We start from the raw sequence: 65,548 nt of genomic DNA on the forward strand, positions 1-65,548 counted from the left end.
GCAACCAGGGATTATTGTGCCCTGTGAAGACATGAAAAATAAAATAGGGGTTATTGTGCCTATATGCAACCAGGGGTTATTGTGCCCTGTGAAGACATGAAAAATAAAATAGGGGTTATTGTGCCCTATATGCAACCAGGGATTATTGCCCTGTGAAGACATGAAAAATAAAATAGGGGTTATTGTGCCCTATATGCAACCAGGGGTTATTGTGCCCTATGAAGATTATGAAAAATAAAAATAGGGGTTATATATATATAGTTTTTTTACTTATTATTATTATTATTATACTTAAGATCATTTATTTTATTTTTTTTTATTTTTGTACATTTTCCAAACATAAAAGAAACAAAAAAAATAAAAATAAAATAAAATGCCCCAGATTTTATTAAGAAAAATAATCTTTTTTTTATTGTTATCATTATTATTGTGGTGCATATTGTAGGAGAGACAGGGATTCAAGAACTTACCTGTGGCGTTTGACTCTCGCGAATTACTTGCACGATTTTTCTTTGTACCTATTTTAAAACAAAGAATATTTTGTTAGTTTTTCTAAATGGTGGTTGGTTTGTGACTTCGAATATCTTGTGGAGTTTGACTTTGAATCTGTGTTGGTTGAAAGAATCATCATATTGACGATCGCGCGAATAGCTTGAAGATGCTTTAGAGACGTCCTTATCTTCCCTTGAAACACTTCTTATGAACATTTTGACCATTTCATTTTGTGCACGTTGTGGGGTTCATCCTTTCCAAAGCAACTTTCTTGCTTTATCGATTTTCACACGGTATCGATTTTTTTATATATTTTTTTTCGATTGGTTCACAGCCCTAGTCAATGTTGTGCATGCCCCCAACATTCAACTGGAAATACCGTAGTCAATTTCGCTACTTTAATTTGATTTTCTCACTTGACGCGAGTTTATGCTGAATGAGACTCAAAGAATACCGAAAACAAGTACAAATGACACAAATGAAAGGGTTATGAAAGAAAAGTTATGTCTTTAGAAGAAGGAAATAAGTAAATGTTTAAAAGGAATGAAAAAATCTTATCTGAAAGTACGTGACCACTTTAATGAATCATGACATGCATTTGGACTGAACGTTTGATCCTTCTAAGTTGTCCGAATCTCATGAAACAATGTTGTACCTTTCAGTCTATAGCCTGACTTCTATCTTGATTGTGTCATGCCAAGACGGAATGTCATCATTTGATCAATGGTGCCCTTCATGGTTTTCCACCAATAAGACATTCTTATCTCTTTCTTCAACTTACTATCGTCTTATGGTGCCCGTGAGGGTTTTCACTCATAAGACTCTCTTTTTTTTATTTTACATATGTAGGTCACAATGTCATGTCTCAGCCCTTGGAGAATTGAAGAACATGATTATTGTTTTATTCAGTGATTAGACCGAACCCCAATGAAGGGTTGCCTACGTATCCTCTTAGGAATCAGGTCGAACGTAGTTCAATAAACTTTTTTTTTTTTTTTTTTTTTTTTTGCACCAGACAAGTGGTGTTTGAAATAAAGGAGATACATTTTTATCCTCTCATCTTGAGAATGTCAATCACGAGAGTGTCATAACAAAAGTGTTAAACGTAGTATCTTTTGATCGAATCTGCGTTAACAATTGTGTCGATTGCCTTTTCCTCCATATCTGCCAGTTGCAATGCTCCTTTTGATAGCACTTGTTTAATAACATAAGGGCCTTGCCAATTTGGGGCAAACTTTCCTTTGGCCTCGTCTTGATGGGGAAGGATGCGTTTCACAACAAGTTGACGACTTCAAAATTTCTTGGGCGTACCTTCTTGTTATAAGCTCGAGTCATCCTCTGCTGATATAATTGACCAAAGCAAATTGATGTCAATCGTTTTTCATCTATCAATGCTAATTGTTCTAACCTTGATTTAAACCCATTCCGTGTCTTCAAATTTGTGCTTCGACAATGATCCGAAGAGAAGGGATTTCCAACTTCTATGGGTATGACAGCCTCCAATTTCGTAAACCAATAAGTAAGGAGTTACACCGATTGACGTACGAATAGTCGTGCGGTATACCAAGAGAGAAAATGGTAGTTTTTTCATGCCACTGTCTAGATCCTTGCACCATTCTCCTAAGAATCTTCTTGATGTTCTTATTTGTTTGCTTCAACATCCCCATTTGCTTTGGGTCGATAAGGGGTTGAATGGTGATGAACAATTTTAAATTGCTCACAAACTTCCTTCATCAGGTGGCTGTTGAGATTCACTGCATTGTCTGTAATAATGATATTTGGTATGCCGAAACGACATATGATGTTTTAAATGAACAACGTCCACCACTGCTTTCTTGGTGACTGATTTAAATGTGACAGGTTCCACCCATTTGGTAAAGTAGTCCGATGACAACTAAAATAAACTGATGCCCATTAGATGTTTTCGGCTCAATCGGCCAAAATAACGTCCATTTCCGAAGCCACAAAAGGTCACGGAGCAGACATAGGATGCAACTCTAAAGGGGGTGAGTGAATCAAGTCGCTATGAATTTGGCACTGATGGCACCTGCGTACAAATTAGAAAGCAATCTCGCTCCATGGTCAACCAATAATACCCTGCCCGGATAATCTGTTTTGCTTAGAACATAACCATTCATGTGAGGGCCACAAGCCCCTGAATACACCTCATTCATAATTGTTTCTGCTTCTTGAATATTCACACATCACAATAGATTCAAATCTGGAGTCCTTTTATATAAGATATCGCCACTCAAGAAGAACCCATTGGCGAGTCGCTTAATAGTTCTTTTTTTATCTCTATCAGCATGTATTGAATATTCTTTAGCTTTTAAAAATCGTTTAATGTCGTGATATCAGGGCTCACCGTCTGGCTCTACTTCAATTATATTGCAATAACCATGTTGACCCTTAACTTAGATTTCCAACGGGTCAATATAGGTATTACCCGGGTATGGAAGCATCGAGGCTAGGGTGGCCAAAGCATCAACTAACTCATTGTGAAACCTAGGAATGTACCTGAATTCAATGGACTTTAAATTTTTTGATGAGGTTTTCGAAACATTGTTTGTAAGGCATGAGTTTAATGTCTCGAGTCTCCCATTCGCCTCGAGCTTGTTGAATAGGCAAATCGAAATCCCCCAAAACCACCAACTCATGCACATCCAGATTTATTGCCATATTCAAACCCATGATGCAAGCTTCATATTATGTTGTGTTATTGGTAGAAAAGAATTGAAGTTGTGCTGTGGCAGGATAATGACATTCGTTTGGTGAGATAAGAACTTCTTTTCTAAGCATTGTTTGTAAGGCATGAGTTTAATGTCTCGAGTCTCCCATTCCACCTCGAGCTTGTCGAATAGGCAAATCGAAATCCCCCAAAACCACCAACTCATGTACATCCCAGATTTATTGTCATATTCAAACCCATGATGCAAGCTTCATATTTATGTTGTGTTATTGGTAGATAAAGAATTGAAGTTGTGCTGTGGCAGGATAATGACATTCGTTTGGTGAGATAAGAACTTCCCCAATTCCTACTCCATTTTTTGTTGACAGCCCTATCAAAATATAATTTCCACACGTGACCATCATCAGGGAATTTCTTCCTCAATAGAGTTGATTTCTTCATCAGAGAAGTATGTCCTTAGGGGCTCGTATTTGTCATCGACCGGATTCTCTGCCAAATGAATCGACCAACACTTGTGCTTTCATGGCGGTGGGAGTGACATAAATAATATCAAATTCCGTAAGCAAACTCTGTCATTTTGCCAACCTACATGTTGGCATGGATTTTTTGAAAATTATATTTCAAAGGATCCATTCGAGATATAAGATAGGTCGTGTAGGACAAAAGATAGTGTTTCAATTTTTGGGAAACCTAAGTCAAAGCACAACAAGTCTTTTCTAACAGAGTGTACTTTGCCTCATAGCTTGTGAACTTTTTGCTCAAATAATAAATGGCTTGTTCCTTTTTCCCGTAATGTCATGTTGTCCTAAAACGCAACCAAATGAATTATCCATTACTGAAAGATATAAGAATAATGGCCTACCAGGTTCTGGTGGGATCAATACCAGAGGGTTTGCTAAATATTCCCTTAATATTGTCAAAAAGCCTCCTGACACTCACTTGTCCATTTGATAACATCGTCCTTTTTCAAACAACTTGAATATCGGCTCACATGTGGCGGTGAATTGAGCAACGAACCTGCTGATATAGTTTAACCTTCCCAGAAAACTCATGACTTTAGTTTTTAGTTTTTTTGAAGGTGGCAATTCTCAAATGAACTTTATCTTAGAGGGATCCAATTCAATGCCTCTTCGACTAACTATAAAACCCAAAAGTTTGCCAGATGGCACTTCAAATGCACATTTAGCTGGATTAAGCTTGAGGTTGTACTTTCTCAATCTTTCGAAGAATTTCCTTAGATCACGCACATGGTCCGCTTGCGTTTTAGATTTAATGATGACATCATCGACATATACCTCAACTTCTTTATGCATCATGTCATGGAATATGATAGTCATAGCTTTCATGTAGATTGCTCTCACATTCTTTAGACCGAATGGCATGACTCTATAACAATATGTACCCAATGGAGTGGTGAAAGCAGTTTTTTTCTGCATCTTTTTCATCCATGAGAATTTGGTGATATCCGGCGTAACAGTCCAAAAAAGATTGAATCTCGTGTTTGGCACAATTATCAACCAGGATGTGAATGTTGGGTAATGGAAAATTGTCCTTTGGACTTGCTTTGTTTAAATCTCTGTAATCAACACAAACTCTGATCTTCCCATCTTTCTTTAGCACTGGCACAACATTAGCCAACCATGTAGTGTATTGGACAACTCTGATCACATTTGCACTTAGTTGCTTCATGATTTCCTCCTTAATTTTATCGCTCATGTCTGTCTTAAACTTTCTCTGCTCTTACTGGATAGGTGGAAAATCAAGATGTATTTGGAAGTTTGTGAACTACTAATCAGCACTTAAACCCAGCATGTCAACGTAGGACCAAGCGAAGACATCTTTGTATTCAAATAAAACTTGAATTATGTCGTCTCGAATGTTCTGATCAACCATGAATACTTATCTTTATTTTTGTCACTTCTTCAGGAGTTCCTAAATTAACCGTCTAAGTTTCACTTAAATTAGGTTTAGGCTTATTTTCAAATTGATCCAATCTTTTTTTTATTTCTTCGTATGATTCATCTTCATCATATTCGTCAAACTTTGGATTCATTGTTTCGAGATCAGATAACTTTTTAGGATCTACCTGTAAACTCTGCATGCATGTCATATTATTAAAGTCGACTTTAACGTAACAGAGAAGATGATTGAATATGATTGTGAAACTAGAACTTCATTGCGTTAAATGGGAAATGATAGAAGGGTTAACACCAAAGTGAGACAACTAGAAGGTTTGACTTACAACCTTGAGAATAATCCAAATAGATAAATTAAAAGCAGCAAAATAAATTACCAAGACTCCCTCTTTGTAGGGAGAGGAGTGGCTTCCCAGTTGTTGAGTTGGACATTCGGGCCGACGAATTGCACCTCCATATGACTAGTGCCTTCACCCATCTGAGTCATGTTTTACGTCATAAAATATTTCCTTTGATACCTTGACATATTTCATCCACATCATTCTGGATAGAGAAGTCTGGACTTGGTTCACCTCGAGATTTAACGAAAGATTGAGCAATATGAGGGATTGGCTTCAACAAATTCCAAACATTTCTTTTACGATATTTTGCTCATTTTCTATCAAATCTAGTTGGATTGAAACCTAAACCGAATGTCTCTTTGATTACCCATCGGATTGATGGGATCTACATTTTCTTGCAAAGACAACCACAGTCCCTTTCCAGGTTCATAGTCATTTTGTACCATCTATGACACCACCATGACTAAAGCATACGATAGATGAGGTTGTGGTATAGGCTTCCCTACCTGAAACGACCCCAAAAATGCCCGACAATGTGCTTCGGAAACACCTATAATTGTAATTTCCATATATCTCAAAATCCGTGCATGATTTCGGAAATTCGACTTCATATTCTTATTCAGGGGGTAAAATTGAGTAGGAAATGGGTCTAACCCGAATTTTAGAGCAACCGTATCAAAATTCGAAAATCGCAAAAATGCGATTTTCAGGGTCAACTTTAAAGAGGCATATCTCTTAGCACACAAGGAACTGGAAGGGCCACTACCTATTAAATTAAAGCCCTTCGAGTTATCTTTCCAATGCAATTGGTTTCACCTCATTCGAGTTAGGATGAAGGAGTTATGATCATTTTCGTAAAACCTGTCGGGCAGAATTGCAATTTCCAGTAAGCTACGTTACTGTAGCGGCTGGGACGTTTTTCTTTTATAAAAAAAGGATTGTCCCATACTTAGTTATATTTCTTTCTAGCTTCAAAACACTCAAAAACTCTCTCTAAACCCTCTCCAAAATTCCACCAAGATCTTCAACCAAATTCAAACATCTCAAGTTCTAATTCCGGATTCAAGACTCAATCTCAAGCTTCAATTCTCCATTCCAATCTTCATCAAGGATTCTCCAAAGTTGAGGTATGTGGGTTGATTGTGGAAACCTTCCTTTCCACAAGTCCAACCATTTATCCTCTATTTTACTTCAAGTTTATGGGTCCTTATGATCATTTATGAACTCTTGAATTATGGAATTACTACTACACATTCTATTATGGTCTATTTTTGCATATTATCATGAAATGGAATTATTATGTGATGTTTATGGTTTTCATGCTTCCATGATCAAATTATGAAGGTTGATATATATATGTATGTTGTTGGTGGGCTGATTTATATGTATTTCGGAATTGGTTGGACTTAGTACTCTTGAACAATAGCCCACCATGTGTTTGATAAAATGCCATTTATAGAATTCATAGGAAATGGAAGGTCCAATGTACATCCTATGAGTCGGATGATTATATAATTATTGAAATGATGATGAAAGGGATACATGTATATGATTTTCTCTATATAGTGTTGTGAGTCGACCAAGCCTAGTACGGGGGGTAGTAGGCCCGTATAACCGTATCGAGGGGTTGGTACCTTGGTTGCCTAGTAGGGGGGTAGTAGGCCCGTATAACCATATCGAGGGGTTTGTACCTTGGTCCCTAGCTCGGGGGGTGGTAGGCCCGGGTAACCACATTGAGGGGTTTGTACCTCTTTCGCCTCTCCAAGGGGGTGGTAGGCCTTGGAAAATACTATATTGATGGTCACTACCACACATGTACTACGTCCCACTAAATATGATTTTTATGTAAGCATCATTATACATATCATTTCATTAATATGCTATCTATCGGGTATGATTATGCATTTTTCCTATGATGTCCATCTATTGTAGCATTGCATTGCATCCCATATACTTAGTACATTCAAACGTACTAATGCATACTCTATGCCTACATGATGTCACCATGTAGGGACCGGAGCACCGCTTGACCATCCTCCTCCGCGTGGCTAATACGATTTCCTATCAAGGTTATTGGTGAGTCCTCCATTCCGGGGACGTTGCTCATGATCTTTTGCTATGTATAAGACTTTCTTTTTAGTTATGTTTTGACTATGAGGGTGAGCCCGGTGGTTTTGTCTTGGCCCCCGCTAAGTACTCATGTTTAGAGGTGGTGTTGGACAAGTTGTGTTTATGCTTGAGCTTGACTCATCTATGGTATTTATGTATCATTCCCTTTTTTTTTCTTGCTCCCTTAGTCCCGATTTCCCCTTGATTATGCTTATCGCTTATGGTCATTTTAATTGCTTCCGCGACCAAGGATGTGTAATGATATGCTATGAGGCTTGTTTGGAGTTCCTTCGGGTTCCCCATTCGCCGGTCACGTCTAGGCCCTAGGCTTGGGTCGTGACACTACCGAAAACTGATTGACTGTTATAATCTCAAAAGCTTGATAGTCGAGGGATTCACAACCACTTTTGGCCTCAATTCATGGTATTGAAGGATCTTGGGTAATTGGGAGATCATCTTCACCATGGACGATGATTTCCAGTTTATCATGCTCAAACTTGACCACTTGGTGCAGAGTAGACGGCACAGCTCTAGCCAGGTGGATCCATGGACTACCCAAAAGTAGATTGTAAGAAGTATCCATGTCTATTACTTGGAAAGTGATTCTGAACTCTACTGGTCCAATTGTAACAGTTAAGTATATTTCACCAAGAGTGACCCATTTTGCGCCATCAAATGCACGCACACAGACATTGTTAGTATGAATTCTATCCATGTTGAATTTTCAACCTTTGTAGAGTAGAAAGAGGGCATATGTCTACACCTGATTCTCGATCGACCATGACCCTCTTCACATTTCACGGTTAAATGTAACGCCTTATTATGCCCATATCCTTCCAAAGGCAATTCATCATCAGCGAAAGTGATTTATTTACCTCAAATATTCGGTTGGCCATTTTTTCCAAGTGACCCACCGTGATACTTTCTGAGATATGTGCCTCATTCAAGATTCTGGTCAAAGCTTCACGATGCTCTTTAGAATGTATGAGTAATGACAACAAGGATATCTGAGTGGGTGTTTTCCTCAATTGATCAATAACAGAATAATCTTGATCTTTTATCTCTTTTAGGAACTTTTCAGCCTCTTCCTCAGTGACGGATTTTTTAACGGCAACTGATTTTCTTTAGCTTGTTTGTCTGTTCTTAATTATTCTGGAGCATAACACCTCCCAGAACGAGTTAATCCTCTTGTTTCATTTGTCTCTTCAACAATCTCTTTTCCCTTGTGGGTAACAACGACTTTGTCGTAATTCCATGGAACGGTCTTGGTGTTTGTCATCGAAAATTGTGTTGCAATTTGTATCACAACTGGCTCTTTCACACTTTCTTGATTTTGATCAAATGTTCAAAGCTTACCAGGAATGTATAATTTTGGTCCATTCAACGGTACTTCTCATCTTTTTACAGCTCCAGGGACATACAACACTAGTTTTCTCAAGTCTCCAAAATTTGAATTTGCACCATTCACAATTATTGGTGCCTTTTGTATGGGTTCTAAAACCATACTCGACTCTTCTTTTGAATCCCTGCTTTCCATTTTTGTTCTATATGTTTGCTCACAATCTTCATAAATGTCTACCATCCCCACAACATGCTCCTTATTGTGAGCATGGAGTGGATTATTGGTGACATTTGGCGCCTCCTCATTGCGTATCTCAATTACCTTATCCTCTATCAACTTCTCAATGACTCTTTTTAGAGTCCAACAATTCTCTGTGCTATGACCTGGAGTGTTAGCGTGATACTCACATATAACAGTTGGATCAAAGCCTCTTGCATTCGAATTGACAAAATAGGGATTGACAGGTTCAACCAATCTCAATTGTACTAATTTCGCAACAAACTCGTATATGACTATCCAATTGGGGTAAAGTTTTCTTTCCGACCTTGTTCTCTTGTATAATCCATCCGGTGACGTGGATTATAGGGTGCCTAAAAATTTTGTTGTTGGGGGCGAGAACCTTTTGGGGCAGGTGCCCACTATTGTTGGCGCTGAGTAGGTCAAACATATGCTTGAGTATTGAGAACTGCATATTAGGATGGGTAATAATGTTGAGGAGAATTAGATTGTTCTTGTTGGACTTGAACATAGGGTGGTTCATGCCCATTTGAACTCCTCTCGATCCAGACGTCATCATGGACCTTCTTCCTTCTTTTTTCAATTTACAAAATTACCTGACCCGCTTTGTATTGCCTGCGTTGTAGCTCTAATGATGTATGGCTTACAATTTACCCGATTTTATGCCGTTCTCTACCATTTCTCCGATCTTAATTGCTTCGGCGAAAGGTTTTCCCATTGCAGCGAGAAGGTAGTGAAAGTAGTCAGGTTCTTGTGCCTGGAGAAAAACATCAATCAATTCATAGTCTTTCATCGGCGGTTTGACTCTAGCTGTCTGCTCCCTCCATCTTATGCATATTCCCTAAAGCTTTCAGACGATTCTTTCTTCATATTAGCTAGGGAATTGCGATCCGGAATGATATTGATATTGTATTGGAATTGTTGGACATAATCTTGTCCATGTTATCCCAGACATTCCATCGAGAAATATCTTGATCGATAAACCATTCTGAGGCTACACCTGTTAGACTTTTTCCAAAGTAAGCCATAAGAAGTTCTTCTTTCCTTCGGCTCCCCTTAGCTGATTACAAAATCTTTTCAAATGTGTCACTGGGTCGCTATGACCATTATACTTATCAAACTTTGGAGTTTTGAACCCTATAGGAAAGTGAACATCTCGAAACATGCATAAGTCCTTGAACGAGACACTTTTGTGTCCTCCCAGCCCTTGCATATTCCTTATGTTTTGCTCCAAACTCCTCATTTTTCTTGCAATTTCTTCATTTTCCTCGTCCTTAATGGTTTTTTCAACCTCGATAGGGGAATTATATTGATGAGTGTGGTGGTAAGAATCAGGAATTTTGAAAGTCAATTTAGGGGCCTGACCTTGGCCGTATTGATCTTTGGGTATAGGGTCATCATTGGATTTTTGTACTTGTGTTGGTTGAGTAATTGCATTAGTTTGCACAGTTGGCATGAAGAGTGGATTATTCATCATGGGTGGATTCAACGGGTGTACCGATGAAGTTTCAGCAGTATTAGATGTGTTAACGTAGGGTCCAAATCCAAGGGGATAAATCGGGTCACTTGTTGAGACTTGAATGGGAATGACATATTCACATTCAGGTATTCCCGAATTGAAGATGGGGGAGCCTGCCCATTCATCCAAGCTTCATACATTTCGGCCATCTGTTGTCTCAACATTTTGACCTCTTCTACAGATACTGACTCTTGTGTAACCATTTGATTTTTGGACTTCGTCATTTCCCGACTCTGTTCGGTCTTTGTGTGTCATTTTTGCTTTCCCTTTTGATCTTGTGTTATATTGATGAGATGTCAGCTTTCTTCACAAACCAACCACCTTTAAACTCTTTCTATCTTATATATAAAAACAAATGTGTTAGGATTCAACACTTTGCAATATTAATCACACGTTGTATGTTATGCACCTAAATTATTCCTATTTCTATAATGAGTTTTGGAAGACTTTTATGTTTCATCCCGGCTTTGGACGACTTGCTTATGTCTTTTAGTCCCATACTTTACTCATCTAAATATTTTGAACGCATTTTGATCGAACCTGTTGAAGGTTGCCTACATATCATGTTGAACATGAATAAGATCATTACGTTGTTCGTGAAGAAGAATTATTAAAAAAAAGAAAACACGACATTTATTTATATGAAGACATCATTCAAATCAAAATGTTCTTAAAATAAAAGACACAAACATTAAAGTACTTAAAGATTGAATCAAACTTCGACAAAAAAATGAAAATAAAAGAAATAATAATAATAATAAAAAAATCCTTCTCCAATATTTCTCGATCATCAATTGCCCCCTAGGCTAGAGTAAACCTTGAACAAAGCTTTTGGAAGATGTGGGGCCAGTGCACGTGCATGTCGACCCAGGCTCTCATCACTCTGATGTAGATAACCACTATAAACATCAATCAAGCTCTCTGTCAGTTGAAGCACTTGTCCTTTGGCCTCCTCCATATTCTCGTGACAATTCTGCAACCATTCTTGAGTAGTACCAACTGTGTGGGTCAAATCCTCTTCATGTGCCTGAAGCTCTTCGATTTGATTATGAAGTTCTTCACGCTCCCCCATCCATTGGTTTCTCTCGATCGCGACTTCTGCTTGATACGATGTGAAACGCTTTGCTATGTTTGTTTCTCGTCCCATCGAAGCTTTTAACTGATTTTGTAGTCTAGCCTGTGTGTGCATTAAGAGGGTCTTTTATTTTTTATACTTTTCCTCTTGTTGCTCCATAGCGCCTGTGACAATGCCCAAATCCTCATGTAAGGTTCGAATGGTGGATTGATGTTCCTTTTCAGCCCTTTTCTGAATCAACCTAACTCTCTCTTTGCATATTGCATCATGTTGAGCGAACTCTTCTCTAACATTCTTTAGATCATTACTGAGGATATCCAGAGTAGACCTATAATTTCTTTCCACCTCGAGCCGAGCTTGCTTGATTCTGACTTCAATTTCCTCTTCTCGATCTCTGAGTTCTCGCGTTGATCCTTTGGGCATTACTTTGAGGGGGGCTTGATCAAAGAACCAATGGAGGTATGAGGGGTCTACTTCTCCTTCAACACGATTGTCTACCATAGCTTTCGAGCTTAAAATTCGACTACCACCCCAAATATTTTGAGCTTCTGATTCTCGATCTCGATCTTCAGACGACACCTCCCATACGAAACTCTGTGTATCCTCGGCCCTAGGTAAGATTTGTTTTTGTCCTAGTTGTCGTAGCACCCGAAGGGGTACGTATGATTGGAATTCTCGAAGGCCTGTCAGAGCAAAGAATGGACGATAGGAAGACATAACAATTACCTCACTCGCAGGGAACCAATGATAGTTCTATGTAATATCAGATGCAGTTAATTTAAGAAGATAATGTCTCCACGCTTTGACACCTTTTGGCAATTTGTCTACTAATTCCTTCATCCTGTCTGGGTGGCTCAAAATATAATTCGTCCATTCAAATTTGAAATCTGTCGCAAAACGATGGCAATACAAGTGCTCCAGAAACCACATTTGCAATAGAATGCTACAACCTTAAAAAAAGTCTTCCCCTTCTCTACATTTAGTCAAAGCACGATAAATGTCAGCCAACATCATTGGCAAGATAGTGGATTTCTTTTTCTTCATCATAAGAGCGACTATTCCCGACAGACGAATACTGATTTTTTTATCCCTTCTTAGAAAAACCATGGTTCCCAAAAAGGCCACCATGAATGCTTCTTGTCTATGTTTTTCCCAAGTAGGGAGGTGTTGCCCATTTTTAAGTTGCTTCCGTAGTCTGAGAATCATTCTTTCTTTCCATATCTTGAGTATAGAAATTCCAAGGAAACCAACCCATTATCGAAACACTCCTTATAAGGATAGATGATGTGCATTTGTTCTAAAAATTTGCTCCCGCTGACGTTTCTTGGGGCTATGAGTGTTTTGCTTCGGAGATCCTTGCCTAACCCTGTGAAACCACCCAACTCCTCCAATGTAGGCGTCAACTCAAAATCACTAAAACGAAACACATTGCTTGTAGAATCCCAAAAAGGGATCAAAGCCTCGATCAAATCTCTGTCAGGACTAAATCTCATGATATATGTGAGGAAACCAAGATGTTTGAACATCTCAGTTTGCCTAAACTCATGCATATCGTTCCACCAAGCCATGAGTAGTGGTGGGGTTTATCCGTGATCATGAACTTTGGGGGATCATTGACCATTTCGACTGCTTCATCCCTTGGTGTTTTATCGCATCTCATAGATCTCATGATTACCTGGTTAGGAAAAGAAACTCGCGATTTAAAACCAAATTTAACTTATGAAATTTTGATGAATCGAAATCATTTGTTGGAGTAGTTAAAATAATAGAAAAAAAATATATGAAAAATGACTCAGAATACCTAAAGTGGTCATTCTTTCGAAAATGACTTTTGTTGACCTTCCTTAAGGGAAGCCTAGGTTGTTTTCAGAGAAAATGATCGGATAAAGAGATAATTTTGACAAGTGAACCATGAAAAACAGAAAGAAAAAGAAATAAAAAGGTGGATATGCCCTATTTGAAACAAATTTAAAGACATACATATATATAATAATTTATTTTATTTTATTTTTATATGCATTATTTTTTATGTGTATACGGTATTTAACAATCCGTAGTTGTAACATGTTCTTACTAAATTAGCGTTAGTTTTCGGTTATGCAATTAACTTGTTATATCCTTGTAACTTTTGTGTCAAATAATCCTGGTTTGGTTCTTTTGTAGTTGACCTGGGGTTGCGGTTTAAATTGGTTTGGATTTTGTGGATATTTTCAATATAGGTTCGTGTGATATAGTTATATGTCTTTTTCTCATTTTGGTTTTGCAAACTATCTGCGTATGTAGATGTTTGTGGTTCTATGGACATATGTCTAGGTGTCCTTTGGGTAAATGGTTTTTCGAATAACTGGTTTAAGTTAGCATTTTTATGTTGTTTATCACTAACTTGTTTGCTTGTACCTGTAGCTATATTTAAACAAATGTTATGGATTTTAAGAAGTTTCCCATTGTCTCCTTTTAGCTCTGCGTTTTTTCCAGTTTCCGATCGACGTAGCTCCACATTTTTATAGTCATGTTGCTGACTAGCTTTAGACTTCAGATTATCTTCATTAGTCTTTAGCTTTTGTATCTCGTTGTCCATACTGTCCACTTTTATACGAAGTGTAGTTATGGCTTTGAGTATCTCTTCCATTGTATTTTCGTTCTCAGTCTGAGTAGCTTTGTCTTGATAAGTAATCTGCAATAACATTCTTATCAGTTTTTATTACTTCAATTGTAAATGTGAAATTTAATATATTTAATACCAATCTCCTTATTTCTTTTGTTGTTACCGAATCTTGTATTTTTCTTGTTAGCCACCATTTTACTTGTGTATTATCTGTTCTTATAATAAATTTGTTATATAGAATATATGGTTCAAATGATAATAAACACTTATATACTGAATATAATTCTTTTCTATTTATTTCCCATTTTATTTCTGTATTATTAAATGTTCCTGAATAAAGCCTGCAATGATGTTCTATCGTAGTGTCATCATACCTGTATTTTAATATTTCTCCATAACTTTTTTCACTCGCATCTGATTCTATTATATAAGTAATTTTTTTGTTTACATCTGGAAAGTATAGTTTAGGTAAGTTTTTACATAATAATTTTACCTTTTGTATTTGTATTTGGTCTTTTTTATCAAACTGATATTCTATATCTTTCTTTAATTTTTGTTGTAATGGTTTTAAATTCTCTGCTAATTTTGGTATGTATTCTCTTACTTGATTTACTAGTCCTAAGAATGACTGTAATTTCTTTTTTGTATCTAGTTGTTCATTTTAGTTAATTATTTTTTGTACTATATGTGTTTGCATTTTCATTCCGTTTTTATCTATTTGTATTCCTAAGAATTCTATTTGATTTTTCATTATATATGCTTTCCTTTTACTTAGACTTATACCCGAATATTCTATGATATGTCTAAAATTTTCTAATAATCTTATATGTTCATCTTGTGTTTTGGAATATAATAATATATCATCTATGTACACTACACAATTTTCTATTTGTTTAAAGTAATTATCCATAAAGTGTTGATATCTATCTGGTGCATTTTTATATCCAAATGGTAATACATTCCATTCATAAAATCCTTGTGGTACAGTGAATGCTGTTAGTTTTTTAGATTCTTCTTCTAGTTTTAAGTGATAAAATCCTGATTTACAATCAAATTTGCTAAAATAATTATATCCTTGTATTTGTCTTATCTTTAGTATTTTATTTGGTATCGGATAATTATATGTTTTAGTTTTTGCATTTAAATTTCTATAATCAATAATCATTCTGCTTTTTCCTCTTTTTTGTTCACTATGTTTATTTATGATAAATGTCGGGCTTGTGTGCTTACTATTACTTTCTTGTATATATCATTTTTCTAGTAATTCATCTATATATATCTTAAATTCGGTTAAATCATTAAAATTATACTCTAATGGTTTTTGGGTTATTATACTGTTATTATCAATTAGCTCAATTTTTACTTTTGTTTTATGTTTTTCCCATCCTTGTAAATGATCCTCACTATATAATAATTCTAACTTATCTTGAATTATTTTTACTTTATCTATAGAGAATATAATTAATTCTATTTTAGGGTTTTCTTCTTTTATATTTTCTAATTTTTGTGTAATTTTTTCACTTCCTTTTATCCATTTTGTTGTTTTTTTTTATTTTATTATTTACTCTTTTTGCTCCTATTTTTTATTTACACGGTGTCGTGAACCACCAGTGTGTTTTTGTTATTATATGTGGGTATAATTTTTCTAAAAATCACATTCCTAATAGCATATTTTTTGTAGTTAATTCAAAGTTATATATTTCTTCTATAGTTAATATCTTATCCCATAGTTGTACTTTTATATTTTTTGTCTTATATGTGATCATGCTTCCTTCATTATTAAATCCTATTACTACTATCGGTGTTTTTATTTTTTCCCATTTATCTTCTGATAAACAATTGTATTTACATATATTAACTTTTGCTCCCGTATCTATCATTGGTATATAATATCGGTTGTAATATCCTTCTATTATTATCTTTGCAAGTATATATATTTTCATATTTTTATTATACTAAAGCCCTTGTTATTATTACTCTTTTATTTTCATAATTTATTGTTAACTGTTTGTCTTCTAGATTATATGGTTTTACTTGCTCTAGCCATTTTATTCCTAAAATGATATTTTCATTTCCTTGATATATTTTGAATTTTATCACTATTGGTACTCCTCCAATGATTATTTCCTTTTTGTTGTTTCTTCGGTATACATTAATGCTTTTGGTAGTTCGGGGCATGATTGTTCAATAGTTATTATGTCATCTTCCGTCACTAATTCTCTTGTAATATAGTTTTCTTCTCGTCCTGTATCTATTAATATTAAATATTTTCGTTGTTCCATTATTCCCGTTATGTAGTAATGATGTGGTTTTATATCTTCTTCCATTGATTTTTGTGGGGTTTTATCTATTCTCTTTGAGGTACTCATTTTTGATGATATTTGGGGTATCTCATTGTTTATTCTTTTTGATGTGCTTAGTCTTTCTTTTACTATTTCTAAATCTTCTTCTATATGAATTTCATTATAACTATAATCGTTTTTATCTATGACTGTAACTATTCTTTCAAAGGGATCTTCTATTTTTATTTATCTATTTTATTTTTTGCTGTTATTTTGTGTTTTGTTGTTAGAACATGTAAGTTTTTACATTTAGCTGTAAATATTTTACTTCCCGGGGCTAGTTCTATCCCTGACATTCGCCAGTATAATACTAGTGATTTATCTATATTTCTGTCATTTATTGCTACTGAGTAATTAACACTTATTATAAACTTAAATTTTTGGTATATGAGGTTACCTCTTACTGCACTTATTATACTTTTTTCTATGGGTTGTATAATTCTATCATCCGCTAAGTATATTTCTATGGGTGTATCTATTCTTTCTCTAAAACATGCTTTTATGAATATTTCTGTTCCTCCTAAATGTACATATTTAATTGGATTTTTAGCCTTAATATCTTGTATTTCTCTATTTATTATTCGTTTATTTATTATTGGTATTTTGGCCTTTCCTTTAGTATATTTGCAATCTATGATATGTTCTCTTTGATTTACTGCATAATATTCTTCTTTTTGTCATTTAAACCAGTTTCTTATTGTTGGTATTTTGAATATTTTTGCTACGCTTAGGTCTAATTCTTTTCCTTTTATTTGTTCAAATATACTATTATCAAATATTATTTTATTTTCTAAAGATTCTTCGTCTTGATGTTCTTCTTTATTTATTATTTGTATGTCTGCTTCAGTCATTTGTTATATTATAGAATTCTTTATCTGATTCTATTTCTATGTTACTATCTATTTCATTTTCTGATATTTTATATATGCTATCTTCACTTTCTAATTCATAATCTATGTACTCTATTTGTGTATATTTTTCATCGTCTATTATTATTTCTGATATTTGTTTTTTTCTTTGGACTTTTGGGTAATTTACAATCTCTAGCTATATGTCCTAATTTTCCACAATTATAACAAGTACATTCCGTTAGTTTTCTTTTTGGTCTATATGGTCTTTTGATTTTGTAGTTTTTTACATAGTATATTCTTCTTAGTTATTTATATTTATATTTTGATCTATATTTTTTATTATATTTCTTTCTATTTTTATAATACCTATCCGTACAACCAAATTGAGGTGTTGTTTTATTTTTGCATCATGCTAAGTTTTTTATTAATATTTTTTCCATTTTTATTTCTTCTTTATGTTTTTCACATAGTTCCATAAACCATTGTTGTAAGAATTTCATTTTAGCTCCTAAGGTGTCCGTTAATTCTGCTTCATTCCAACTTTTTATTATTTTTGAATTAAAAGGTTCTGGTAATTTTGTAAAATATAATTTTCTTATTTCTTTACTTTCTTCTTTGCTATATGTTCCTTTAAAATAGTATTCTCTAAATGCACATGTATATTCATCTATGTAACACATATTACATATTGCTAATTTTGTCATTAGATTCCGATTTATGATCTTTTCTTTATTTTGTTCTTCTACCTCTGTTGTTATACTACTAAATTCATTCTTTATAGCTATTTCGTATTTATATAATATTTCCATGGTTGTAGTGACTATTCCACCATCAAATTTTTTATTATTTCTTAAAGTTGTTAAGCTTTCACTTGTTAAATTTTGTAGCCATAATTTTACTGTTCCTATAAGTGTTCTTTCTATGTATCTTGGTGCCTCTGCTATTACTATCTTGTTATCTATTAATTGTTTTGATATATATCCTATCCATAATTGGATTGTTTTATTTATATCTGCTACACAGTCTAAATCTAAAAAAACATGTTGTCCAATTATTGGTTTAGACGTCCATTTTCTACTTAATCTTTTATCCCATTTAGTTTTTTCTTTATCATATTGTTCATAATTTTCATTTTAATATTTTGGATTAAATTTTTTTGGGTTTTTTACTCCTGATGTGCTAGGTTTTTAGTCCATGTTTGCATCTTCTGTATTTACTTCTAAATTCTTTGTATTATCTATGTTTGCTAAAAGTTCCGTATATGTTTCGCTTGTTTCCGAATGTTGTTCTAGATCATCGTCATTTATTTCATCAACTCTTATTTCGGGTAGATTATCATTTTCTTCTTTTCTTCTATTTTATCTTCTAGTTGCAATTTTTCTTTAAATTTAATTATCTCATTTGTTAATTTCGTTTTTTGTTCTTTTTCTTTTTGTTTTATTTCATACATTTGTTTTAATATTGCTAACTCTTTTTCTACGTTCTATTTTTTGATATTTTTTACTTCTTCTAATTGTTGTACTTCCTTATTTGCTTGTTGTTTTATTTTTTCAATTTCCGTTTTTCTATCTATTTCTTCATTTTCTTTTGTTATTCTTATCATATCAGTTAAACTATCTTCTAGTTTTATCGTTTCTTTCTCTAACATTAAACTTATATTGTTACCTATTTTCTTATATCTTCTTCCTAGATTAGAAAATATTATCTTTATTTTTAATCCGTCATAATTTTCATTTGTTTTTTCATCTATTGCGTATTCTTCTTTATTCATTTATAAATTATGTTGTAGTTTATATTCTAAGTTATTTATTTGTATTTCTAGATATAAAATAGTCTTTCTTTGTGCTATTATAGATTTGTGACAAATTCCTGCAAATATATTATTGTTAAGTCTATTTTGCCTATGTTCTAATTCTTGCGTTTTGCTATAATTATTTCATTAAGTTTTTGTCTATAGTCGCTATTCTTGTTATTCATTGTATTTTTAAGTATTGAATATATTTATATTCTATTTTAGATATATTATCTATTAATTGATTTAATTTTTCGTTATCAGTGTTTGTGATATTAAGTTGTGTATATTCCGGATATAATTTATTTAATTTTCTTCTTATTTTTCTTAATTTTCTACTCGTATGTTTCTTACCGTGTTTCTTATTATCCATAGCTCTGATACCATTTTTCGAAGCGGAACTGGTAGTTAGTGAATTCATGAAAGTGATAGTTTCGAAGCGGAACTGGTAGTTAGTGAATTCCTGAAAGTGATAGTGTGGTAGATGGTAGTCTGATAGGTGAGTAACTTATTTTTAAGATTTTATTATAATATCTTTTTACTAAGTGTCTTAATCTTGATATCTCTTTAATATTATATTTTGGTAGTGCTAAATTCATAGTAATATGTAATAATATTTGTTGTAATAATCTTTTGATATTTTTTTTTAATTTGAATATTTCTTTAATATTATTTATGATATATTCTAGATATAACATATCTTCGGTTCTTTGGTACATATATAAATTTTCCTCCATTAATTGTTCTAATAGTTTTATATCTTCCATAGATTTTACTCAATATTGTAAATATCCGTAGTTCATTTTAATCTGAATTTATTTCTAAATCATACCATTCTATTCTTTCGAAGTCTAAATCATGTAGGTCTATTTCATAACATTCTTGATTTAATATATCTTCTGATTTATAATCATTAAATATTTTTTCCCATATTATTCTTCTTAATTTGATTATTTCTATATTTTTAAGTACATATAAGATTAAAGGTTCATAGTTTTTTAGCATTTCATCATGCATGTATGTAGTCATGTTCTTTATTATGCAGGTTTTTTATTTCAAATTATTCCTTCCTATCATATTCATAATTGATTAAATTCATATTAGATCATTATGAACTAGATTATCTTTATCATGTTTTTCTGTCACTACTAGCATTGTACTTTAGTGGATACTTCCTTCTTATCATCGCCTCAAGTTTGTTTACTCCCCTAAACGTCTTCCTCGCCTACCGGTTTCAACATTAGGATGGCATAGTATAAACGTTTTCTCCCTATTTCCAGTGTGCTAATAAACTAGAAATCATGATTCAAATAATTTTAATACATAATAACTAACATAAATTTATTCAAGCATATATATGATATTCAGGAATATATGAAATTAGTTCCGCATATTTTTTGAACAATATAGCTTTGCCTCTTGCTTAGCCATGCTATCTGAAATATCTGATTGGATTTCAGATTTCTCCATATAACTTTTAAGTATTTTTATAACTTAGGGGAGAGAATGTTTTCAAGAAAATGTTTATTACGTTAGGCATTGCTTGCCTTCTTTAAGGTACATCTCCTTTCTTTATATAGAAAGGATTTTCATAGTACACTACAATAATGTACTATTCACCTTAACACTTGTCACCTAATAAATTACACCCCCTACCATCCCTTACACATGCCCATCCTTATTATGACACACATTATGACTCACTACTTATCATTATGACACACTACTATTCACACCATACTTTATTGACTTTTTTTCTTCTTATCTTCTCATCATCTTATCTTCTTATCATCTGCTTCCGTCTTTATCTCTTTATTCTAGCTGGACGTCTGAGATTATATTATCTTCTCCGTTACATTTTAAACATATATGGTCAGGGTATTTGTGACCAATTAGCTTGCAATATCTGGTTAATAATTCTGTTGAAATAAATTCTTCTTTTAGTGCTCGTGTCGTAGGTCGTTATTCTGGCTTAAGTAGTGATATAAAGAAGAATACGCAATAGATGAAAAAACATAAGAAAATTATGACGGATTAAAAATAAAGATAATATTTTCTAATCTAGGAAGAAGATATAAGAAAATAGGTGACAATATAAGTTTAATGTTAGAGAAAGAAACGATAAAACTAGAAGATAGTTTAACTGCTATGATAAGAATAACAAAAGAAAATGAAGAAATAGATAGAAAAATGGAAATTGAAAAAATAAAACAACAAACAAAAAAGGAAGTACAACAATTAGAAGAAGTAAAAAATACCAAAATAATGGAACTAGAAAAAGAGCTAGCAATATTAAAAGAAATGTATGAAATAAAATAAAAAGAAAAATAACAAAAAACGAAATTAACAAATGAGATAATTAAATTTAAAGAAAAATTGCAACTAGAAGATAAAATAGAAGAAAAAGAAGAAAATGATAATCTACCCGAAATAAGAGTTGATGAAATAAACGACGATGATCTAGAACAACATTCGGAAACAAGCAAAACATATATGGAACTTTTCGCAAACATAGATAATACAAAGAATTTAGAAGTAAATACAAAAGACGTAAACATGGACGAAAAACCTAGCACATCAGGAGTAAAAAACCCAAAAAATTTTAATCCAAAATATTATAATGAAAATTATGAACAATATGATAAAGAAAAAACTACATGGGATAAAAGATTAAGTAGAAAATGGACGCCTAAACCAATAATTGGACAACATGATTTTTTAGATTTAGACTGTGTAGCAGATATAAATAAAACAATCCAATTATGGATAGGATATATATCAAAACAATTAATAGATAACAAGATAGTAATAGCAGAGGCACCAAGATACATAGAAAGAACACTTATAGGAACAGTAAAATTATGGCTACAAAATTTAACAAGTGAAGGCTTAACAACTTTAAGAAATAATAAAAAAATTGATGGTGGAATAGCCACTACAACCATGGAAATATTATATAAATACGAAATAGCTATAAGGAATGAATTTAGTAGTGACAACAGAGGTAGAAGAACAAAATAAAGAAAAGATCATAAATCGGAATCTAATGACAAAATTAGCAATATGTAATATGTGTTACATAGATGAATATACATGTGTATTTAGAGAATACTATTATAAAGGAACATATAGCACAGAAGAAAGTAAAGAAATAAGAAAATTATATTTTAAAAAATTACCAGAACCTTTTAATTCAAAAATAATAAAAAGTTGGAATGAAGCAGAATTAACGGACACCTTAGGAGCTAAAATGAAATTCTTACAACAATGGTTTATGAAACTATGTGAAAAACATAAAGAAGAAATAAAAATGGAAAAAATATTAATAAAAAACTTAGCATGTTGCAAAAATAAAACAACATCTCAATTTGGTTGTACGAATAGGTATTATAAAAATAGAAAGAAATATAATAAAAAATATAGATCAAAATATAAATATAAAAAACCAAGAAGAAGATACTATGTAAAAAACTACAAAACCAAAAGACCATATAGACCAAAAAGAAAACTAACGGAATGTACTTGTTATAATTGTGAAAAATTAGGACATATAGCTAGAGATTGTAAATTACCTAAAAATCCAAAGAAAAAATAAATATCAGAAATAATAATAGACGATGAAAAATATACACAAATAGAGTACATAGATTATGAATTAGAAAGTGAAGATAGAATATATGAAATATCAGAAAATGAAATAGATAGTAACATACAAATAGAATCAGATAAAGAATTCTACAATATAACAAATGACTGAAGCAGACATACAAATAATAAATAAAGAAGAACATCAAGACGAAGAATCTTTAGAACAGAAAATAATATTTGATAATAGTATATTTGAACAAATAAAAGGAATAGAATTAGACCTAAACGTAGCAAAAATATTCGAAATACCAACAATAAGAAACTGGTTTAAACGACAAAAAAGAAGAATATGATGTAGTAAGTCAAAGAGAACATATCATAGATTGCAAATACACTAAAGGAAAGGCCAAAATACCAATAATAAATAAACGAATAATAAATAAAGAAATACAAGATATTAAAGCTAAAAATCCAATTAAATATGTACATTTAGGAGGAACAGAAATATTAATAAAAACATATTTTAGAGAAAGAATAGATACACCCATAGAAATATACTTAGCGGATGATAGAATTATACAACCCATAGAAAAAAGTATAATAAGTGCAGTAAGAGGTAACCTCATATACCAAAAATTTAAGTTTATAATAAGTGCTAACTATTCAGTAGCAATAAATGACAGAAATATAGATAAATCACTAGTATTATACTGGCGAATGTCAGGGATAGAACTAGCCCCAGGAAGTAAAATATTTACAGCTAGATGTAAAAACTTATATGTTCTAACAACAAAACATAAAATCACAACAAAAAATAAAATAGATAATATAAAAATAGAAGATGCCTTTGAAAGAATAGTTACAGTCATAGATAAAATCGATTATAGTTATAATGAAATTGATATAGAAGAAGATTTAGAAATAGTAAAAGAAAGACTAAGCACATCGAAAAGAATAAACAATGAAATACCCCAAATATCATGAAAAATGAGTACCTCAAGGAGAATAGATAAAACCCCACAAAAATCAATGGAAGAAGATATAAAACCACATCATTACTACATAACGGGAATAATGAAACAACGAAAATATTTAATATTAATAGATACAGGACGAGAAGAAAACTATATTACAAGAGAATTAGTGACTGAAGATGAAATAATAACTATTGAACAATCATGCCCCGAACTACCAAAAACATTAATGTATACCGAAGAAACAACAGAAAAGGAAATAATCATTGGAGGAGTACTAATAGTGATAAAATTCAAAATATATCAAGGAAATGAAAATATCATTTTAGGAATAAAATGGCTAGAACAAGTAAAACCATATAATCTAGAAGACAAACAGTTAACAATAAATTATGAAAATAAAGGAGTAATAATAACAAGGGCTTTAGTATAATAAAAATATGAAAATATATATACTTGCAAAAATAATAATAAAAAGATATTACAACCGATATTATACACCAATGATAGATACGGGAGCAGAAGCTAATAAATGTAAATACAATTGTTTACTAGAAGATAAATGGGAAAAACATAAAACAAAAGTAAAAATTGAGCTAATTGATAATAACAGTATAATAACCCAAAAACCATTAAAGTATAATTTTAATGATTTAACCGAATTTAAGATACATATAGATGAATTACTAGTAAAAGGATATATACAAGAAAACAATAGTAAACACACAAGCCCGACATTTATCGTAAATAAACATAGTGAACAAAAAAGAGGAAAAAGCAGAATGATTATTGATTATAGAAATTTAAATGCAAAAAGTAAAACATATAATTATCCGATACCAAATAAAATACTAAAGATAAGACAAATACAAGGATTTTATCACTTAAAACTAGAAGAAGAATCTAAAAAACTAACAGCATTCACTGTACCACAAGGATTTTATGAATGGAATGTATTACCATTTGGAAATAAAACGCACCAGGTAGATATCAACACTTTATGGATAATTACTTTAAACAAATAGAAAATTGTGTAGTGTACATAGATGATATATTATTATATTCCAAAACACAAGATGAACATATAAGATTATTAGAAAAATTTATTCATATCATAGAATATTCGGGTATAAGTCTAACTAAAAAGAAAGCAGATATAATGAAAAATCAAATAGAATTCTTAGGAATACAAATAGATAAAAACGGAATAAAAATGCAAACACATATAGTACAATTTTTTTTAACTCAAATGAACAACTAGATACAAAATAGAAATTACAGTCATTCTTAGGACTAGTAAATCAAGTAAGAGAATACATACCAAAATTAGCAGAGAATTTAAAACCATTACAACAAAAATTAAAGAAAGATATAGAATATCAGTTTGATAAAAAAGACCAAATACAAATATAAAAGGTAAAATTATTATGTAAAAACTTACCTAAACTATACTTTCCAGATGAAACAAAAAATTTACTTATATAATAGAATCAGATGCGAGTGAAAAAAGTTATGGAGGAATATTAAAATACAGGTATGATGACACTACGATAGAACATCATTGCAGGTATTATTCAGGAACATTTAATAATACAGAAATAAAATGGGAAATAAATAGAAAAGAATTATATTCAATATATAAGTGTTTATTATCATTTGAACCATATATTGTATATAGCAAATTTATTATAAGAACAGATAATACATAAGTAAAATGGTGGCTAACAAGAAAAATACAAGATTCGGTAACAACAAAAGAAATAAGGAGATTGGTATTAAATATATTAAATTTCACATTTACAATTGAAGTAATAAAAACTGATAAGAATGTTATTGCAGATTACTTATCAAGACAAAGCTACTCAGACTGAGAACGAAAATACAATGGAAGAGATACTCAAAGCCATAACTACACTTTGTATAAAAGTGGACAGTATGGACAACGAGATACAAAAGCTAAAGACTAATGAAGATAATCTGCAGTCTAAAGCTAGTCAGCAGCATGACTATAAAAATGCGGAGCTACGTCGATCGGAAGACGGAAAAAACCCAAAGCTAAAAGGAGACGATGAGAAACTCCTGAAAACCCGTAACATTTGTTTAAATATAGCTGCAGGTACAAGCAAACAAGTTAGTGATAAACAACATAAAAATGCTAACTTAAACCAGCTATTCGAAAAACCATTTACCCAAAGGACACCTAGACATATGTCCATAGAACCACAAACATCTACATACGCAGATAGTTTGCACAACCAAAATGAGAAAAAGACATATAACTATATCACACGAACCTATATTGAAAATATCCACAAAATCCAAACCTTTTTAAACCGCAACCCCAGGTCAACTACAAAAAAACCAAACCAGGATTATTTGACACAAAAGTTACAAGGATATAACAAGTTAATTGGACAACCGAAAACTAACGCTAATTTAGTAAGAAGATGTTAGAACTACGGATTGTTAAATACCGTATACACATACGACGGAGAAGAAGTTAGTGGAATACCAGAACTACACAAAGCATTCATCACATACAAAAGAGTTTCGAAAGGAAATTTATTTTATATAAAATTCTATACAGCACCAGCGGAGATATTATACGGGAAAATAAAACCTCCAATACAGGTTATCAAGATAGGATTAACTAAAGATATGATTAACTAAAGATATGATTATACCCGAGGATATCAGACAACAAGAAGAGATATGCAAGATAGAGATACCAAGTTTTTATGCCAACAAAAAGATAATTGGTATATCAACAATTATACAAGAGCTAGGAAATAACTATTTAAACGGAAACGCTATATGGAGCTATTATGTAAGAGACCAACTAATGATTTATTCCAATTCAAGGGAGCTAAGGAAAGCAGATATGGATGAAGTCCAAAGATGGATTTTATCACTACTTAAGCCAGAAGAACGACCTACGACACGAGCACTAAAAGAAGGATTTTTTGGGCAGAATTATTAACCAGATATTGCAAGCTAATTGGTCACAAATACCCTGACCATATATGTTCAAAATGTAATGGAGAAGATAATATAATCCCAGACGTCCAGCTGGAATAAAGAGATAAAGACGGAAGCAGATGATAAGAAGATAAGATGATGAGAAGATAAAAAAAAAGACAATGAAGATGAGATGCAGACAAAATAAAAAGATGAGATAAGAGTAAAATTATTTGTCTTGTAAAAAAGTCAATAAAGTATGGTGTGAATAGTAGTGTGTCATAATGATAAGTAGTGAGTCATAATGTGTGCCATAATAAGAATGGGCATGTGTAAGGGATGGTAGGGGGTGTAATTTATTAGGTGACAAGTGTTAAGGTGAATAGTACATTATTGTAGTGTAGTATGAAAATCCTTTCTATATAAAGAAAGGATATGTAACTTAAAGAAGGCAGGCAATGCCTAACGTAATAAACATTTTCTTGAAAACACTCTCTCCCCTAAGTTATAAAAATACTTAAATGTTAATATGGAGAAATCTGAAATCCAATAAGATATTTCAGATAGCATGATTAAGCAAAAGGCAAAGGTATATTGTTCAAAAAATATGCGGAACTAATTTCATATATTCCTGAATATCATATATATGCTTGAATAAATTTATGTTAGTTATTATGTATTAGAATTATTTGAATCATGATTTCTAGTTTATTAGCACACTGGAAACAGGGAGAAAACTTCTATACTATGCCATCCTAATGTTGAAATCGGTAGGCGAGGAAGCCGTTTAGGGGAGTAAACAAAGTTGATGCGCTGATAAGAAGGAAGTATCCGCTAAAGTACGATGCTAGTAGTGACAGGAAAACATGATAAAGATAATCTAGTTCATAATGATCTAATATTAATTTAATCAATTATGAATATGATAGGAAGGAATAATTTGAAATAAAAAACCTGCATAATAAAGAACATGACTACATACATGCATGATAAAATGATAAAAAACTACGAAACTTTAATCTTATATGTACTTAAAAATATAGAAATAATCGAATTAAGAAGAATAATATGGGAAAAAATATTTAATGATTATGAATAAGAAGATATATTAAATCAAGAATGGTATGCAATAGACGTACATGATTTAGACTTCGAAAGAATAGAATGGTATGATTTAGAAATAAATTCAGATTAAAATGAACTACAGATATTTACAATATTGGGTAAAATCTATGGAAGATATAAAACTATTAGAACAATTAATGGAGGAAAATTTATATATGTACCAAAGAACCGAAGATATGTTATATCTAGAGTATATCATAAATAATATTAAAGAAATATTCATATTAAAACAATTATCGGAAGAATATTATAATAAATATTATTACATATTACTATGAATTTAGCACTACCAAAAAATAATATTAAAGAGATATCAAGATTAAGACACTTAGTAAAAAGATATTATAATAAAATCTTAAAAATAAGTTACTCACCTACCACACTACCATCTACCACACTATCACTTTCATGAATTCACTAACTACCAGTTCCGCTTCGAAACTATCACTTTCATGAATTCACTAACTACCAGTTCCGCTTCGAAAAATGGTATACATTCAACACACCATTATTTCTGAAACAATAATAAAGCATTTAAAGAGTTTTTGGGTTGCCTCCTAAACAACGCCTTAGTAGTCAAATTCCATTTTTGGGGTTAGCCATAGTATTACTAGGCAACCCCTTGTCTTGTTGCGAGTGTAGATCGGGTGACGCATCATCCATAAAGTCCTCGAGCATCTGGATAGCTCTGGATTGAGACCAAATAAGTCGCTCCATCCCTTCAATGTCTTCCTTCATTTCTTCTAGCTTTCTATCTTGCTCAGTCACCTTGTGGGTAATGATTGACAACATTCTTTCAAGGCATTTAACCTCATTGTCCTTAGGACTTCTTCACTCATTAAGAGGGATGTATTTATCCTTCCTTTGGCACAAGACTTCGATTTTCACCATCTTTTTGGCCAACTCATCAATCTGAGTTATTAGGGCAACCAACATGAAGTCTTTCTCTACCTCTTGGTGTGTTTCACCCATTTGATTAAGCAGTCGGGCTGCTATCACATATGACTGTTTTGATAGCCTCCCGGAATGAGTTGGTCGACCAAGCTCTTGTTTTCGCGGCCAAGACTTCTGTAGAATTTGTCTAGGAGTGCCATGAAAAGAATGTTATGAGTTGGGCATTGAGTGATCATTTCATAAAACCTTGCCCAAGACTTGTGGATCCGTTCACCTTATAATTGCTTGAAGGTGAAGATACGATCCTGGTACATCATTAACTATAATGGAGGAATGTAACGACCCGAGAGCACCCCCTAGTCATTACACTTGTAATCGACTCTCGGAGGTATCATACAAGCCTTAGCATTCATTCATCGTATGGATCATCAAAATCACAAAGAATTTAAAACTTTAATTCGATAAATTCATAAGACTTCAAGAGTCATCAATATTTGAAAACATCAATACGCAAGTGGAACTACTAAGTCTCTTTAGCTAATCTTAGACAAGAACTTGAAATGTACTAACGGACACGGCCCTTTACAAATGAAATGAAACTTAAGTGTCTATTACAATGACTAATTAACTTCTAAACATAGTCCTCGAATCTGGAGGACATACCAAAGACTTGGAAGAGTGAAGCAATCCAAGCAACTCCAAAGCACAATTTCCTCCTAGTTACCACAACCTACATTTGTAGTAAAATAGAAGAAAGGGGTTAGTACAACAGACGTACTAAGTATGAGGATATGCAAAACATTCTAAAAAGGACATTTGTTGGGAGTTATGCTTTCATGCCATTTTGATAAAATATCATGCACATCAACATCATAGGCACCTTACAAGTCAAAACCAACAATACAAAGTCATATACTTCACAATACATCATAAACATGCATACCTTTACCTTCTTGTGTTGGACCTCTACCTTAAGTAACCCTTCAGCTATACCTTTGTGAAATGTATGGGCAACGTCCCATACCATCACCCACACTAAGGCACCACCTTAAGGTCACACAAAGTGCACTTACCATGCATACCTCAACCTTAACCAATTAATCACATAAGACATATAAGCACATAAGCCAATAAGTCACTTCCTAAAACTAGAACACTCATCAAATGTCATCTCAAGACTCACCTAAGTAAGACATGGTGAGGCAGCCCATACTACCTCTCCATATCACACCCAAGTGATTCTTCAGGCTACACAAGACAAGCTCCATTCACCTCTCAACATAAATTGTTCATTCAACTTAATGCATTTAGACAACTTCATTCACTAATGACATAAGATCATCACATACATTCAATTCAACATAAGCACTTACATTCAATTCATTATGACTCACTTTCACATTAGCATGCTCAAAGACCAACACTTTCATTAATTAGCCCAAAGAGACTCATTCATTCATTATCATTACTAAGACACATCAAATATCTCCTTTAAATGCCTACTTGTGCATTGTCTAGATGATGTCCCATTCCACCACCTATCCTAAGTAGTACATTCTTAAGAGACCCTAGTTCATTCATTCATTAATGTGGGGGAAGAGCCTTACCTGACATAGACCATGGAGCTTGACATGGAATTTCGGTAGTAATCCTTACCGAATGAGGGATCCCCACTTGCCTAAGGTAGGGTCATTCTTATAGCCTTTACGTGGTAGAGACCACTAGCTAGTCCTATGTGGGCACATAGTTAAGGGATAGAAGGATTGCTTCTAAGTATCCACATCTCAACTAACGAAGGGGCACCCATTTTTAGGGTTGCTACTAAATACACTCATCTCAACTCACGAAGTAGTATCCACCCATCTTCATATCCTCTCGGTGCTAGACATTACTCCCCCACGGAGTTTGGACATTCATTTCATTCATTCATTTAAGGATAAGGATTGCTACTAAGTACTCTCATCTCAACACACGAAAGAGTACTCATCCTAACCCACATTAATTCATTTAGGGATAAGGATTGCTACTAAGTACTGTCATCTTAACACAAGAAGGAGTACTCATCCTAACCCACATTCATTCATTTAGGAAGCACTTGGATTCAAAGATGAGAAAACCTTTCATCTAGGAACCCCATTCATTTAAAGAAGTACTTTATGAGACTGTCGTTACAATAGACCCAACTTTCATTCATTAGCATTAACTCCCATTCTTTTCATTCATTCTCACATTCTTTCATTCATTCTTCACTAGATATGAGAGTAGGTAAACATAGTCTATCCTAACCTCACCTTCATTATAAGTCATTCAAAGAATAAAACAACCAAGCATAACACATAAATTTTCTATATAAGGTCACCTCCACCTTTCAAGTGGATCAGTAGCTCAAGAACAATTCTACTTTAACATGAAATTGGTCATAACTTGCCCTTTCAAGGCCATGTATCTCAAATCACCAATATACAATCAATTCACTACAATTAAGGCATATAGAATGATACAATTCCATAAACCAAAGCAATTTAGACACAATTCATTCATAAGACTTGATAATCTTCAAACCCACTCCACAAAGGTACAATTTAGGAATTGAGAGAATCCATGGGTTCACATCAATTAAACACTAAAACAATCATAATTTGATGTTAGAAACCTTTTTAAATCGTTTGATGAAAGAACCCATGAGATTGAGTAAAACCCTAGATTTTCGTTGTTTAAAATCTCCTTTGAATTGGCTCGTTGAGTGAAAAGTTAGACAATGATGAAGACTACCATACCTTGCTATTGATTCCCCACGAAGATTGAAAAAGAAACACCTTGGAAATCCACCAACCCTTGGTCCAATGGCTTCCTTCTTCTTCCTTGAGTTTAGAGAGAATTTTGGGAGGGGGAAGAGCTTTTGTTTTGATTTGGGGAAATAATGAATAAATGATTGTTAAAAGACTTAAAACTATATATAATAATTATATAAAACATTTAAAATCAACCCCACCTAAGAATTAAACCAAACAAAATTATGTAAATGCCCCAATTTTGGGCAGCCCTCCAAGGCCAAGGCAAGACCACGGAAGCTCCCACGATCCGTGGTCAACACCACGAGTGGTGGTGATGCTCGTTATCTTGGAGGAAACACATAGGCAAAGTTGCCTTGTCTCCTTTGAGGCTAACTGAGCTTCACACCCAAGTTGACGGACCGTCTAGGGCACCACAACTCGTGGTCTTTGAGGCAGTAGCCTCCTCAATCATGCACCACTCCTACCAAGCTAAGGCCACCCTACGAGCCTTCCTATGATACATGGTCATCATAATGAGTCGTGAAGTGGCTCGTGAATGATGCCTTGGCTTGGCATGATTTTTAGGCACCTTGTTTTGCCACCACGGGTCGTGAAGACCCTAATGAGGTTAGGCAGTGTCTAGATGGTGTTTCCTTCACCCTAGGCTCCCACAATGCCAAGGCAAGATCACGACATCTCCCACGATCTATGGTCAAGACCACGAGTCGTGGTGAAAGTCGTGGTTCCTAGGTAATGGCTAGGCAAAAAATGCCATGCCTCACACATTCCTAAGGGACCTTCACCACCCCTTTCATGGAACGTCGTCAAGACCACTAGTTGTGAAAGTAATCGTGATCCTTGGGCAGTGTCTAGCCAAGTTGGGGCAGCCTTGGCCTTTGGGTTAGGATTGCCCCTTTTTGGCTTGACTCCTGGCCTTGCACCATCATCCAAACATTAAAAGGTATTCTAATCTAAGGGGTCTAGTACGTACTTTAACTTTTAGCAACTAAGCCCCTTAACTCTTGACATAACCCTCACATTAAGGCACTAGTTCATCCTACCATTTTTTGAGTCGTTACATGGAATGACACCCACACCAAAAATTAAGTGAAAACTAAGATCTAAAATTTAATTATTAGAGTGCAATGGTAGATAATTTTAAACAATGGAGTGGTTTTGAATTTAAAATGGTTTAAATTCGTTGACCCTTTAGTTCGCGCCAAATTTTGCAAGGGTTACTAACATCATTGATCCAATCGCTGAGTCGCAGAGTGGACCTTAGCCCACCAAAATATACTGAATGTGAGCCCTTCAATTGTTCCAAAGGGAGATCGACGTTGTGCTTGCCAAACTACTCGGTGATGCACCAAGTGTGTTATGAGCTCGCCCATTTGCCTATTTCTCCCAAACTTCAAAATTTCAACTTGCACATCAAACAAACGTTATTCAAACGACAAAAAATAAAACTTGGGTTGCCTCTCAAGAATCACCTTATTTAACATTGCACGACGTGGGCATGACATCATGCCTCATTTTCGAGTTCACCTAAGTATCACTTTGGAGCCCCCTTTTCGACCTTAAGCTTATATGAGCCGAGATCTAACCCATGTATGTATCAAACTACTTAATCGATACCAAGTGTGAAGTGACCATTTGGTTAACAGAATAGATGTCATCTTTAATTTCCTTTAGCACCTTATGAGATCATTCCAATTGTTTCAAAATACGAACAAGAATATAGTTGATGCGGAAATTTTCATGATCAGGCCTTCGTTCTTTCTGCTTTGGACATTCGTGAGTAGGTACATAGCGATCTATATCCCCGTTTATATGCCTCCAATTTGTTCCACAGTATTGTCATTTGTGACATCAATCTTTCCAACCATAATCTCGATCTCTATTCCAACCTCGATTCCCCCTGGCTTTGGATAGCTGAGACAGGAACCTCCCACTTGGTTTGCCAAGAATTGCTCTATTTCATTGTAAATGGCCTCAAAGTGTGCTTCATTAGGGTTTACACAACTATTAATACCGACTGCATTCACAACTTTGTACCCACTTCCTATGACGTGCTTCGTCAATAGGTCCATTTGGGTCATCATCAAGGCCATGTTTTTTTATCAAGTTCTTGTTTATTTTCCATTTGTTCTTTTACAAGCCCAAGATTCAAAGGAGACACCTGATCTTCTCTTGTGTACTATGTATGATTAATTTATGTCATCTCATCAAGCAGGGCTGATGCTATGTCAAACAAGTGTCTCATGATTCCACTTCGAATGAGTTAGTCTACAACACTGATGAGTTGGGGATTTTGACTCATTTTGTGGCTTAATATTTAATGTTTTAGTGTCCTCAATGCCTATTATATGCTCTAAACTAATGATAAAATGCTAATTTGCAGTAATGTAGGCAAAAGAGCAAGGCAAGGTCATTATCTGGAGAAAAGGAGTGAAAAAGCTGAAGAAGTTGATAAAAAACAAGGCTGGTACATGCCAAATCAACTCGGTGAGTCGCCTAGTGAACCTTTAGCTCGCTAAAAGTTCCAGCAGGCCAGCCCATGGACAAGACCAACTTGGTGAGCACAAGTGATGATTCAGCGACGCGATGAATAGATCGGCAAGCCTGACCTTTGTCACACCCCGATCTACCCCAAGGACGGGGACACGGGACCTCGGATCACGAGTGAACTCATGCTAACCCTGCTCGCATAACATAATCATAGAGTAATAACTGAAGTAAGATAACCATGTGCAGAAGCTTAATCATGAGTAACTGAAAATGATAGGGAATACCCATTCTAAGTTTGAATCTATAATCTCAATATTTAACGACAAATGAAATATCAAACTCTAAGATAAAACTGAATCTAAATATGTCTAAAATAAAGCCTCTAACTAACTAGCAATGCTTGGACATATCCCAACTAAATCTAGTAAAAACTCAAACTAAAGACTAAAACTAAAAAGATAACATGTCACTCGTCCTCGAAAAATGAGGACTCACCACTAATGATGTTGAACTGGAGATCGATAACCGACCTATGCATGATCAGAGTGCTGAGAGCCTGAACCTATATCACGAGAAGATGAAGGGTAGAGTATGCGTCAGTATTTGAAAGGTATTGAGCATGCATGATATAATAAAGATGAACAATATACATAACAAAACAAAGCATATAACTGGGAAATGATGTAAGATAAACATGATACTATACTGGAAATACTGAACATGAACTAATTGAATGCAATGGCCAAGTTTATAGTATTCTAAAACAAAACATTGAATTGTATCTGAAAACCTGGTTAATGCAATAGAATCTTACTAAAGGAGCTACTAATAACCAACATAAAACCACATGAGAAAAAAGTGGAGTATGATGTGTACTCCTTCTCGAAAGGACACAATATACCCTGCCAGAGGTATAGAGGCATGACTGGCGTAATTACTAAAATGTAATTACCAGGGAGGGGACTTATGAACCTATAAGGGCACGTAGTTCTGGAACATGAGGGTGACTGAACCTAGTCCACTTGGTATTAAGCTACTCCCAATTGATTATGTAACTAACATGTTATGACTGGATTTCTTTAATGCTAGATAACTTAAATTAGTGATATGCTAATTGAAAATGCAACATTAATGTAATGATAATGAAACATTCGAATCTGAGGCATGTATATCTGATGTAACTGACTAGCATGTGTAATTCATAAAGTAAAAGAACTGCATGACTCGGGTTTTGAGTTTATGCAAGAATCTACACAAACGGTACTAAAGTCATGATAATCTATTTAGGAACAATAAAGTAACTAATTCATAATATTCTGTTGATGTTCTAAAAACCCTAGGTCTAGATAATTTAAAAAGAATCAAGAATCTGACTGAATTTTAAGGATCTAATGGAGAAAGGAACCCACTAGTAAAATCCCGCATACCTGATGATGAAATTCACAGACAAATCATTCGATTTTGGGGTTGAAACTGATGAAAACCTTGTTCCATTTTCCTGAATGGCTGATCGACTTTCTCTGCCATTTTTACTGTAACTGTCGCTTAATTTTGCGAATGATTGATTAGGTTAGGCTCTAATTAGTTTACTAGGCTAAAACTGACCCATACTACATAGTTTAGGGGTTAAACGACGCAGTTTAGGTGTCCAACGCATAGGGATAAAATCGAAATGACCCTACATAAAAACCAGGCGACACTGACCATGGACCCCTCTAATGGACTGTCAATGAGACAACGGGCCATCAAAGCCGGTCGTGGTCTTCGTCCAGTAGTTACTTGTTTCTGAGAAGGCTTCCACGGACACCACCTCGGTCCATCGTCAAGACCACGGCCCATGAAGGGTACCGTGGTCTGACTTCTGGCTCTGGTTGACTCTAACTGGCTTCCACGGACACCACCATGGTCCGTCGTCAAGGCCACAGCTCGTGAAGGTTCCCGTAATTTGACGTTTAGGCCTGATGGACTATGACTGGCTTCCATGAGTGACATGATGGTCTAAGAGGTGGTCCACAACCCTTGAAGGGCTCCGTGGATCACCTCTGCTGGGAAGGGGCTGAGTCCAGGGGTGGTTCAACAGACCGTGGTCCCTCTAACGGTCCGTGAACCCTGCTGTGGTTTACTGGATCATGTGATTTTCTACTACATTTTCTAAGTCAGGCTTCTTAGAAACTTATTTCAAAATGAACTAAGTTCCAAGAACATGCAAATACGCTGAGAATGCAAGTATAAACTGAAGGAACATGATACTAAGACTTAATATACGCATGAATGGCTAAAAAGCTGAAGAGGAACTGTTACCTCAAACTCGAATGGAATCGGAAGGAAAGAGATGTGGATACTTGGCCTTCATGGCTTCCTCTACTTCCCAAGTAGCTCCTTCTACGGTCTAACTCCTTCACATAACCTTAACTAACGTGACTTCTTTATTTCTTATCCTTCGAACCTAACGATCAAGAATTTCTACTGGCACCTCTTCATAAGTGGGCTATCCTTCACAGCCAAACTCTCTAAAGGTACTATGGATGCTGGATCACCCACACACTTCTTCAACAGCAAAATGTGAAAGACGAGATGCACTGCTGCTAGTTCTGCTGGTAGCTCTAACTCATAAGCCACTTTACCAATTCTTTTCAAGATGTTGGAAGGGCCAACATATCCAGGACTGAGCTTCCCTTTCATGCCAAATCTCAGCACACCTTTCTATAGGTGACACTTTCAGGAAAATCCAATCATAAATTTGGAACTCCAAGTCCCTTCTCCTTACATTTGCATAGGATTTTTGGTGACTCTGGGCCGTCTTAAGTCTTTCTCTGATGAGCTGCACTCTTTCCATAGCATCGTGAACGGAATCTGGCTCTATTAAGGCTTCTTCTCCTACTTCAAACCAACTGACTGGAGATCTACATCTACGCCCATACAATGCCTCATTAGGGGCCATCATAATGTTGGAATGGTAGTTGTTATTGTAGGCGAACTCTATAAGAGGAAGGTGAACATCCCAACTGTACATAAAATCGATCACGCAAGCTCTCAACATATCCTCTAAGGTCTGAATGGTACACACTGAATAACCATCCATCTGTGGATGAAATGTTGTGCTAAAATTAACTTGAGTACCAAGATCTCGTTAATGTACAACTTGTGTAGTTTTCCATCGAGTCTGTAGTCTTGACAACCCAAAAGTGTGCAAACTTAGTAACTCTGTCAACTATCACCCAAATGGAGTCATGTTGTCTGCGAGTATGAGGTAATCCTTCGATGAAGTCCATGTTTATCACTTTCCACTTCCATGTACGAATGTTGATCTCTTGAGTCATACCCCTGGTTTATGATGTTCTACCTTAACTTGCTGACAATTGGGGCACTTAGCCACAAAATCAACTATATCCCTCTTCATGCCATTCCACCAAAGGACTTCCCGCAGATCACGATACATCTTAGTGGCTCCTGGATGAATAGAATACTTGGAGTTATTCACTTTTGCAAGAATCTACTGTCTCATCTCACCCACCTTAGGAACACATAATCAACCCTAATACAGAAGTACACCATCTCCCCCTTGGGAGAAAATATTAACTCTTTGTTGATGAACTACACCCTTTAGTTGAAGCAATATTGGATCACCATCTTGCTTTTACTTAACCTCTACTAATGAAGATTCTGACCTATTCTGAACTTTTACACCACAATCTAATATGCTCATAAGGCGAATTCCCAAGAGAGCAAGCTTATGAACATCCTTTGCTAGTTCTTTTCTTTCTTCCTCAACATTTACTACACTACCCATAGATAGTCTGCTAAGAGCATCTACTACTACATTGGCCTTACCAGGATGGTAATGGTGACTCATATCATAATCCTTGAGGAACTCAGGCCATCTCCTCTGGCAAAGATTCAACTCTTTCTGGGTGAACACATACTGAAGGCTTTTATGGTCTGTGAACACATATACGTGAACACAATACAAGTAATGTCCCCAAATCATAAGTGCAAACACCACTGCTGCAAGCTTGAAGTCATGATTTATATAATTTTTCTCATGCACCTTAAGTTGTCTTGAAGCATAAGTTATGACCTTACCTTGGTGCATCAACACAAAATCTACGACGACTCTGGATGCATCAAAATAGATAAGATAACTGTCTGAACCTTCTAGTAAAGTCTAAATAATAGTTGTAGTCAACCTAGTTTTCTGTTCTGCAAATCTCTTCTCACAATAATTTGACCGCTGAAACTTAACCTTTTTCTGAGTTTAGTCAATGGAGACGCTATGGATGAAAATCCTAACACGAACCTTCTGTAATAACCAGCCAAAGTCAAGAAACTTCTGATATCTTTAGAGAGGTAGGTCTGGTCCATTCTTTCACTACTTCTATTTTCTGAGAATCCACTCAGATCCCTTCACTAGACACAATTTGCCAAAGAAAAGCAACATATTGCAACCAAAACTCACATTTGCTACACTTGGCGAATAACTGACGATTTTTGAGAGTTTTCAGAACAAATCTCAAATGAGTCGCATGTTCTTCCTCATTCCTAGAGTAAATAAGGATATCATCAATAAACACGACAATGAACAAGTCCAAATACTACTTGAACACCCTGTTTATCAAATCCATGAAAGTTGCAGGAGCATTTGTTAGTCGTAATGACATAACTACAAATTCATAATGACCTAAGTTCTAAAGGTTGTGTTAAAAATGTCACGATCTCTTACTCTAAGGTGATGATAACTGGATATGAGGTCTATCTTCGAACAATGACTAGCACCATGAAGTTGATCAAACAAGTAATCAATCCTAGATGTGGGATACTTATTCTTGATTTTGACTTTGTTCAACTGCCGATAGTCAATGCACATCATGAGAGAACCAACTTTCTTTTTCACAAACAACACTAGTGCACTCCATGGGGAAATACTGGGTCTGATGAAGACCTTATCTAGAAGATGTTTCAACTGCTCTTTCAATTCCTTAAGCTCACTTGGAGCCATACTGTAAGGAGGGATAGAAATATGTTGGGTATCTAGGAGAAGATCAATTCTAAAGTCGATTTCCCTTTCGGGAGGAACTTCGGGATGATCTTCTGGAAACACTTCTGTGAAGTCATTGACTACTGGAACTGACTCAAGAGTTGGGGTTTTAGAGCTTGAATCCTTTACCTGAACTGGATGATAGATATACCCCTTGGAAATCATCTTTCTGGCTTTAAGGTAAGAAATGAATCGACCCATAGGCGCTAAGCTACTACCCTTCCATTCTATGATTGGTTCGTCAGGAAACTGAAAACGAACGATCCTATTTCTACAATCTACTAAGGCATAACATGAATGTAACCAATACATGCCTAGAATGATATGAAAGTCTACCATTTCTAATTGTATAAGATTTGTTGAGGTATTTTTCTAAGAGACTCTGACAGGGCAATTTCTATATACCCGTCTAGCTATAACTGGGTCACCTACTGCAGTAGAAACTGAGAAGGGTTCCTTGAGAGTTTCTGGACTAACATCAAATTTGACTTCTATATAATGAGTTACAAAGGAAAGAGTAGGCCGTGGATATAACAAATCATAAACATCTAAGTTAAAGACTCGTAACGTACTAGTGACCACATCAGGAGAATCTTCTTGATCCTGGCGAGCCTGAAGAGCATACAACCTGTTTTGGTGCTGACCGCCACCTGTACTAGGTTGCCCTGCTGAGTCGGGCAACCTGCTACCGCTTAAGAAGTTGTAGACTAAGCTCTACCATTATTACCTCCTTGAACCTATTTAGAAGAAGAACAATCACTCAACCTGTGACCTGTTTGACCATACCCAAAGCATCCTTCCTTTCCTGCAAGACAATCGTCTAGATGGTTCTTACCACATTTTGGACAAGTTGGGTAGGTCCTAGTACCCGAAACACTCCCCTGACACTTAAAGCCTGATGCCCTACCTTTCTGATCCTGTCGGAACATGGAGGATAGAACACTAGCTGGTGAAGGTGTTGGGGCTGAAGACTTTTGCTGAACATGCGAGCCATTTCCACCCACTGATTTCCTTTGAGAATACTCATAGTTTCCTGTCTCCTAAGCTTATCTTCCTCAACCTGCTGAGCATGAGTCACGAGCCTAGAGATGTTCATATTTTCCAATAACATAGCATTTCTACACTCTTTTTCACTAAGTCGGTTACCCCATACAGAAACTTATTCATTTTACCCTTGAAATTGGCAACCATGTGAGGAGCATACCTGGAGAGTTGGGTGAACTTCAGTCCGTACTCTTGGACTGACATGCTACCTTGCCTTAAGTTTATGAATTCCTGAGCTTTTGCCTCCCTCAACTCACTTGGGAAGAACATGTCCACAAAGGCTTCACTAAAACAATCCCAAGTAATAGGAACTGCATCTCTACTCCTGTTTTCTTTCCACTAAGTGAACGAAATGTGAGCCACATCCTTAAGCTGGTAAGATGCCAACTCAACTCTATCATTCGCAGTTACTTGCATCACTCCAAATATTTTCTTGACATCATCAATGAAGTTCTAAGGATCTGCCACAACTTGCAACCCTAAAGACTCAGGCGAACTCATCCTCACACCCTAGCCGCCAATGATCCACCACTAGCATTTGCATGAACTGGAACATGCTGATTATTCTAGTTTCTCACGACCCGAGAGCACCCCTTAGTCGTAACATGGCGTACTCGACCACGAAGGGGTCTTATACAAGCCTCATAGCATTTATTCATCGCATAGGTGATAAAAATAGTGCAGAATTAAAACTTTTTTTCAATCGAAGTCCTTTTATTAAACGAAAGAGTATTTATGATAGTATTTTTCAAACCATCTATTAAACTTTGAATAAAACTCTTTAATACGAAACATAGGGACACAACCCTTACAAAAGTCTAAAAACATAAAAGTAAAGACAATAAGGGACATGTGGTTGAGCCCTCGAATACAATATGGACTCACCAAGCTTCTTCTTCTTGATCTCCTATGAACCTAGCCACGAGGATTAAATACAATAGCTCTAAAGCCTACACTTATAGAGAAGAAGGGGTTAGAACGAAAACGTACTAAGTATGGAAGCCATGCATAAAACCATTAAAACATACATGAAAAGGGACATTTCATTTGAAATCATGCTATATGCCATTTTGAACATAATTTTTGAAATAGTTTGAGAATACAACCAATAAGGCAATTCACATACATTTCATTATAACATGAGAGATAACATTACAACAACAAACATAGTCTCCAACACCAATATAGCACACATCCCAATCTTCACAATACATAGCCTCCAATCATATAAGAATACAAAGTCCAATACCAAGATAATCTCATCATTTAGTAATCATCACATAAACAACTCATATGAAGCAATTGTGCAATGTCTGATAACTAACATGCATCTACAATGTACAACATAAGCCAATACACTATTCATACCTATTTAATAGTAAAGCCACTACCTTAGCAACCCTTAGGGAACACTTGTGCAATGTGTGGTTAGCATCCCATAATACTAACCTCACTAAGCCCTCCTTTAGAGCTACCTTAGTCATGCACTTTATCTTTTAGACCTTATTATAATCAATAGTCATAAGTACAGGATTAGTCATGTATACCATTTGAATATAAGGACAATTCATTCATAGCCACTATCCATTCAATATACATACATGCATTATGTCTCGACATAATATAAAAGAACCATCCAATAACATCCTACCAAGTCTACTTGTGCAATGTAAAAGTGAAGTCCCATACCCCCACTCCTACTAAGCAAACTTACTAAGAAGTCATAGTAAAGTTCATGCCTCATCATTCATTTACTTCATTATTATAGGGAAAGTAGCAATAATCGGCACACACCATGTGAGCTACATGGAATCCGGTGTCATATAACCCCACACCAAAAGAAGGCGTCCTACTTGCCTAAGGTAGAACTAGACATATATAGCTATAAGGTGGATCCACTAGATAAAGACCTATTTGGGCACATAGTTTATGGGATGTGGAGATTGCTTCTAGAAACCCGACCTATTGCATTAGTGGAGGGGCTTCCATCTCATGAGTATCACTAGGATGGCCCTTCCAATTGCATTAGCGGAGGGGCCTTTTCCTCATTGTCCATATCCACTCGGTGCTAAGCATTATTTCCTAATTTAGAGATTATTCATCTTTGAATTGCATTTAAATGTGTGAAGGAATACTTTGCCCTTCATTCAATGCATTTCATCTAATTAGCTTATAGATTCATTAAAGGTGAGAATGTACTTTCAACCTTAGAATCAACATTAGTATGTGAGTATAACTTCCACATCAAGATCATGTGTTCTGATGAGAATGCACTTTCAATCAACACAATAGGTACAACATCATGGTCATGTACATTTCATGCATAATAATGTTTAAAGGTTCATATGAGAACTATAATTTTAATTGACACCATTGATACATCATAATCATCTTTATCCATGGAGTGTGTTTGTGTATAATTGTCCTTGCAATGACAGAGCAACAACATTATAATCATCCTAGACTATTTATGCAATATCAAGTGTTGGGGTAAGGGAAGAATGACCTTTCACAATACCATTCTATACACCATAGTTATAGGACTTTCAACATCTACGGAAATCATGAGTTCACACACAATATTGGCAACATGCACAAACCTCCACAATATTCCCTTTAAGGCTATGATCTCAATGTACATAATAAGTAAACATCTCCACCTTTCAAGTGAATCAATATACAAAGTAAGTAAATACATCCACCTTTCAAGTTGATCAATAGCTCAAGCATAATTATACTTCAACATGTAATTAGGTCGTTACTTACCCGTTCAAGGGATATGGACCAACTCATCCCAAACATATAGCAATAGCACATTAGATACGGGAATACCATGATCCAACAACTCATAAGTACATTGATCACATAATGATTTTCACATTATACTTCAACTATTCATCAACATGCATAAAGTATCATGATCAAATCAATTAAGGTTTAGAAGCATTACCCTAAACCAATTCAAGTCTAGGTGATCTTAATCAAGGTATTACATGAAGAAATTCATCACTTTAGGAAGATCACATTCATACCCTCAATTGGCCTCTTTCAAGGCACAATCCTAGACTATATCAATTTCACCCTAGAATCCTAGGTTAATCATGAATACAAGTAGAATTACAGCTAAGTCATGTAACTACATCATAATCAACTCATTTTGAATCCATTGAATCAACTTCTAACAACATTCATGATGTAGAGAAGAGTCATAGCTAGGGTTGGGGGAAAGCTCATGGATTCTTTGGAATTCAAGTTAATATCATCTAAAAACAGTAGTATCATCACTAACAATTATAATTCACATAATTGAATCAATATTCAATAGTTCCCTCATCATAAAGTCAATTTAGTAAAAAGGGCGAAATCATGGGTCCAATGGGAATTCTCATCAAAACTCCATCAATCCAATGTTAATTCGTCATAAACAACTATATTAAATCATAATGAAACAATTGAATTCGTTTTGGAAAGAGACCCATGATTAGATTTGAAAACCTTAGAATTGGGGAATTAGAAAACATAGTGGAAGGGGCTTCTTGGTAATAGCTTACCAAGAATGAAGAACTCCCATACCTTAGTTGTAGAAATCCATAAAAATCCCACGAGAAAGAATCCATTTTCAAGCCCTAGATTGATCTATTCTTGGTTCTTCAATGGAGGTTCTAGAGAAGAGGTATTTTGGAGGGAAAAGAAGTTGGGTTTTGATTTGGGGGTCTTGACTTGTGGTGAATTAATGAATTAGTTTAGGGTCCTATAAGTTTATATAAGTCATTAATTAATCACCTAAATGAACTCCCTTAACCCCTACTTAATTAACTAACTAAAACACTAACCCTCAACTTGATTAAAAATTGCCCAAAACTGGCAGCATCCACGGACTGTGGATGGGTCTACTGGCCGTCAATGGCCTTCGTGGTTGGTGTCTGGGACTTAAGATGTTGCAGGCTTCATGGGAGACGAAGTATAGAACCACGCCCAAGACCTACGGGGAATGGTTTGATCTACTAGGCGTGGAAAGCAGTTGTATATTACCACCAAAAAGCTGAAGGCTCGCTGTCTAGACAGCTTTGAGGGGCTGTTTTGAGGTCCTCCTCTAGGACCCCTAGAGTGGTCTTAGGGGAGTCGTACCCGGACGTTTAACCCCCAAACATGTCCATCTTGGTATGAGAGTCACTTATACATGTTTTCACTCTCAAACAACACTCCAAACTTTAACGACAAGACCCTTACAACTCACTAGTTCAAATGACTAGTTTCCGAATGTTATAGTCATTTATTGACGTTTGACCTCAAATCTCCTCAAACTAACTTCAAAAGCCATTTTTCATCATTTAAACAAGTTTCCAACTATAAACTAAAATTTGAGTCTCTAGTTTCACCTATTAGATTCCATTAGACTCTAGCTTGGTCTTACTAGATTTCCGGGGTTTTACATATTTAGTCACACTCTGACCCAACAACTGAATCACATTCCAAAATTCTATATTCAAAACTTCCTGATCTTGGACTGGAGGAGTTGTGTTAACTTTCCTGGCATTAGCATTCCTTGCATAAGCTCGACAAGGAGGTATGATCTGAAACGCATAACAGCGAGTTAGAAGGTAGATCATAGCCACGCAGTGAAATTTTCCTAAAACACTTCGCAGCCTCCCTCTCATTAGATGTGGAGAACTTCACACCTATGAAAAGGACTCTACCTAGTGCGGCTTTTCAAACATCCTAAGACACTTAAATCTAATGCACTGATACCAAGTTTTTCCTAACCTTGTGCAGAAGCATAAATATGAGATAAACTGAAAATGATAGGGAATACCCATTCTAAGTATGAATATATAATTTGAGTGCTTAACGACAAATGAAATATCAAATTCCAATCTAAAACTAACTCTAACTATGTCTGAAATAAAGCCTCTAACTGACTTAGAGATGCTAGGACATTCCGCACCTAAATCTAGAAAAAACTTAAAGTGAAAAGATAATATGTCACTCGTCCTCGAAAAATGAGGACTCACCACTGATATTGCTGAACTAGAGATCAGGAACCAACCTATGCGTGATTTGAGTGTTGGGGGGCTGAACCTACATCACGAGAAGATGTAGCATAGAGTATGTGTGAGTACTTGAAAGGTACTGCGCATGAAAGATAGAATAAAGGTGAACAATATACATAACTCAACAAAGCATATAACTGCGCAATGATGTACGATAAGCATGATACTATACTGGAAATACTGAACATGAACTAACTGAAGGTAATGACCAAGTTTATATTATGTTGAAATTGAAGACTGAACTGATACTGATAACCTAGTCAATGCAATAGGATTTGACCATGGGAGCTACTAATAACCGACATAAATTCACGTGAGCTAAACATGGAGTTAGATGTATACGCCTCATCGAGAGGAGCCAATATACACTGCCAGAGGTATAGAGGCATCACTGGCGTGATCACTAAAATGTAATGCCCACTGATGGGACTTATAAACCTACGGGGGAATGAAGTACTGGGACTTGAGGGTGATTGGCCCTAGTCCACTTGGTATTAAGCTAATCCCAATTGATTATGTAATTAACAATTTATGACGGAATTTCTGTAATACTGGATAGCTCAAAATACTGACATGCTAACTGAAAATGCAACATTAATTTAGTAATAATTAAGCATTTGAATCTGAGTTTATGCAAGAATCTACAAAAGCGGTACTAAAGTAATGATAATTTGATTAGGAACATTAAAGTAACTTATTTAGAATGTTCAATTGAATTCTAGAGACCTAAAGGGTGAATGGAACCCACTAGTGAAATACCACATACATGATGATGAAATTCATGGACAAATCCTTCAATTTTAGGGGTGGAGCTGATGAAATCCTTGCTGCATTTTCCTGAAGGGCTGCTCGACTTTCTCTCTGATTTTTACTCTATGTTTTGCTTGATTTTGGTGAATGATTGATTAGGTTAGGCTCTAATTAGTTTACTTGGCTAAAATGGACCAAAACTACATAGTTTAGGTGTCCAACGCATAGGAAAAAAAACCAAATGACCATACTTAAACACCTGGTGACACTTACCACGGTCCCCTCTGACGTACCGTCAAAGGGACAGTGGGACATCAAAGCCGGTCATGGTCTTGGTCCAGTAGCTACTTGGTTCCGGGAGGGCTTCCATGGATGCCACAATGGTCCGTCGTCAAGACCGTGACTCGTTAAGGGTCCTGTGGTGTGATGTATGCGCCTGGTGGACTCTGACTAGTTTCCACGGATGCACCCATAGTCCGTCATCAAGACCACGGCCCGTGAAGGGTCTCGTGGTGTGACGTCTGGGCCTGGTGGACTCTGACTAGCTTCCACGAGTACTAGGACAGTCCGTGAGGTGGTCCACAGCCCGTGAAGCGCTCTGTGGTCCACCTCTACTGGAAAGGGTTGAGTCCACGGGTAGACCAACGGAATGTGGTGCCTCTCACGGTCCGTGAAACTCTTCGTGGTTCATTGGATCAGGTGATTTTATACTTCATTTTCTAAGTCTTATTTCCGAGGTGTTGCATACTTGATCGCCTAAAGTTACAACAAAGAAAGTGTAAAAAGCCAAGCCAAGAACCTGATGGAGGAGGGACTCTGCCCATCGCTGATTAAGTCGGCGAAGCCCAACTTACTTTGCTGAGTGACTCCGCTGCTGAAATTCTGGGAAAGTATAAATGAAATTTTGAAAAGAAGAAAAATAGTTCCCACATTGTCCAGTTCTGAGTTTTTTATCCTAAACATTGTAAACATTCTTTTTACACTTTTGAGTAGAGATTTAGGGTTGGTTTTGATTTGTAGCTTCAATATATATGACCATTTTGAGACTTGTGGATTGTTGCCCAATATGATGGAAAACATAGTAGGTAATGATTTCTCGTTGTTTATTATGTTTTGCTAAAACCCCATTCTTTTGGGTGTGATTATGTAATTGATTATTTCTATTCGCTTATGGGTGTTCGTATTTACTGATTTTATTTTTTATTTGAAGTGGGTTCAATTAATAGTTTGTGTTATTATTGATGAATTGTAGTTGCAAATACAATTCTAGTTTAGCATTCTAAGCTTGCTTGAGTAAGAAGTATTAGAGTTAAAACTTTTATTTGATTATTGTTGTGATTGTGTTGTTGCGGATTTAGATTGAAAAAGTGGGTCTAAATGCAATCCTACTAATCTAGCTTTAAAAAGTAGATTGATTGAGGTATTGGGTTGTTTTTATGTGTTGTACTTGTTGAGGGTCGAAAGAACTCACTTGATTTGTGATATTTGATTGAGAAATAGTTATTGCACATAAGGCCTAGCCTACCCACTGAAATTCAATGAGTTTTAGTAATTAATAATCACCCATTTAGTGAAATTTGCATTCAATTTATCACAGTCCCAAGAAACCCTCTCTACTTATTTACTCCTGGTTATTTGTAGTTGTTAATTGTTCACCCAAATCCCCCCAATTGACATTGATTGTCAGACCCTAGCTATTACTTTATTTTTTTTGTGAAAATATCTACTTCTACAAACAATTAGAACACTATTTCATATCGTAATCGAATTCTCTACCGTATCACTCCCTATGAGATCGACCCCAACTCTTACTTGGGTTTATACTTGTTAGCGACCGCCTACACTTATAATCAGATGAACTGTACTTGAGAATTATAAAACATGGCACCGCTATCAGGGAGTAGTGTTTAAAATTCTTTTATTGAAGTTTAGTCGTGAACTGATTTTGTTGTAGTTGAATCAACTTATTTTTATCTTTGTTGGCTGCTCTTAAACAGGTGAAGAGATGAGTGTTAACAGGGGCAATGCTAGCCAACTTGGGAACAATGATGACATCTGTAATTTGCACGATTTTACTGAAAATGAGTTGGGAAGTGTCGGTGCTATTCAATTGCCTTCGATTGTGGGCAATGTGATGTTTGATGTGCCCAACACTATGTTGCAGCTTTTGGAAATAAAGGGTCTCTTAGGACGTCTTGCTACTGAGGACCCTTGTTACGTCCCGAAGCACACACAAGTGTACGTGGTAGCTCAAGTGGTACAATGTCTCTTTCGAGCCGGATTATCGAACCCAAAGAACTTCAAATCAAAAAATACTAACTTTATTTTAACTAAAATAAATTTACTTATGCGACAGACGATTTCAAGAATTTGTATGTATCTACTAAGTTAATCAGTTGCAAATATTAATTATTACAATTAAATCAGTTACGAAAACGAGATTTCACAATTTGGGGAAAATTCGAGGGTTGTAGCATGCAGCGATTTCAAAATTAATAATCACTTATTGTTACGCCCCCTAAAACTAGAAGGTGAAACTAGAGCCTTACAAGTGAGGTGTTGAGTTTGTTGTGGGGTTTTATCTTGTGAAATGATTCCCCAAGCCTAGATTGAGGAGTCTAGGGAGGTTAAACTTCAAGGTACGAATCCCCAAGGACCAACCAAAGGGTCCTTGAGGAGAACCCTAATGCCTAACCCCCGAAGCTCCCCAAATATGCCCAAGCTGCCAAAATAGTGCCACTTACGGATGGCACCTACGGCCAGTAGGTTGACCCACGCCCCGTAGGTGGGGGAGTCCTGGGTAATGCCCCAAATGAGGAGTTTCAGACCCCACCCACGAACCTGCAGGACGGGGCGTGAGTGCACCCATTGTCCGTGGGTCAAGGGGCGTAGATTGCACCTGGAATCTGTGCCAAACTCAGCCAAGGAAGTATAAGTTAGGTTATTCCCAATCAATTTAGTTAAGTGTTAATTCGTTTTAATTCATTTTAATAGACTAATATAAGTACTTTTAAAGCATTAACAAACCTATTAACTTCATAATTTCCAAGAAACCAAAACATAACTAACTTTACCCCCAAAGTTTTCTCCCAAAAATCTTCGTTGGAGAAGAAGAGAAGATCAAGGTCTAGGGCTCAAGAACTCACCTATTTCATTCAAATTCATGAAGATTTTTCAATTAAGGTATGGTAGTTTTGATTCATGGTTAACTTTTCATCCATGAAGTTCTTTAATTCTCAATTCCAAAGTTAGAAAATTATCCAAAACTAGGGCTTTTTACTCCAAGTCATGGATTCTTCTCAAAGTGTTTTCAATGATTCATTTTGCTTATATTATGGTGTAATTACTGATTTATGATGTTTTATGATAAATTCTTCAATGAATCCATGAATTTCACTTACTTCACAAATTGGATCTTAAAGTTGGTTATTGAATGATATGAATGGAATGTTATGGAATTGTGAATATAATTAATTGATTACTTGAATTATGTATTACGTAAGGCATTTCTATGGTTTTTGATGTTGAATTTCCACCAAAAACTTATGAACCTCTATGTCCCCAATTTGTGACTTTGTGATGAGGGTGATTTGTAGTAAGATGAATGTTGTGGGATTATATTGTATTAGTTGGATTAATTAAATCATGTTTCCTTCCATGTTAAATGTAGCAATCCTTAATTAGATTGGTTGATTGTTATCCTTGATCCAAGAGGGGTAAGACATGAGACTTATGCCAAATTGTGGCCTAATGTGCACACTTTATGAACATGAATATACTCTATATTGTTGTGTGTTGAATTGTATGTGGTGTTAGTGTAGAAAAATTCCACCAACATAAACTATATTATGAGTGTTTGAGATCATGAATTTAATGAATAGATTACTTGAACTAAGACTATGTCCATGTCTAATATAATCAATGCTAGATGTGTTGAGTAAATTTGGTCTTTTGTCTTTAGAGGGGCAATATGTGATATTATACATGCTTAGCGAAAGTGTGTTCATGATATAAGACCATATTTTGAGAAAGTAAAGGGATTATGACTTTGTTGTAGTTATGGTAGTTGAAGGTATATTCTCACTCACACATACTTAGACATGATGATTCCATGATTGTGATGAGATTATTGTGTTGATTGAAAGTTCATTCTCATAAATACATAATGAATATAATGTTAAAGTTTTCCTCACACATTGAAGATTCTAGGTTGAAAGTTAGTTCTCACCTAGTTGAGTCTATCATAAAGATCTTAGGTTAAAAGTCCATTCTCACCAAATTAATCTATGAGCTATCCTTATGAATTGGATTGGATGGAGGTTAAGATACTCCTCCATTCTTGCAAATTCAATTCAAGACTAATCATGTATTCGTGGGAAGTTATACCTAGCACCGAGTGGATATTGAATATGAGATGGAAATACCCCCACTAGAAAGGACAGATTTCAATAATGTATCTCATGACATGGAAGCTCCCCCGCTAGAAAATGTGGGTTTCTAAAAGCAATCTCCTTATCCCATAAATACGTTCCCTTGTAGGGTATTTAGCCATTGGATTCATTTCCAAGCTAATACATTTTAGTTCTACCCTAGGCAAGTAGGACACCCCTTTTCAGTGTGGTGCATACACCAGATTCCATGTAAGCTCACATGGTCTATGTAGGTTAAGGCTATTTCCCACAAGGTCAAGTCTAAGGATGTGCTATGGTTAGTAAAGAGGTTCTATGAAGTGTGGGTGGTAGTATGGGATGCCATCCATGCATTGCACAAGTAGGCTTTGAAAGTGGTTATGGTAGGTTCCTATTTGTCAAGATGACTCATGTAATGACGGTGCTCGTGTCTAAATGGTTATTGCATTTGATGTCAAGGTTAGTTTAAATGTTGCATGTTAACTTGTATTGTTGGCATGCGTTGCTTCTATTGATGTGGTTGGTTAAAAGTGAATGTTTCCTAGTCTGTCAGACATAGGATAAGGATGAGATTAAAAGAGGGTAAACATGAATGAGGATCTAAAGTGACTTGCTTAGTGTAGGTGGGATTATGCGGTCTTACCTATGCACTGCACAAGCTTGCCTTGATGTGGCTAATGAAGTGTTGCTCACATGATATGTTAACACTAGATTGTATTGACTATGTATATGTTCCTAATGGTATCTCTTATTTGCACTAGTTGTGATTGTTGTCTACCATGATATGGCCTATGTTACTTCATGATGTCTTGTATGCTTATGATTGTGTTTCCACACTATTTTCCAAACAATGGTTTTAAACTAGAAAAGTGCATGTAATCAATAAAGATGTCCTTTTTATCATGTTTTCAAAGGTTTTCACGCATGGCTATTATACTTAATACATGTTTGTGCTAACCCATATTTCTTCTAAACTTTTACAAAGTGTAGGGTTTGGAGACTTGAGTACTATTCTTGGAATATAGGTTTCTTATGAACATGGAGTTGAAGATTTGGTGAGTCCTAATTGATTCGAGCATAGACCCAATATTACCGTTATGTCATTTATTTTACTTTAAGAGATTTTGTATGGGCTATTTCCCAAAGTGTTATTCAAGTGTTGTAGATGGTTTGAGACATAGTGTCATGGACTCCCAAGTATTTTTTTGAAAGATTTTGATTGCAAAAGAAAAGTTTGAAATTTTTGCAAAATTTCATATGTTCTTATCTTATGATATGCTCAGAGGCTTGTATTAAGCTCTTCGGAGTTTTGTACACCGTGTTACGTCTAGGGGGTACTCTCGAGTCGTAACAAATGTTGTATCAGAGCATAAGGTATTTGGGATGGTTTTAGGATGTCTCAAACCACATCTAGTAGATTCTTGTTCATAGTGTGAAGTGCACCACATTTATGAATATGAGGCTATTGGATGTTAGGAAAATCTCACTTCTTCATTCTCCAAGTCGTGCCATAGAGCTTAACTCTATAAGGTCTTTCTCCTATTGCTTATCAGATGATCTTTAGTATGTGACCACTTGAACTGTTCATGCTATAAGGATCGAGGGAGAAAAGGTTAGTAGTGATGTCAAATATGGCTATGTGACTAGATGAGTCTTGCTATGATAGATTTAGAATGATGTCCTTTGGTACAGATGGGATGCTTTATTGTTATGTGCGTTTTTGGTAGAAATTTATGATGAGTTTTGAAGTATGTTAGAAGATTTGATGAATAGTGGTGTTTAAGTGATGCCTAGGGATGTTGAGTGGGGGATGTGAAAGTTCAGTGATAACTTGACCAAACCTTAGAGTTGAAAGAAATGGTGTTTTGAGTAGTCCATATAGGCTTACTCCCAAGGGGGGGAGATAATGTGCTTAGATAACAAGGTCGTTGGGTGTTTTGTTGTTCATGATTCTGATTGGCTTGAAATTCTCACCTTGATATGTGTAATGAGTTAGAGAAGTTTAGTCCCGGTTTGGTAGGCTCATATGAGGTCTTGAGTGGCGTTGGTTAGATTGCTTGTAAGCAAGAGTGCTGAAATGAGAACCTCTCTAATATAGAAGTTTCGGCAGAGGTTTTAGACCGGAAAGTTAAGAAATAGAAGATTGAGGAAGTTGTTTTCATGAAGGTGTAAGGGAGTGGGTTTTGTGTGAACTTTGTAGGGGAGGGTGCTTCTTGGGAGGCAAAGGGGTGAATGAGATGTCCCGATATCCTTATCTTTCTTTCTATTCCTCATTTAGCTTGAGAGGTTAAGTTTTCCGTTGACTTGTTCCATAAGTGTGAAGTCTTGGATGTTGTATGTGTTCCATAATTTCTTTGTTTTGGAAGTAATGTTTGAATTATATGTTTTCCATGGTTTCATTGAATGATGCATGTTCATGATGAAATTCATGTTTTAATGAGAAAATGAGTTTTCATGATCTATGTTCATCACGTGGTCGTACATTTTGTATGAGTTGCCTATTTGACTTCATGAGATGTGTTAATGGACATGCTTTAGTATGCTTTTAAGAGAAATTGCATATTGGCTCCATGATGTTGTGTTGAACATTATTTTAGTTGGAGAAGTTAGTTCCTCCTATGAAAATAAGAATTATTGAGTTTCATGCATATTGGGATGATTAGATGTAGTTCCTACTCCCTAGTATTGCATTGATGATGTTTTGAGTTGGGATTGATGTTTTCTTCTTTGAATGATGCTTTGCTTTGATGTTTCATGCACGATGGGCTTCTAGTCTTGAGTTTTATTCCGTGAAGTGTTTAGAAGTATCATTCGATGATGAATGTCCCCGAGGAGGAGATATTTTAACGTCCCCTAATACTAGAAGGTGAAACAAGAGTCTTACAAGGGAGGTGTTGAGTTTGATGTAGGGTTTTATGTTGTGAAATGGTTCCCCGAGCCTAGGTTAAGGAGTCTAGGGGTTAAATGTCAAGGTACGACTCCCCAAGGACCAACCAAAAGGTCCTTGAAGAGGACCCTAAAGCCCAACCCCAAAGCTCCCCAAATCTGCCCAAGCTGCCAAAATAGGGCCACCTACGGATGGCACCTACAGCCAGTAGGATGACCCACGCCCCGTAGGTAGGGGAGTCATGGGTCAGGCCGCAAATGAGTAGTTTCATACCCCACCGACAGACCTGCAGGACAGAGCGTGAGTTCACCCACGGTCCGTGGGTCAAGTGGCGTGGATTGCACCTGCAATCTGCCCCAAACTCGGCCAAGGTAAGTATATGTTAGGTAATTCCCAATCAATTTAGTTAAGTGTTAAGTCATTTTAATTCATTTTAATAGACTAATATAAGTAATTTTAAACCATTAACTTCATAGTTTCAAAGACCCCAAAACATTACTAACTTTAACCCCAAAGTTCTCTCCCAAAAACCTCCATTGGAGAAGAATGTGAGATCAATCTCTAGGGCTCAAGAACTCACCTTTTCCATTCAAATTCATTAAGATTAATCAATTAAGGTATGATAGTTTTGATTCATGGTTAACTTTTCATCCATGAAGTCTTTCAATTCTCAATTCCAAAGTTAGAAAATTCTCCAAAACTAGGGCTTTTTACACCAAGTCATGGATTCTTATCAAAACATTTTCAACGATTCAATTGGTTTATGTTATGGTTTAATTACTGATTTATGATGTTTTTATGATAAATTCTTCAATGAATCCATGAATTTCACTTACTTCTCATGTTGGATCTTAAAGTTGGTTATTGAATCATATGAATGGAATGTTATGGAATTGTGAATATAATGAATTGATTACTTGAATTATGTATTACGTAAGGGATTTCTATTGTTTTTGATGATAAATTTCCCCCAAGAACTTATGAACCGCCATGTCCCCAATTTATGACTTTGTGATTAGGGTGATTTGTAGTAAGATGAATGTTGTGGGATTATATTATATTAGTTGAATTAAATGAATCATGTTGCGTTCCATGTAAAATGTAATAATTCTAAATGAGATTGGTTGATTGTGATCCTTGATCCAAGAGGGGTAGACATATGCCAAATTGTGGCCTTATGTGCATACTTTATGAACATGATTATACTCTAAATTGTTGTGTGTTGAATTGTATGTGGTGTTAGTTTAGAAAGACTCTACCAACATGACCAATATTATGAGTGTTTGAGATCATGCATTTAATGACTAGATTACTTGAACTAAGACTATGTCCATGTCTAATATAATGAATGCTAGTTGTTTTGAGTAAATTTGGTCTTTGGTCCTTAAAGGGGAATATGTGACATTATACATGCTAACTGAAATTGTGTTCATGATGTAAGACCATTTTTTGAGAAAGTAAAGGGATCAATGACTTTCTTGTAATTGTGGTGATTGAAAGTTCATTCTCATAAAAACATAATGAGTATAATGTGAAAGTTTTCCTAACATATTGAAGATTCTTGGTTGGAAGTTAGTTCTCACCTAATTGAGTCTATCATGAAGATCTTAGGTTGTAAGTCCATTCTCACCAAATCAATCTATGAGCTATCCTTATGAATTGTGTTGGATGGAGGGTAAGATACTCCTTCATGCTTGAAAATTCAATTCAAGACTAATCATGTTTTTGTGGGAAGTTATGCCTAGCACCGATTGGATATTGAATATGAGATGGAAATACCCCCGCTAGAAATGACGGATTTCTATAATGTATCTCATGAGATGGAAGCTCCCCCACTAGAAAGGGTGTGTTTCTAAAAGCAATCTCCTTATCCCATAACTACATGTCCATGTAGGTTATTTAGCCATTGGATTCATTTCCAAGCTAATACATTTTAGTTCTACCTTATGCAAATTGGACACCTATTTTCGGTGTGGGGCATACACCAGATTCCGTGTAAGCTCACATGGTCTATGTCAGTTAAGGCTAATTCTTAGAAGGTGAAGTCTAGGACGTGCTATGGTTACTCAAGAGGTTCTATGAAGTGTGGGTGGTAGTATGAGATGCCATCCAGACATTGTACAAGTAGGTTTTGAGAGTGGTTATGGTAGGTCCCTATTTGTCAAGATGACTCATGTAATGAAAGGTGGTTATGTCTAAATGGTTATTGCATTTGATGTCAAGGTTACTTGAAATGTTGCATGTTAACTTGGATTGTTGCCATTAGTGTCTTCTATTAATGTGGTTTACTAAAAGTGGAAGTTTCATAGTATATGTGAGATAGGCTAAGGATGAGATTAAAAGAGGGTAAACATGAATGAGGATCTAAAGTGACTTGCTTAGTGTAGGTGGGATTATGGGGTCTTACCTATGCATTGCACAAGCTTGCCTTGAGGTGGCTCATAAAGTGTTGCTCACCTGATATGTTAACACTACATTGTATTGACTATGTATATTCTCTTAATGGTATCTCTTATGTGCAGTAGTTGTGATTGTTGTCTACCTTGCTATGGCATATGTTACTTCATGATGTCTTGTATACTTATGATTGTGTTTCCACACTATTTTGCAAATGATGGTTTTAAACTATCAAAGTGCATGCATTCTATAAAGATGTCCCTTTTAGCATGTTCTCAAAGGTTTTCATGCATGGCTATCATACTTAGTACATGTTTGTGCTAACCCATATTTCTTCAAAACTTTTACAAAGTGTACAGTTTGGAGACTTGAGTACTATTTTTGGAAGTTGGGTTTCTAAGGAGCATGGAGTTGAAGATTTGGTGAGCCCTCAGAGCTTCGAGGACAAACCCACTATTAGCATTCTGTCATTTGTTTTACTTTTAGAGCTTTTGTATGGGTCATGTCTTAAAGTATTATTCAAGTGTTATAGATGGTTTGAGACATAGTGTCATGGACTCTCGAGTATTTTTATGAAATAGTTCGATTGTAAAAGAAAAGTTTTAAATTTCTGCAAAATTTCCTATGTTCTTATGTTATGATATTCTAATAGACTTGTATTAAGCTCTTCGGAGTTTTGTATATTGTGTTACGTCTAGGGTGTAATCTCTGGTCGTAATATTTATTCTATCATTCGGCAGGTTAACCTCATTATTGCTTCACAAGGTTGATTTTACGATTATGATCTCCTGACCTCTAATCACCTACCACCATTGACATCCTAACTACATCGTTGAGCGGGGATAAACGTGAACCAATAGCGGAGCATTAAGCTATCATCTTGAACATTAGTCAAACGAGGCATATAGGTATAATCCTATCCTATATATGAAACACTCTAAGTTTTACTCTAGAATGAACACGCTTCTCACATTCCTTGCTCTATCCCTCTATTCGTCTTCTGAGTTCAAGAGTGGACAATGAGTTTATTTTAATGGCGATCAATCATCAAAATAGTTAAACAAGAATGTAAGCATAAATCATATGAAAACCCATCTCATGCTAGAAATAAATGCTACTATGCCATTAATCGTAGCTACAACCCTAGAATAAGTGAATTTAGCTACTCATAGTATAAATCATCATCAAATAATGTTCCAAGGATCATAAAACAATTTACCAAAATGAAAGAGTAAAAGAAAAGCCCTAGAGATAGTCAGCAAAATAGCTCGAATCATGTTTTCCCATTATTCAAAAACTTAGTAAAGATAAAATAATAGAGCTGGACTATTTATTGTTTGCAATAAAACACGTGATGTAAATCTGGAATCCAGGCCCGCGATGCGGACCTGTTCCCTCGCTGCACATTTCGAATAGCTTGAGCTAACTCTGCGATATGCTTCCATCGCACATTCCACTATTTTGTAAAATTTGTTTTCCACATGTTGGCTTCAGCTCCGCGATGCGGAGGCGTGTAACGACCCAAAAAATTAGTAGGTTGAACTAGAGCCTAAACGTAAGGTTAAAATCTACAAAATGACTCCCCCTAGATTAATAGACCATCTAAGCATGTTATGGGGATCTTAGGAGTCAAGGTCTAAGGAATAAGTGCCAAGCGAAAGGGGCATGCTAACGCCAAAGGCCAAGGCTACCCCAAAAGTTGGGCACATTGCCTCAAGCTCCACAGCCACCATTGCTCGTGGTCATCACCACGGCTCGTGGGAGGCCTCGTGCAGTGGACTTGGGAATGGCGGCTTGGAGGAATGAGGTAGCCTAGCTACTGCCTCACCCTCCACGAGCAGGACCATGGGGTGTGGTCCACTTCACGACTCATGAAGGTGCTCGTGAAGTTACCTTGGCTTCATGAAAAATGTGATACGTTGGGGGAGTTATTGGTCAAGGGACCATGGGCTGTGGTGCCCTTGACGAGGCGTGAAGGTGACTCGTGAAGGTCACTGAGGCATGAGGAGGCATGGCTTTGATACCTTGACCTTTCCTCAAGACCACGGCCTCCACCATGACATGTGGTCATGACCACGGATCGTGGGAGGTCTCGTGGTCATGCCTTGGCCTTATCGGGAGGTTGACTACTTAGAGAAGGCTACTGCCTCAGGGAGCACGAGCACCCCCACAAGTCGTGGTCCCTTGGACGGACAAGCGGCCGTAGTCACTGGACGGGGCTGCCTAAATGAGGGGTATTTGAGTAATTTCCTTTTTAGTCCAATTTAAATATGAGATGTTTTGTGTATTTTTAGGAATAGTTTATATATTGTTATTAAGTCAAATTTCACAAGAATTGGTTATAATTCACAAATACCCAAATTGAACTCAAAACTCCCTTATTTCTCAAAAATTCTCTCTCAAGACTCAAGAAGAGGAAGAAGCCATTGGAGCTAGGGTTGCTAGATTTTCAAGGTTCTTCCCCAAATTTCTTGGAGTTTCTTAGATAAGGTATGGACACTTTTCATCCTTGGGTAGCTATCTGTCACGACCCGAGAGTACCTCCCTAGTCGTAAACGGTGAACTCAACCCCAAAAGGGTCTAATACAAGCCTCTTAGAATTCATAACATTGACACATATAAATAGTGCGGAATTTAAAACTTATTTAAACCCAAACTATCAAAATCTCATTTTTTTTAAACAGTGGAATACTAAGTATCACATTAAACAAACATTAACAAGATAGGGTCACGCCACTTTACAATCGAAGTATAGACAGAAGTCTTATGACATAAAAACTAGAAACCATAAAAGACCTTGTCCTCGACATATGAGGGCATACCAAAGAGGTCTTCAGAGAACTGCGATCCCAAGTTTCACTAGAGAATGCAATCACTTGCCAGAACCTACACTTGTAGTAAAAATAAGAAAATATGGGTTAGCACACTAAAATGTACTAAGTATGATGACCATGCGAAAACATGCTTTAAAAGGGACATTTTGTTGAAAAGTCATTCTAGTATGCAATTTTAGTAAAAATTTCATGAACATTTATCAAAGAGGCATATTATAAGATACAACCAACATACAAGTCACATTTTCACATTTGAACATAATCACATATAACCCTTTACCTTCACCTTAAGCCTCCACCTCAAGTAACCCTCAAGCTATACCTTATGCAATGTATGGGTAGTGTCCCATACCACCACCCATACTAAGGCACCACCTTAAGGTCACTTAAAGTTAACTGACAATTCACCCTTTCCACCTTTGCACAACAATGAATTTAAGAGACATAAATGATACATGAATCACATAATCACATTAAGACCATCATCTAAGACACCTCTAAGTCATACTTGGGCAATGTGCAAGTAGCATCCCATGCTATTACTCACACTAAGGAATGGTTTGAAGTCACCATAGACAAGGCACATTCAACTACAATAAGTCATGACAAGGAAGTACTAATAATACAATCCAAGTATAGCATGCATCTTTACATTTAAGTATTTAAGCGAACATTCTTCATTAGATTCATTTAGCACACATTCAAGCATTTAGAGGACTTTCACACATTTATTCATTAAGACTTAGAGAGCTCACTATATCCCTTTCAAAGCCTACTCGTGCAATGTATAGATATCATCCCATACTAATACCTAAACTTTGTAATACATATCAAGAAACTAGAGTGCACATATCACATGTTGTGAATAAGCGTTTAAGTGACATAGACTATGCAAGCTAGACATGGAATCTGGTGTTCTGCCCCCACACCGAAAAGAGGTGGTCTCCTTGCCTAAGCAAGACCGATAAGATTAGCTTGGATTTGCATTGAATACATTAGCAAATTTCCTTTGTGGGCACATAGTTATGGGATAGGAAAATGTTCGTTGGAACCCTAGCCTAATGTTGGGCGAGTTTCCACCTTACCATATCCACTTGGTGCTTAGAATTGAGTATTTCAATCATATTACAACATTGTACTTGAGAGGGCCACCAAAATTAGGCCTACTGACCAAAAGAACATACATATGAAAGGTCACCGCCATTTGGTCTACCGATTCAAGGTATATTAAGGATAGCTCATTGATCTTCCTAGAAAGATCCACCAATATTAGGTCTACCATTTCTAGGTTCATCATGTCACACAAGAAGGAGGCCACTACCATTAGGTCTACCGCTTCAAGATTTAACACACACACACAAGGAAAGGCCACCAACATTGGGTCTAGCGGTCCAAGGTGTTACATTCACATTAGCACCTAGACTCCTCATGAAAGGCCACTAACATTAAGTCTAACAATCAAAGGTTTAGCCTAGCATATTTTATCATTCATTCATTCATAGAAAGGTTACCAACATTAGGTCTACCAATTCTAGACATTCATTCATTCATTTACAAAGAGGCTGCCAACATTAGGTCTACCACTTATGTTCATTTAGACACTTAAGTCAAGATACAGTCATAATTCAAGAGGAGGTTTCCTAAGCCTACCAAGTCAAGATACTTGATTCATGATCACATTCATCAATACAAGAAAATGATGCATTAGCTTACCAATTCAATATATCACATTCATCATCATTGAGCACTTCACATTACATCATCTTCATTCATGAGTTTTAAAGAGATAATATACTATCAATCAACACCACAATTACCTTCAATACAAGATCATCTTTCCATCATTGAAATCACACGTAAATTCTTCTCATTATACAATCACATGTACAATATCGTGATAGCACTTGAATTCATCACACTACGCCTTCAAGGCCATCATCACAATGTTTAATGTAATTAAACACCTCCACTTTTCAAGTGGATCAACATCCCTAAGACAATTCTACTTCAACAAGTAATTAGGTTAAACTTGCCCTTTCATGCCTATGATCACATATCCTCAATTGACCAATAATTCACCATAATTAGGCATATATGATGATGCAATTCAATAATATTAATCAATCTAAGCTAAATCCATCATCATTCATTCATAATCAACTAACCCACTTCATAAGTCACAATTTAGGAATTAAGAGAAATCACGGGTTCATGGAGTAAAATCATCTCAAATCATTAATTAAACATCAATATAGTCATGGTTTATCATTTGAAAACGTTTGATGCAAGAACCCATGAGATTGAGTGAAACTTAGGGTTTTGTGAAACTTGAAATGCTTGAAAACTACTTCGAAATTGACTCTAGGGTGAAAACTAACCCTAGATGAAGGATCACCATACCTTATACTTGAAGAATCCCATGAAATTGAAGAAGAAACACCTTGAAATCCCCAACCCTAGCTTGATCTTGACCTTTATATCCAATGGAGTTTCTAGAGAGAACTTTTTAAGAGGGAAGGGTTTTGATTTTGAGAATTGAAATCTATATGGGTGTTTTAATGTTTTAATACTCTTAAAATACCTTAAAATATTTAAAATAACCGTCCACACACTAATTGGGACTTGGGGTGAATTTACCAATTCACCCTTACCTTGGCAGTGTACTTCACAACAAATCAGGTTTGAACCACGAGACCTTGACTCATGGACAGTGAGTCCATTCACGGACCAAACTGTTGGTCCGTATTCTAGGTCAGAGAGGTCTATTTAGGGTTCTTGACCTATGGAGGCCATCCACAGGGCGTGAATGGAGCTACGGGGTGCCCCCTTCCATATGTCACCCTCATTGTTGGGAACATAGTTCATTTGGGGCAGCCTTGGGGTTTAGACTTAGGGTCCTCCTCAAGGACCATTAGGGTGGTCCTTGGTGAGTCCTACCTTGACGTCTAACCCCTAAACCCCTTAACCAAGACTTGGGACTAGATTGAAACACTTCAAAATTCATGACAAACAGAAACGCACACACGTTAGGCTCTAGTTTCACTAGTTCGTCTTTAGGTTCTTACATTATCCCCCACTTAGGAACATTCGTCGTCGAACGACACTTTAAACACATTTAGAGGTAACTACTCAAGACTAGCAGCCCACAATCATGCATGCAATATTAATATAAATGCATAAACATAAGAGGAAGCATCAACTCCATATCAAAGAACTCAAAACACAACAAGAAGGTATGAACTACATCTACAAACTCATTATGCATCAAAACTTCACATTTCTCATTTCGTTGGAGGACTTCCTTCTCCAAATAACATCATGCTCATTACAACATCACTAGGCACATTTAAGCAATTTTCTCATAAAATCTCATTATGCAACTCTTCAATAAGGCACATTAGGCATGGTTAACAAATCAACTCATGAAACATTTAGGCAACTCATCATAGATGCACATCAACATGAGGAACACAATTGATGAAAACTCATTTTTCTCATTTAAACATGAATCCAGTTAGAAACTCAATTTGACATAGGACTCCAAAACATGAAACAAGCTATAAGGAACTCTTGGTCTCAAGCTTCAATAAGAATAGAAGGAAAGAGATAAGGGCATTAACACTATCAACAACCTTACTATTCAACATACTATCCCTCACTTACGAGAAAACCCAAATAAGCATATCATAGAACAGCATAAGGATCTCATCACCACTAGAATGAACTATAAATTACTGGTACCTTCATCCGGATTAGCTCTTTTGTCCTTCTTAGTTTGAAGTGAATAGAAATGGTTCTTCTTTGAAGCATCAAGATTTGGGCAATTAAGAGAAACTTGTTTGGCCTTTCTTCTTGAACCTAGGTTGACCATGCTTATCGACTTTACACCTCTTCAACTCCTTATCCTTCCTCTTAAGTTTGGACTCCTCAATAGATTAAGCATACGCCATAAGCTTAGAAATATCCATGTCATCATGGAGCATTGCCGTATAGTAGTCTTCCTTAACTATGCCGGATACACCGGTCACAAACCTACTCATCTCATCTCTAGGGTTAGACACCAAGGATGGATCATACTTAGACAATAGGGTAAATTTCAAGGAATACTCCTCCACACTAATAGTACCTTGCTTAAGGTTTACAAACTCCTCAACCTTAACCTCCCTTTTCTCATGGGTAAGGTACTTACTAAGAAAATCTCTCTTAAACAACTCCCATTTTATAGGACCCGCTTCAACTGGCCTATTGCCTTTCCATTGAGTGAACCACACTAGGGCCATATCTTTCAATTGGTAGGAAGCCAACTTCGCCTTCTCACTAGAAGTTACTCTCATAACATTAACTATCTTATAAACTTTATCCAAGAATTCTTGGGGATCTTCTCCCACTTTAGAGCCAAGAAAAATAGGAGGATCCATCCTCACAAAGTCTCTCAATCTTAAGGCCATGGTACTCTCAATAGCATTCACCCTAGGCCCCACATCTCTATTCATTTGAGCCATCATAGCTCGGCCTAGGGTTAGAAAAGCCGTCCTAATCTCTTCATTGGTCATGTTTGGGGGAATCACCAGAACTTCATTCTCTTGATTGCCTAGAGGAACTTGGTCAACTTGAAGACCTTGATCACCTTGGGAAGGGACTCCCTCATTCACCATCTCCTCTTCCACACCTTTTGGGTTAGCCCTTATATTCATTTCCTACAAACACAAGAGAAGGATTAGGAAAATGACACTTATAGAACTAAACTCTAAGGCAAGACTTCAAGAATATGAAAGAAGTTTCACTTTCCAACATCCTATAGCCTCTCGCTCATAGATGTGTCGCGACTCACACCGATAGACATGGCTTGTGCGACATTGAACCTAAAAACCATTTCCAAAATCTTATGCACTGATACCAAGTTTGTCATGACCCGAGAGCACCACCTAGTAGTGACACGGCATACTCGACCCCAAAAGGGTCTAATACGAGCCTCTTAGCTTTCATAACATTCAACATATATAATTTGTGCGGAATTAAAAAAATATTTAAACCCAAACAATCAAAATCTCATTTAAAAAAATAGCGGAATACTAAGTCTCACATGGCCAACTTAGACAAACTTTAACAAGATAAGGTCATAGCCCTTTACAATCGAAGTATAGTCAATAGTTTTAAAACATAAAAACTAGAAACGATAAAAGTCCTTGTCCTCGACATATGAGGACATACCAAAGAGGTCTTGAGAGAACTCTAATCCCAAGATTCACTAGACAATGCAATAACTTCCCGAAACCTACACTTGTAGTAAAACTAAGAAAATATCGGTTAGGACAGAAAAATGTATCAAGTATGATGACCATACAAAAACATTCTTTAAAAGGGATATTTTGTTGTAAAGTCATACTAATATTCCATTTTAGTAAAAACTTCATGAACATTTATCAAAGAGGCGTATTAGAAGACACAACCAACATACAAGTCACATTTTAACATTTGTACAGAATCACATATAACCCTTTACCTTAATCTTGAGCCTCCACCTCAAGCAACTCTCAAGCTATACCTTGTGTAATGTATGGGTAGCGTCCCATACCACCACCCACATTAAGGCACCACCTTAAGGTCTCCAAAAGTGAACTTACCATTAACCCTTTCAATCTTTGCACAATAAAACATTTAAGAGACATAAGAGATACAAGAATCACATCACAACATTAAGACTATCATCTAAGACAACTCTAAGTCATAGTTATGCAATGTGCCAGTAGCATCCCATAATACTACTCACACTAAGCACTCCTTTGAAGTTACCATAGACAAGGGACATTCATATACAAAAATTCATGACACGGAAGTAGTCATAATACAATCCAAGTATAGCGTGCTTCTTTACATTTATGCAGTTAACCCAAAAAAAATTATTAGATTCATTGAGGACACATTCAAGCATTTAGAGGACTTTCATAAATTTATTCATTACGACTTAGAGAACTCACTTTAGCTATCTCAAAACCTACTCGTGCAATGTATAGATATCATCCCATACTACTACCTACACTTGGTAATACCTATCAAGAAACTAGAGTGCACATCTCACATGATGGGAATAAGTGTTTAAGCAACATAGACCATGCAAGCTAGACATGGAATCCAGTGTTTTGCCCCCACACCAAAAAGAGGTGGTCTCCGTGCCTATGGAAGACAGGTAAGATTAGCTTGGATTTGCATTGAATCCACTAGCTAATATCCTATGTGGTCACATAGTTATGGGATAGGAAGAAGTTCTTTTGAATCGTAGCCTAATGTTGGGAGAGTTTCCACTTACCATATCCACTCGGTTCTTAGCCTACATTCCCATAGAGCATTTCAATCACATTTCAACATTGTACTTGAGAGGGCCACCAACATTAGGCCTACCGACCCAAAGCACATACAAATGAAAGGCCACCGCCATTAGGACTACCTATTCAAGGTATATTAAGGATAGCTCATTGATCTTCCTAGAAAGAGCCACCAACATTAGGTCTACCATTTCTAGGTTCATTATCTCACACAAGAAGGAGGCCACCACTATTAGGTACCGCTTCAAGGTTTAACAAACACAAAAGGAAAGGCCAACAACAATGTGTCTACCGGTCCAATGTGTTACATTCACATTAGCACCTAGACTCCTCATGAAAGGCCACTAACATTAAGTCTACCAATCCAAGGTTTTGCCTAGAATACTTTATCATTCATTCATATATAGAGAGGCTACCAACATTAGGTCTACCAATTCTTGACATTTATTAATTCACAAAGAATCTACCAACATTAGCTCTACCACTTATGTTCATTTAGATACTTAAGTCAAGATACATTCATCATTCAAGAGGAGGATGCCTAAGACTACCAAGTCAAGATACTTCAGTCATGATCACATTCATTAATACAAGAAAAAGATGCATTAGCCTACAAATTCAATATATCACATCCATCATTATAGAGTACTTCACATTCCATCATCTTCATTCATGAGTGTTAAGAGA

The 65,548-nt window shown here is 35.7% G+C and overlaps 2 pseudogenes; both read right to left on the reverse strand.

Moving 5' to 3' along the window:
• Positions 1 to 2,507: 2,507 nt before the first annotated feature.
• Positions 2,508 to 3,183, reverse strand: LOC125823525 (uncharacterized; annotated as a pseudogene).
• Positions 3,184 to 12,814: 9,631 nt separating this feature from the next.
• Positions 12,815 to 33,734, reverse strand: LOC125823527 (uncharacterized; annotated as a pseudogene).
• Positions 33,735 to 65,548: the final 31,814 nt, after the last annotated feature.

Source organism: Solanum verrucosum, unplaced genomic scaffold (assembly GCF_900185275.1).
Source record: "Solanum verrucosum unplaced genomic scaffold, falcon-dt-bn FXZP01000012.1, whole genome shotgun sequence".
Lineage (NCBI taxonomy): Eukaryota > Viridiplantae > Streptophyta > Magnoliopsida > Solanales > Solanaceae > Solanum > Solanum verrucosum.